The 61,732-nt window shown below is 38.5% G+C and overlaps 6 protein-coding genes across 7 annotated transcripts; 5 read left to right on the top strand and 1 right to left on the bottom strand.

Moving 5' to 3' along the window:
- The first annotated feature begins 1,851 nt into the window (after window positions 1–1,851).
- Window positions 1,852–6,668, top strand: LOC121952752 (serine protease FAM111A-like). Its single transcript, XM_088088052.1, has 5 exons — window positions 1,852–1,983; window positions 2,877–2,967; window positions 3,687–3,749; window positions 3,882–3,980; window positions 4,089–6,668. Exons 2-5 carry the CDS (start codon window positions 2,914–2,916, stop codon window positions 6,006–6,008), a joined length of 2,136 nt encoding a protein of 711 aa, XP_087944178.1. The 5' UTR covers window positions 1,852–1,983; window positions 2,877–2,913; the 3' UTR covers window positions 6,009–6,668.
- A 1,507-nt stretch (window positions 6,669–8,175) lies between these two features.
- On the top strand, window positions 8,176–14,946 carry LOC121938470 (serine protease FAM111A-like). The gene is made up of 5 exons (XM_088088315.1): window positions 8,176–8,290; window positions 9,968–11,796; window positions 11,969–12,031; window positions 12,232–12,330; window positions 12,450–14,946. The coding sequence occupies exons 2-5, from the start codon at window positions 11,743–11,745 to the stop codon at window positions 14,349–14,351; spliced, it is 2,118 nt and encodes a 705-aa protein (XP_087944441.1). The 5' UTR covers window positions 8,176–8,290; window positions 9,968–11,742; the 3' UTR covers window positions 14,352–14,946.
- Window positions 14,947–15,091: 145 nt separating this feature from the next.
- Window positions 15,092–21,223, top strand: crcp (calcitonin gene-related peptide-receptor component protein). Its single transcript, XM_042498653.2, has 6 exons — window positions 15,092–15,786; window positions 17,287–17,323; window positions 17,430–17,528; window positions 17,614–17,708; window positions 18,337–18,394; window positions 20,204–21,223. The coding sequence occupies exons 1-6, from the start codon at window positions 15,695–15,697 to the stop codon at window positions 20,348–20,350; spliced, it is 528 nt and encodes a 175-aa protein (XP_042354587.2). The 5' UTR covers window positions 15,092–15,694; the 3' UTR covers window positions 20,351–21,223.
- A 3,539-nt stretch (window positions 21,224–24,762) lies between these two features.
- tpst1l (tyrosylprotein sulfotransferase 1, like) lies at window positions 24,763–36,145 on the top strand. 2 transcript variants are annotated; one of them, XM_042498761.2, is made up of 6 exons: window positions 24,763–25,003; window positions 29,083–29,808; window positions 31,242–31,400; window positions 31,551–31,804; window positions 33,876–34,077; window positions 35,173–36,145. In XM_042498761.2, exons 2-6 carry the CDS (start codon window positions 29,401–29,403, stop codon window positions 35,173–35,175), a joined length of 1,026 nt encoding a protein of 341 aa, XP_042354695.1. In that variant the 5' UTR covers window positions 24,763–25,003; window positions 29,083–29,400; the 3' UTR covers window positions 35,176–36,145. The 2 variants fall into 2 exon arrangements, with proteins under 2 accessions (XP_042354695.1, XP_042354692.1); XM_042498758.2 differs by having other exon boundaries at window positions 24,764–25,003; window positions 35,550–36,145.
- Window positions 36,146–36,419: 274 nt separating this feature from the next.
- On the bottom strand, window positions 36,420–40,922 carry LOC121952222 (pinopsin-like). The gene is made up of 5 exons (XM_088088948.1): window positions 40,565–40,922; window positions 39,626–39,794; window positions 38,302–38,473; window positions 37,960–38,193; window positions 36,420–36,686 (listed from the first exon to the last, which is right to left on the bottom strand). The coding sequence occupies exons 1-5, from the start codon at window positions 40,908–40,910 to the stop codon at window positions 36,495–36,497; spliced, it is 1,113 nt and encodes a 370-aa protein (XP_087945074.1). The 5' UTR covers window positions 40,911–40,922; the 3' UTR covers window positions 36,420–36,494.
- Window positions 40,923–44,811: 3,889 nt separating this feature from the next.
- Window positions 44,812–60,900, top strand: LOC121952523 (clathrin interactor 1-like). Its single transcript, XM_042499268.2, has 12 exons — window positions 44,812–45,053; window positions 50,363–50,467; window positions 51,909–52,005; window positions 52,820–52,928; window positions 53,541–53,747; window positions 54,640–54,808; window positions 55,710–55,926; window positions 56,019–56,100; window positions 56,244–56,321; window positions 56,891–57,213; window positions 57,356–57,539; window positions 58,658–60,900. Exons 1-12 carry the CDS (start codon window positions 45,013–45,015, stop codon window positions 59,041–59,043), a joined length of 1,998 nt encoding a protein of 665 aa, XP_042355202.2. The 5' UTR covers window positions 44,812–45,012; the 3' UTR covers window positions 59,044–60,900.
- The last annotated feature ends 832 nt before the right edge of the window (window positions 60,901–61,732 follow it).

Below are 61,732 nucleotides of genomic sequence, written 5' to 3'. Positions count from 1 at the left end.
GCATCCCTGTTACCCAAATGTACTTCGTCACTGTTAGGGATGCTATTCCTTCTGGGACTCTAATTCTCATAAAAGAGGCAGAAAGTGTTGGTTTCTTCCCCAACACTTGATTTAAATGCAGCTTCAAAAATCTGTCTTAAAGTCAGTGAATGTGATCTCCTGCACAAGCTTTGAAACTGTTTCGTGACTGATGAATATTTGAAACACAGAATCATGACCTCAAGGACAATAGGATAGCAAATCGAGCAGGACCAAGGAGTATCGGTGGACATGAGTTCTGTTAACCTGAATCACTATAAGAAATATGTTATTCTACTTGCCAGCGCTGCAGTGACACATGCATCATAATTGACTGGAAAATCAGAAGATGCACTGTAAGACAGTGGACCAATGAACTTGCCTCTTGTTGTACACCTGAAAAAATATTATATAATGTAAGGGAAAAAACTTTCCAGAAAATGTGGGGTCTTGTCTTTCCATATATTGTCTTAATTGTGTGTTCATGTCTCTGTGCATGCACTATGTATGGTATGGTGTATGGCTTTGCAAATTTGCAAATGTCCCGGCCATCCAAGCTTTACCCTCCATCTGCCTTGTTTTTCTTTCTTTTGTTTGGCAGGCAACATTTGTTTAGTGAGCCAATGAACGATTACTGGTTAGGTGTTGAGTAAAGCCTTCTTGAAATATCTAGCTAATTAGCTAAATTTATGAAGTTCATTCATAAACAGTGGGAGAAAGCATAGAAAAATTTTGATAAGCTTAAGGAAGTATCTTATAAGTTATTACACAGATATTATCTGGAAAAGCTTGTGTTGGAAAGATTCAAGGTGAATGTTGATTACGAGAGTGATTTTTGTGGACTGAAAGATGTAAGAAATATTCACTTTTTCCAGTGTACACACCCGAATGTTTTGGATGAGGCTGCCAACTTTCTAAAACTTTTTTTCTGGTTTGTACCTACTTGTCTCATTATTGTCATATGTAGCAATAAATACATAATAAATAATACATTTAAAAAATACAAAATAATTAAATACCACACAGTATTTTTTTAAATTTTATAAATGAAGTATCGCAGAGCCAGCCCATAGACAGTATGTAAAATAAATGTTATATACTTCTTTTTTTTTAGACTTTTATACAGTCTGACCAGCCAGACCTATGTCCACACTTCATTTTAGCCTGAATTGACATCAGTTTTCTTGTGCTGAGTTCAGACACCTTTCATAAGCATGTCACCCTTCAATCAAATTGGTTTATTTTCTCCTAGTGAGGAATTATTAAAAATATCACAAGAAAAATAACCCGGGAAAGAAAGCAAGAGAGAAAATAACTACAAAATTATAGATAAATAAATAATGGAGATAGCGTCCAGAAAACTATAGTTCTAACTATTATAATTCTATAATCATAATAGTTACATATAATTATATTCTAAAATATGCTATGCATTAATGCACATTTGTCAGTTCATTTCCTTGTTTTAGTTATAGGTTTATTGTTGTTTTGGGGGGTAATTCATGTAAAGTTGCTCATTGCCTTCTTCTGCTCAGAGTTTCAAAGGGTTAATACATCCATGTGCTGATCAGTGTGCTGATGCATGGATGTGTTATAGGGAAGTCGGGGCTGATGCAGTGAGGGTGCCTTTGCAAAATAGTGTCGGAAGGGAACTTGTTTTGGTGGAATATTTAGCAAGCGAGCATTAAATTGCTAAATCCCCGCAAAAGAAAACGCCACATATAACATTAAAATACATGTTAGCGTCTACGTTGCTGGCTTTGAGGTTGCTGTTTCACACTCACTGCTTAAATGAAATGTGAAGATAGGTCTGAAAATGCGAGACTTAGTTCCACTTTGCGACGGGGACTTTGTAAACGGTGACACAGCGGATGCTGCAAACAGCAGGCGGGGCGTCTAAAGGCGGTAAATTTGTTTGACAACACAGCTGTCCCGTTACAGTAGCTGCTTATTCACACGTCTGTGGTGAGTTCAGCCTAACAAAAAATACAACAAACTGCTACGTGACGATTTACGATGCGATTAGCTATGGTCATGATGAGAATATAATATGAATATTCTCGAAAAAGCTAATTTAGCATAGCTTCTTTTATACGGTGTTTTGTTGGTGCATGTCCTGTCAAAAATGCTAACTTAGCATCACACAAATTGGTAGCAGAGTCTCGCAACTATGGCCCAATCTAAAAGCGATTGCAAGCAGCAGCACGTATATGGTAATAATATTTTGATACTTAATTTTAACATATTTATTTGAGATTTCAGTCGTAGTGTACTTTGATAGACCAACGCGCAGGACTGCTAAGTAACGTTAGCACATCTCGATAGCTAACGTTAGCACATAACATCAGATCAGGTGACAGGCAGAATATGAGGAAGATATATTGAAACAATAATGAAATAATAATTGAAATAATAATGTAGACTACACAAGTCAGAGGGAAATACTATTCAGCAGAAGGGGCCATGGTATCTAAAAAAATATGCTATGTGTCATATCCAGGAATTGTGTGGTGAAAAGTTGTGGGAAACGTGTAATTTGTTATGTTTCGTTTTGTGGAATTAGAGAGAGGGATATGTGTCCCTCCCAACAACAAAAGAAGAGCACCAACTGGTTGAAAAATAAGAATACATCATGTCAAATCCTAGTATGCATAAACAGATGTGATGAAGCCCCTTACATTTGTTGTGGTTCTTGGTAAATTTTATGAAGTGAATCACAATAAATGTCATACTGATGTGAACACATTGAGCGATCATTCTTTGGGCACTGTAAGTCATTAGAAAGTAGTCATATCTCTTTGCCTTTTCCTTAAGATAAGATCCTACATCATCATCATCTTGTTTTTTTTCTTCTTCAGTGTTGATAAGAATTCAGCTGGAAACATCACATGAAAAATGCCACTGAAGTTGCCGCCCACGAGTAATGGACCAATGGACAAATTTGTCAAGGTACCAGTTTTATTAAATTAACACCCAAACAGGGTTCCTGTTTCACGGTCACATCTTACAGGCCTGAAAAAGTCAAGAATTAGTCAAAAATTATTAAAAGTTTAGGAAAAGTGATGGAATTTTTGTTTGTGTTGTGAAATTGTTACAGTAATCTAGTAATCCTCCAGGGATAACCCGTCATTTAATGTAACATAACATTGAGTGTGTGTGTGTGTGTGTGTGTGTGTGTGTGTGTAGATGACAATGTTATGTAGCTCAAATATACGTCAGTGCGTTGCATTAATGTTGTGGTTAATATCTTGTAAACCATCATGTATGTTTCCTTCTTTTCTCTCTGTGTTGTATCTCTCTCTTCATGCCCGCACGCTGAAATCATATAGTTTGAGAAACATTGTGCAAGTGGAGCAAGAAAAAAATGTGTTTTTTATACTTGAAAAGTCACAGAGAAGATTTCAAATATTTTTCATGAAAATGTCTGGGAATCCTGCTAAAATCCTGTCAGTTTAGTTTAAGCAGTTTCAAATTAATATCATACTTTCGCTGAAACATTTTTACTGGTTTATATGGGTTTGCCAGTTTTATCCAGCTCTGTATCTCTTATCAAAAATAATGTTTGTCATGAGAAATAAATGGAAACCAAAAAAACATGTCAGAAGCCTTAAACCTGCATTTAGTTATATACATCGGTATTAATAACATTTCTTTTCTGTTACCTCAAGAAAACGACAACCAACCAGAACGGGGAAAGCAGTCAAACTCCCAGTTTACATCGTGTGGGAGAGGTTTGTCGTATTTTATCTGTAGTGTTTTATAGCAGCACATGATACAAATCACTAGTGTGTTTTGATCTCAGTACAGCAATGATTTAAAGATGATAAAACACAGATGAAGTGTCGTCTGTCTCCGCGTTTCAGCGCTGTGATAAACAGGCGACCGCTCCAGGGTGTAACCCGCCTCTCACCAAAAGTCAGCAGAGATCAGCTCCAGTCCCCCGTGACGCTCCGGATACACAGGTAAAGCTAATGGCTGGATGGTTTCAGAGAGTTATTGTTTTAATCTGGAACCAAAAAAAGTTTTATTGGAATGAAATAAAATCTGACTTAATTGTGTTTTCTCCTCAGGAACAGGAGCCACATGCAACCCATTCTTTTGAGTGGTGCTGGAGTGACAAGAAAGCCACCACTTTTACCTGCAATAAAGCGGGAACAGTTGAGGACTTGCTGAAGAGAAGTTCACAGTTTCTAGAAATTGCAGGAAAAAACCACAACAAAGAGCTTGTTATTGTAAGAGATGGAAAAGCTATCAGCTCACACTTTCCGTGCAGCTTAATTAAAAACGAGCGTCTCAACATCAAGTATATTAAAGCCGTAAGCGAGCTGCAGCAGCCAGTTAGTGGCTCTGTTCATCGCCAGAGGAAGGGGCTGTCTGGGGAACCCGTGATGTTTCATGTTCTGACAAAGGGAGGTAAAAAGGTAGTAAATATCATGAGAAACCGAGCGCTTCAAAAAGACATTCAAGAAGTTACTGTGTATGCGTTCAAAGACGAGAAAGTGAAGCACGCGCTGAGAAGAGATGGTCGTTTTCTCAAAACCTTATTTAAAAAGAACATTGCGCTTTCTAACTTGAGCACTGAAGTAACCACTGAAATGTCCGATTTCGTTGATGATCTTGATGGTAAACATTTCAAGATCATACTGCTCAATAAGTCCAATCCACCAGAGAGTCAGGAAAGTCTTGAAGACGCATACATGATGCATAATGAACCTCAGACATCTGACTGTAATGGAAATCCAGATCCTTCAAAGCGGTCTACCACAACCGAGTCAGTGAACGACAACGTACCAAAAAAGAAACCAAAGCTAGATGGTAATATGGCACCAGGAAACATGTTGCGTGAAATACCTAATTCAAAAAAGATCCTTTGTCAGCTGTCCTCTCAGTTTCAAGAGTTGGTGAAAGGTGAAAAAACACAGCAAGGGTCTAAGCTTTCTCGCATCCAGAATATTTTTCGTGTGAAGTTTGGAAAGAACGCTCAAACATGCAGGGAGGTGAAAACTATGAAGAAGCTGATGGCTCTCAGTGATTCTGTGTGTCAGGTGAGAGTAAATGACACACCAGCAGGGAGTGGGTTTCTCCTGTTTGGCAGGTGCGTCCTCACAAACGCTCATGTGGTTCAGAACATCTATAATGAGAGTACAGGACAGCTTAATGAGACGGTCACTGTCCATTTCTCTTTCGAAAGTCTAAACCAGACGCCGTCAGGAGCAGCAGTGAAGGAGGTCGCTGGCTTTGAATTCGGTCCTGATGCGTCAGGGCACGAGTGTGACTGGGCTCTGTTGAGACTCGCTGCTGATCAGAAATTACCTGGAGCTCTCTTAAAGCACTACGGATTTCTCCCACAAAGTGGTGCAATTTGCATCATCGGGCATCCTGACGGCGGTGTGAAAAAGATTGATCCGTGCTTGATTGTTTCGACCGAAAACCGCACTCAGGTCGCGGAGAGGCATCACCGTGAAAATCCAGCAGGTGTTTTACCGGAAGACAATCATTACAGTGAGAATCAAGGGCATATTCAGTTGGTGACTAACCAGTTCTTTGAGGACGTGGCAAAAGATGTGAATCTTAACCGACAGGCTCTGACCTATGAGTCATGTTTTTATTTTGGCTCATCCGGCTCTCCTGTGTTTGATGAGCACTGCAACGTTATCGCAGTGCATTCGGGCGGATATGCTTACCGCAATGTTAGGGGAGAAAGGCAGAGTGTCATAGAGTATGGCCACCCTTTGTCCTTAATTATCGAACACATCATTGTCCAAATGGTGGAAAAAGGAAGGTTTGATGTGTTGAAGGAGTACTTGGCTTGCGATTATGCGCGACACCCAAACACGATGAGCAGTTTAAAGAAACTGGTTGAGAGCAGAAATCTCACTGCATTTAAGAATACAGTCAACAATTTACCGTCCACAAGTGACGAGAGTTTGAAGACGTTCTTTGAATTCTTCTCTCAAACAGAGGCACCTGTCCCAATGGACATTGATTGAGCGTACACAGGTGGTCATTTCAGACATGATCAACAAAGTCTGTCATGTCTGTGTTTATATGTCAGGATGCTTTTTTATTATTGTGATTGTTTTATTTGCCTTTATTATTGCACAGCTGGAGAGTGACAGGAAAGAAGGGACAACTTATGTTTCAAAGCACGGTTGTGATCATTCAAGCAGGGATTGGGTGAAATATATCATACAAAACTTTGTTTTAAGTAACCATAATCTGTTTTAAAATAAAGTTAAGTGGTTTCTCTGTAACCATTTTTAGTCACGCTAGTATCTGTGAATGCCAGTTTTTGCATATTTTTTGTTCAGCAGCTGTCAAATCACTGACAGTTGGTTCAGTGCATCTCTTTTTCAGTATTTGTGTTTTTTCTGTTTTTAAAATGTTTTTGGTATAAGATTTTTTTTGAAACCCAATTATGATATCAGTCGCCAATATCTTTTATACTTTTTTATCTTTTGTGTTTATGTTATTAGGATTTTGTTGTACAGTATTGGATATTACAATATTCATCTTTTGTATTGATAAAATGTTTGATGAAAATGAGAGTTTTAAAGAGTTTAAAAGAGTTTTAAATTAATCGTACCTGGTTAAATCATATTATTGTAAGAAAAAAATCATTAATAACATAAAGACAATTATGATTTTTTTTAAATATTGAATAAAGTGATGTCTTTTATATTTGGAGTATGTGTTTTATTACCCTGTGCTCTTATTTGAACCATAAATATAAATATGAGAAGTCATATTCTGAGTTTGACTAACTTCGTCACATTAAATGTCTGTGATGCTGATGTTGAGATAAATGGAAAATAGTGGCACTAACTGGACATGATGTGATCATTTTTAGTAGCATCATTAAATGTATTGTTACATCTGAATGTTCTTTGATGTGTGAAGGAATTTCATCCTAAATACAAGATTTCTTTATGTGGCATTAAAAAAAAATCATATTCACTACATTAGAAAAAAATGTAGTTAGTTATGAATTCTTGCAAAAATTGCGGTCTTGACTTTTTGGACTTCTCTTACTTCTTTCCTTCTTTCCTTATTTCTTCCTTCCTTCTTCTTCCTACATTATTACTTGAATAATGTGTTAATATATAAAATAAATATAAAATAAATTGGTTAAAGCAGTCCTTGAAAAAACTAACTCCTCCATGTGGATTTTTATTCATTTTCTTTAAATTAAATTGGAGGACTCCTGGCAAGCAATAATGCATGAATAATTGTGATACTTTGGTTAATATTGTTGATACTTGTGGGAAAATCAGTTTCTCTCCATCCTATTTTATTTTTCTTTAAGCTATTCACTGTGTTACAGAGTAAAGTTTTCACAAAGCTTTAAGCCACTACATATTGGAGAAACTTTGCTAAGAATATTCCTGGGACAAAAGTTTGGTCATTGCCCCATAAATACTTTATTTCTAATAAAATTATAGATGTTGCCTTAAGAATTACACCGGCAAAGCATTTTCTGGAGAAATTCAATGATAATATAGATATTAGGCTAATTGTTCCTTTTACTCAGCTCATCCAGGAACTGTTTTCCATCTTTTCTGTAATTGTTGGTACCCTGGAGAATAATGGAAAGATTTTCCACATTTATTATTGAAACTGAATACAAAAAGACATTACTTTATGAGCATGCTTTATTCGTGTATTTTGCCCAAAACAGGAAATTGGAGGGAAGGGCATTTATCACACATCTATTGATTATTCTGGTCACAAAATTTTAGAAATGACATAAACATCATTAAATTGTGCACCAATTAAAAGGCCATAAAATTGTGCTGGCATGTGTCATCTGTTAAGTGTGTGTGATCATTTCAGTAACTGAAATGTGATTAAAGTTATTGAGGAGGAACTGATGTCTTAGAATAATCCCTGGATTTTGGACTGGATAAGAAGACACTACTTTTGTGCACTCTGTGTATCTGCCGTGACTCTGAAATAGGCTGTACTTTTATAATGTGCCTTCAATGTACCTTTAGTTCCGTTTTTAGTTTTTATTTCTTTCTGTCTGTCTTTGATCATTTATTTAACCAAAATCCACTGACGTATATTTTTAAATTTTGCACAATGATTCTTGTTATTGTCAAAATAGTAGTAACCTGCAATCCGCTCAATAGAGTTAAATAAAACAATCAAGGCGAGGCTACTTCCGCGTACGCCATCAGATAAACGTCATCCCAAAGACACTTACCTTGCCATGCAAGGTGAAGAGACACTCAAACCACCGAAAGAGTCTCTAAGATAGAGACAAACTTGGGTAAGTTCAAGCTCAATATATTTTGAACTCGTCAAATTGATTTTCAATCACAGGTTTCAGATAACTTTAAACTAAAAAAAAGCTGTAAACTGTATCAGCTAAAGATGACACAGCAGAATGCTTTGTCATCTTTAACAGAATGATGTAGAATAAGTATGTAGGCCGACACTTTTTTATGGTGTTGAAGGAGACTGTAGTCTGATATGAAAATTAAACATTAAAACAGGGTAACAACAGTAAAGCATCTACTGGATATTGTAATCAAAATCAGAGTAATATGTTTATATGTTAAATTAAAATTTAATTTATTTAAAAGGGACCGTGTGTTGAATAATGTCACTATTTGGTTTACCATACCAAACTGTATAGCTGTAAAATAATTTGAATCTGTTATCCCGTGGCAGGTCAAAACAGAGAAATGACCTTAGAACAAAAAGTTTTAACTGTGGTACTGATTGCTTGGAAATGAGTTTTTGGTAGTAATAGAAAGGTGCCGGTTTTCATTTAAATTTAAAGTTGTATAAAATCAACTTTTTCAGTTTTGTTATTCTTTTAAGGACTGGTAATTTTATTTGTTTTGATTATTTTACACCTTACTCGTCTTTATAATGGTAAGCATTCGCTTACATTTTAAGTTTTGTTTTGAGTCATTAGAGTGAGAGGGAGCTTCATATTCCAGGAAAAAGAGGTGCACCAACCTGTTTCTGGTTAATGAGTTGGCGTCGTGCTTCTCTTGCATGAAAAGAGCAATAGCTGCCTCACATTTGTTGTTTTTATTTTTGTGTTTTTCATTGGATTAGTCACAATAAATGCCATATTGATATAAATACATTAGATATTAATCCCATATGTGTGGCATGTGTAAATTAATCATAGCTAAATATACTTATAAACTTGACAAAATCATTGGATTTGGTAAGTTCAAGCTCAATATATTTGAAACTCCTCAAACTGTTTTTCAGTCGCTGGTTTCAGGAAATGCAGTGAACTGTATCAGCTAAAGATGGCACAGCAGAGTGCTTTGTGGTGTAACACAATCATCTAGTATAACTTTTTATGGCGTTGAAGGAGACTGCAGTCCAGTATGAAAATGAAAAATGTTAAATCAAAGAAACAACAGTGAGGCATCTACTGGATATTGTAATCAAAATCAGAGTATAATGTTTTCCTATATGTTAAATTAAAATACTGTGAAAAAAAAAAAAAAAAAGTCAGGGTGGTGACTGCCACCATACCAGATTGTATAGCTAAAATAATGTAAAATAATTTGAATCTGTTATCCCGTGGCAGGTCAAAACAGAGAAATGACCTTAGAACAAAAAGTTTTAACTGCGGTACTGATTGCTTGGAAATGAGTTTTTGCTAGTAATAGAAAGGTGCCGGTTTTCATTTCAATTCAAAGTTGTATAAAATCAACTTTTTAAACTTTTTTCTCATCCTTATAACGGTAAGCATTCGTTTTGTGTACTCTGTGTATCTGCCGTGACTCTGAAATAGGCTGTACTTTTATAATGTGCCTTAAATGTACCTTTAGTTCCGTTTTTTTGTCTTTCTTTATTTCTTTCTGTCTGTCTTTGATCATTTATTCAACCAAAATCCACTGATGTGTGTTTTTAAATTTTACACAATGATTATTGTTATTGTCAAAATAATAGTAACATGCAATCTGCTCAACAGAGTTAAATAAAAAAATCAAGGCGAGGCTACTTCCGTGTCCGCCATCAGATAAACGTCATCCCAAAGACACTCACCCTGCCATGCAAGGCGAAGAGACACTCAAACCACCGAAAGAGTCGCTACCATAGAGACAAACTTGTGTAAGTTCAAGCTCAATATATTTTGAACTCGTCAAATTGATTTTCAATCACAGGTTTCAGATAACTTTAAACTAAAAAAAAGCTGTAAACTGTATCAGCTAAAGATGACACAGCAGAATGCTTTGTCATCTTTAACAGAATGATCTAGAATAAGTATGTAGGCCAACATTTTTATGGTGTTGAAGGAGACTGTAGTCTGATATGAAAATTAAACATTAAAACAGGGTAACAACAGTAAAGCATCTACTGGATATTGTAATCAAAATCAGAGTAATATGTTTATATTAGTGCTGGGCATAGATTAATTTTTTAAATCTAGATTAATCTCACTGCAATCCTGTAGTTAATCTAGATTAATCTAGATTAAAATTATAGATTTGAATTTTGCCAAAGACATTCAAAATAATATCTATCTATCTAAATGATGAAAATGCATCACAAACTGCTTGAGAAAGCTGTTCTACTATAATATTTGGTAAAGAAAAATAATGTTACATAAGATTTACTTTGGTGTTTAACTTTTTTTTATTTTGTTAAACACAGACATTTAGGAACACAGGTTCTGTCTCCATGTGGAAAAAGCTTTTTTCTGCTAACTGGAATGAACAGCAGAGGCCGCAGCCTCTGATAACATGACCCTAACTGAACTGTGGGCCTACATTAGAGGTCATGAAGAAGACCATTAACAGTCAGCAGCTTTGTGACACGCTTGAGCCAATCACTCCAGTCTCTGCTTCTCCTTTTTCCACCAGTCAGACCAGCTTCCGCCTTGTTCACGCCCCCTCCGCGTAATTCGACCAGGTATACATCCGCGCTTAAACAACAAAGTGAAATTGGTGCCTTGCTCACTGTATAGACACAATTTAGTGAATAGTTTATCGCGCGATAAGGAAATTATCGCGCGATAAGAATCCCGCGTTAACGCAGCACGTTAACGCCGTTAACGTCCCAGCACTAGTTTATATGTTAAATTAAAATTTAATTAATTTAAAAGGGACCGTGTGTTGAATAATGTCACTATTTGGTGTACCATACCAAACTGTATAGCTGTAAAATAATTTGAATCTGTTATCCCGTGGCAGGTCAAAACAGAGAAATGACCTTAGAACAAAAAGTTTTAACTGTGGTACTGATTGCTTGGAAATGAGTTTTTGGTAGTAATAGAAAGGTGCCGGTTTTCATTTGAATTTAAAGTTGTATAAAATCAACTTTTCTGTTTTGTTATTCTTTTAAGGACTAGTAATTTTATTTGTTTTGATTATTTTACACCTTACTCGTCTTTATAATGGTAAGCATTTGCTTACATTTGATTGTGTAAGTTTTGTTTTGAGTCATTAGAGTGAGAGGGAGTTTCATATTCCAGGAAAAAGAGGTGCACCAACCTGTTTCTGGTTAATGAGTTGGCATCGTGCTTCTCTTGCATGAAAGGAGCAATAGCTGCCTCACATTTGTTGTTTTTATTTTTGTGCTTTTCATTGGATTAGTCACAATAAATGCCATATTGATATAAATACATTAGATATTAATCCCATATGTGTGGCATGTGTAAATTAACCATAATTATTTGTCTTTTCCTGAGATACTGAGAAAATACTCCACCACCCTCTTTTAAGCCTGAGCTGTAATAATCAACCTATGAACCAACCCTTGAAGACCAAAAATAGTGGACCAATGGACAAAGCTATCAAGGTACAAATTCTCTTCTGTGTTTACTGATTTACATGGCTTTAATGATCATGTCAGTATTTGTATCATCTGTATCTATCATCTAGGAAATATGTTTAAAATGACATGTCAAAGGGCTTAAGCATGCATTCTGTAATACATTTCCATTAATAACATTTCTGTCTTTTATCTCAAGGAAGAAAATGACAACCCAACTGGGGAAAATAGCCAGGTGCCTAACTTACACCCTGCTGCAGAGGTTTGTCATAATTTATTTTGTATGTGTGTTGTCAAGAGAAAAATCTTTTTTCATTTAGTTGAACTTTTAGGGCACAACTTATTATTTTTTTGTTAAATGGTTTTATTCTTAAATTAAGATATCATGATCAAAATTGATCACTTAAGCCATGTTTCTGATACCATAACAAGCATTAAGTGTCGTCTGTCTCTGTGTGTCAGCCCTGTGATAAACAGGCGACCTCTCCAGGGTGTAACCCGCCTCTCACCGACAGTCAGCAGACGTCAGCTCCAGTCCCCTGTGACGCTCTGGTTAAAAAGGTATAGCTAATGGCTGGATGGTTTGAGAGTGGTATTGTTTTAATGGAGAATTTCTTAATTTCTTTGTTTATTTAATCTTTGATTAAACTAAGTGAGACTTAATTTTGTTTCATCCCCAGGAAGAGAAGCCATATCAGACCTACTCTCTCCGCTGGCACTGGAAAGGCGAAACTTTTACAGAACGCAACAGAGGAGAAACTGTTGAGGACTGGCTGAAGAAAAGTTCAGAGTTTAGAAAGATTGCAGAAAAGAACAAAAACAAAGAGCTTGTAATTGTAAGAGATGGAAAACCTATCAGTACACACTTTCCATGTAGCTTGGTTAAAAAAAAATCACTGGCTATCAGATATATTAAAGCGGCAGACAAGACAAAGCAACCAGCTAGAGATTCTGCTCATCGTCAAAGAAAGTGTCCATCTGATGAGCTTGTGGTATTTCATGTATGGACAAGGGGAGGGAAGAATATAGTGCATATCATGGAAAACCCCACACTAAAAGCAGACTTTGATGAAATTACTGTTTTTAGCTACAAAGACGAGAAAGTGAAGCACGCTCTGAAAAGAGATGGTCGTTTCCGGGATGTTGTATTTACACAGACCTGTGCACTTTTAAACAAGGATACTAAAGAATTTACTTCAATGCGCAGCCTCGTTAACGATCTTGATGGTAAACATTTCAAGATCATACTGCTCAATAAGTCTCATCCACCAGACAGTCAGGAAAGTCTTGAAGACGCATACATGATGCAAAATGAACCTCAGGTATCTGACTGTGATGAAAATCCAGATCCTTCAAAGCGGTCTACCACAACCGAGTCAGTGAATGATAACATACCACCAAAGCTAGATGGTAATATGGCTTCGGATAAAAAATCACATGAGATACCTAATTCAGAAGAGATGATGCGTCAGCTGTCTTCTCAGTTAAAAGATTTGATGAAAAGTAAAAAACCACAAGAATCTAAGCTTTCTCGTATCCAGAATATTTTTCGTGTGAAGTTTGGAAAGAACGCTCCAACATGCAGGGAGGTGAAAACTATGAAGAAGCTGATGGCTCTCAGTGATTCTGTGTGTCAGGTGAGAGTAAATGACACACCAGCAGGGAGTGGGTTTCTCCTGTTTGGCAGGTGCGTCCTCACAAACGCTCATGTGGTTCAGGACATCTATAATGAGAGTACAGGACAGCTTAAGGAGACGGTCACTGTCCATTTTTCTTTCAAAAGTCTAAACCAGATGCCGTCAGGAGCAGTAGTGAAGGAGATAGCTGGCTATGAATTTAGTCGTGATGTGTCTGGGCACGAGTTTGACTGGGCTCTGTTGAGACTCGCTGCTGATCAGAAATTACCTGGAGCTCTCTTAAAGCACTACGGATTTCTCCCACAAAGTGGTGCAATTTGTATCATCGGGCATCCTGACGGCGGTGTGAAAAAGATAGATCCGTGCTCAATTGTTTCAACTGAAAACCGCACTCATGTCGTGGCGAGGCATCACCGTGAAAATCCAGCAGGCGTTTTACCGGAAGACAATCATTACAGTGAGAATCGAGGGCATATTCAGTTGGTGACTAACCAGTTCTTTGAGGACGTGGCAAAAGATGTCAATCTTAACCGACAGGCTCTGACCTACGAGTCATGTTTTTATTTTGGCTCATCTGGCTCTCCTGTGTTTGATGAGCACTGCAACGTTATCGCAGTGCATTCGGGTGGATATGCTTACCGCAATGTTAGGGGAGAAAGGCAGAGTGTCATAGAGTATGGCCACCCTTTGTCCTTAATTATCGAACACATCATTGTTCAAATGGTGGAAAAAGGAAGGTTTGATGTGTTGAAGGAGTACTTGGCTTGCGATTATGCGCAACACCCAAACACGATGAGCAGTTTAAAGAAACTGGTTGAGAGCAGAAATCTCACTGCATTTAAGACTGCAGTCAACAATTTACCGTCCACAAGTGACGAGAGTTTGAAGACGTTCTTTGAATTCTTCTCTCAAACAGAGGCACCTGTCCCAATGGAGATTGATTGAGCGTACACAGGTGGTCATTTCAGACATGATCAACAAAGTCTGTCATGTCACTTGGCTTGCAATTATGCAGAACACCAAATACAAAAACCATACTTTTTGTTCAATAGCTTTAAAATCCTTGATAGTTGGTTTAATAAATGTCTGAGGTTTTTTTTTGAGTCAAATATTGATATCAAAAAATAAAAATATTGGATAATATAATATTCTGTGATTGTATTGATACCACTGTCTTGCAAATGTTTTTTGAAAATAACAATATAGAATTTTTAAAATATATAAATAAAAATAACATGATTAAATGTTATTGTTAGAAAAAGTCATACATAACAAATAGATTGTTGCATGGTGGATTTTTTTATTCTGTTTATGCTCCTAGTTTGGGATTGGAGGTCACTGGCAGCCCATGTTTTCGGTCTTTGTTTTATAGTGTTTTTTTGATTAGGGGGATGAGTTGGGTCCGACGGCCCATTGCGTGGCTGGCCAACGATTCCCCATCTTTTGTTTGTTTTGGCCGGGGTCTCCAACTTCCTCTTTTGGCTTTTGATTACTTGTTGGTTAAAGTGTTTGCTAAATAAACTGGCTGTTTTGTTCCGTGGATCCGTGTGGTGTTCTTTTATGTGCTCGGCAGCTCTCTGAGCCTTGTGTGTGTGTGTGTGTGTGTGTGTGGCCGTAACATAAATAATATTAAGGGATTTTTTTTTATATTCAAAAAAGTGATTTCCTATATATGTGGACTGCATAAGTTATGAACCTTTGCTCTTCTATGAACTATAAATGAGAGGTCAAATTCTGACAATAACTGACTTAAGGATTTGTCTCCTTGAATCTCTGTGACATGCCGATATTAAGATGAATGGAAAATAGTGGCACTAACTGGACATGATGTCTTCATTTTATGTATAGTATCATTGAATGTATTTTTACATCTGAATGCTGTTTAATATGTGAATTAATTTCAACCTACATACAAGATTTCTTTATTTGGTTTAGGGCTTCATAGATTCATTATCCAACTATTTTGATTTGCATTAGATGGACAGGATCCACTCAGTCTGCATGTGGTCTGCACTTATCTGCAGTGACAACATAAATGGACATATATTTTAACAGCTTATTGCTTTATTTGTCTTTGTGATCCCCATCAGCTTGCCCAGTGTGGTCATGATGTCTTCATTAAAGTCCTCATAACTTTTTTAAAATCACAGTAGCCTGCATGGAACAAGGAGAAGGCATCAAAAACCACACAAAAATGAAAAAGCGAGGGCAAGTAGATTTTTTAAAATAATACTCTATTATTCTCTGGTAATAAATAAAAAAAATGGGGTTGTAACACTGAAGCCGGTATGATACAGGGCGGAACGTTCGACCTTGATTACATTTTCTTCACGGACACTTTTGAAGAGGACCAACGCGAAGTGCCTGTCGAGATGGAAGTGTAAGAATTTAAGATATGTTTTTACATTCACAGTTTTTCTGTCGTGATTTTGTTAAACGGCAGATGTATAATGTTTATTCCTGTAGCTGAATATTGTGATTTACATCAGTCACGTGTTTCCGGTTTCTGTATTGATCGCGCTGTGGTGAGCAGCGTGTAGACACACACCGGCTTTAAAGCTCTGGTCTCTGTTTATCGCGATCGACAAACAATGCGCTGAGTTGTTGTTTTTTAACTAATAATGTGAGACACTTTGAGGGCAATAAGCCAGCTTCAGCATTAACCTACACACGGATCCAGGCAAACTTTTGTGTCGGTGGATTTGTGTTTTTATTTTAGTAAAAAAGACATTTAACCCTTTGAAACTTGAGCAGATAGGTTTGATTTCTTTAAAAAACATGACAATGCAATGAGAAACTTACCAAAATATGGTGTGAAAATAACAAGAACTAAAAAGTTACTTACAAATGACCTGAAATTAAGCCCAAAAAAAAAATGAAAAGTAAAAAACGAACAAGAAAATAACCTCAGAAATTGCAGAAAATCAATTAATATATGTGTATTTTTATGATGATTACAAATATAGTATATATAGACCATTTTTAGGACATTATTTAAAGGACATTTTTCATTTAAAAAAAATAAATAATTCACTACCTTTTATAATTAACTAATAATTCTCTCTTCTTTAAAAAAAACTAATTTTCTTCGTCACCTTTTATTAATTTCTTGCAATTTGTGGAACATTCATGCCAAATTGGTTATTGCCCTTTTCCATGTTTTTAAAGAGATTTGCTCAGGTTTCAAACGCTCAAATAGCTTGTGAAAGGCACTTGAACACAACACAAGGAAAATGATGTCGAGCCAGGCTTTGGGGGAGCTAATTTTTTAAAAAGTTTTTCATGTCATTGTAGCAATAAGTGACTTAGAAAATAAATTTTTGTGTTTTGTAGCTTTACTCTTGGTTGAATGCCACTTTTTGCCATTGGAAAATCAGAAATTGTATGCAATAGAAAAACAATTCCAACACAGTAAAGCATTTTGATTTGTTTACAAATTTTCAGTTTAAAATAGATCGACAACTGTTTTATATATGTATATATATATATATATATATATATATATATATATATATATATATATATATATATGTATATATATATGTATATATAAATCAAAGCAGCACATACATTTTTAAGTACACCCAACCTTCTTTATTTGTGCACGTCTAAATCACAACTTCCTGTTTATCATAATCACTTTTTTTCTGTTAACATAAGCAAAGTATCTCAAATCGTCACCATCAGTCAGTCACTCATAACTTTCAGTCACATTTCTCAGTTTTCACTCAGTGACTGGAAGTGAAGACTACGAGACCTGGTTAAAAACTCCAAAAATGAGGAAAAAGTGCGGTCTTTGAATTTAGATTATTTGGTTACAAACAGTTTGCAAAGGTCAAGAATTAAACTATGTTTGAACCTTTTTTTTTCTTCTTTTCAGGAAAAATGCTAATGCTGCTATGCTCAGTAACTATGAGGTAATGTGCCATGTCTTATTGTTTTACATGAAATCTTTTTGTAGTGTCCAGTCAACAGATGAACATAATTTAATGGTTAATAGTTTAATTTCTGTGTGTTTCTCAGGTGTTCAAACTCTTGACAGACCTGAAGGAACAGAGGAAGGACATCGGGAAGAACAAAAGCAGCACCGGGCAGCAGAATCTCAACACCATCATGTATGAGGTCGGCATTCGTCCTCTTTTCTCCTCACTGACGCCAACCTGCTCTGTGTGCCCGTGGTGACAGTGTCCTCTGCATTTCCTCCCAGACGCTGAAGTACCTGTCGAAGACGCCGTGCAGCAGGCAGAGTCCAGAGATCGTCAAAGACTTCCTCACCACCATGATGCCTCACAAACTCACAAAGTCAGTGAAACCTCATAAAAGTGTAGCTGTGCTCACAACTTTGAATTCAAAGATTACACAGATTGCAACATTATTTTCTTTAGATAAACACATACACGGTCTACATCAGACATGACCAAGGTCTGGCCCTGGGGCCAATCGTGGCCCTCAGACCGGCCCTTGGCTTGACTTTCAGAATTTACCCTGGCATGCCTCACAGTGTTTGTTAATCAAGCATGAACACTTTGCATTTTTTCCCCACAACGGAAGGACTGTAACACAGCTCGTAGACACGCAGGCAGGAACTGATGTGTTTTCATAAACAGAGTAAATTAGCTAACTGAATGGCTACCTAACGGCAGACATTTCCTGCCATGATGCAGACATGGTCACAGAAAAGAAGTGTAAAGAGGACAGAGAGGAACGCTGCTGTCAGGAATGGTGTAAAATTGAATACATTTTCAGTGAAAGATGAAACTGTTGCATTTCTATTGTTTGTTTGTGCGTTGTTGTCTTTTTAAAATAAGCTATATGACGTGAGAAACACATTATATTTAATTTGGCCTCCATTTAAAAAAGTTTGGACACCTCTGGTCTACATGTACTGCTTTTTACACAACATACTCATTGATGTTTTATCCCCCGTCAGGGCAGAAAAACTGCAGCTACTGAACCACCGGCCACAGACAGCAGTGGAAATTCAGCTGGTGAGCATTTTTCGTCACTATGTTGTCTATTATTTACTGCTGGTTTACATTTCCATGATCCGTTCACACATTTATTGTGGTAGCGACTAGCCAAGGTGTCATATTTAAAGACTTGCTTGAAGTATGTTTGGTGAGGTTTTTTTCTTTTTGTCTATATATCCCCAAAAAGTAAAAAAAAAACGAGGATGAGACGATCCTTCTAACAAGCACTGTCTGTTTAAAACAATAAAAACACATCAGTGAGCCTCAATTTAGCACCGGTTGACCTGTTCCTTCATTACAATGAACAGGTGCTCTGCAGTTTACTTGACGTCAGTCCCACATACACGACCTGCTGCTGGAAACACTAACAGCAGCAAATGTGCATTCATCCGCAGGTGAAAATAGTCCCTAAACAAATGCACCGTTTACTCCTGTTTGACTTATGTTTTTTTTTTTAATTACAGCTGGTAAATAAATAACATAAAAATAAAACTAACTGTTCGTGACCTGTTTTTGAGTCCTCAGTAGGTTGAACGGGCATGTGGCTGAGTGCCCCAGACAAGACTGGATAGTGTTGAGAATAAGAATTTCAAATTGCTAGTTTTTTTCTTTTCTTTTCTTTTTTGTGTGTAATGTTACTTGTGACAGTAGGAAAGATGTGGAATAATTTCAGCCTTGTCCTCAGAGACTCTGCATTTACAATTCATAGGCCAAGTTGTATTTTTGACTAACTGAATGTGTCTCACTGTTCCAAAGCACAAATGGCGTGGAGCCATTTCTGCGCTGTGCATGACTCCATTGGTTCCATTATAGAGAGGACATCACTGTCAAAACCACTCACTGGTGCGACTTTTGAAATGTCTGAATCTGTGTCACTTATGCTTTCATCCAGATGCAGCTCACCGTAGAACACACCCAGGCCACAGAGTATTTGGGGGGGGGGGGGATCAGTTAATTCAGTCCATTACCAGGAACATCAATAAACTGTAGTGGTGCACATGCAAAAGTAAAATGGCCCTGCAGCAGTCAGGACTCAATGAGCTGCAAAGCATATTTCCACAGCGAGACAGTGATCTCACACCGGTCAGGTTGGTAAACACAAACATGCTCTGTGTTGTTTTCTGACAGTTCATTATTCCTGAGAAGTTCATAACTTTAGGTCCTCTCGCTATTACCTCTTGAATTATATCATACACTTATGCTGACAGTGAGTAAAAAACAATAGCATACAAAATGGTTAAGTTATAAATAATGTGCAGATCATTTGAGGTTCAACACATTTTTTTTTATCTTGGAAACAGCTGTTGACAAAACCATTGGCTCAGTTTGCCAGTTCTCATGCATTATATTTATAAATCTCTAAATGGGCCAGAATTTTTTTTTTTTTGTGATTTGCATCATGTTGTCGAACATACATGTTAAACAAAGCTGAGATGAATAATGTGTTTTTTTAACACTAAAGCATATAAACAATTTCTAGTAGACCCCCAAAATGAAAATATAAACCCGGAAATGTGCATAACACGTCCCCTTCAAGGACTTCTCGTCCACTTAGAAAATCTGAACATCTACAATTTCATGCCAACTGTTAAACTTCATCTGCTGAAGAACATACAGTACGTGTTGTTACTGGAGTTTTAGGTGAGATTGTTTTGAAAACTGCAGATAAACTGATCTAACAGGGTTGAGGCAAGTGAGGTTCATGTGTATGGCATCTTATGAATGAAATTAGGCAAAGAAGTGCATCAGAACAACTTTTTAAAAAACAGACAGCTGGTGTTTAAGCCATTTGTAATAACAGAGGTTAAATTTTCTGTTTGTTTACAGATGGTGGAGGAGAGTGAGGAGCGGTTATCAGAGGAGCAGATCGAGGAGCTCATTCAGACGGTCGCAGACGTCCTACCTGGTGACCCGGAGCAGGAGAACACAGCTCCAGCAGAGGCTGAGATGGATGAAGCCGCTGAACAGTCATGACACAGAAACCGCCCACAGGTGGAGAACTGGACTATTTGCTTTTTTTTTCTGTGATTCAAACCGGCTTTTTCGTGAGCCATTTAGCATCACAGTTTGAACTGAAAACCATGCTGAGAGAAGGGACGCACAATGGCTGCCTGGCTCGTTACCTTTGAAATGACTTACATAATTATTCATATTAAAGTGAATAATTTAATAAATGTAGGAATGTTGTTTTTATTTTCATTTACATGTTTAAATACAAATCAAACGTGTGTGCTTTCATAAGCACAGGGCTCTTTTGACTGTGAGTCACATGCATCATGTTTTGCATCAGACTGGTCTAATTTGTTTTTCAAATCAGTTCATGTTTATGCGAAGTCTGCTATTAACCTGGTGTATTTTTGGTTTCTGACTCAGTTGTCAGTTTCTACCGTGGCATGTATAAATAAGGGTTTTTGCTGCTGTATCATTTCCCAAGCTGTAATATAAGTCAGTCACGCATTTAAACTTTGGTACGGGACTAACATAAGGCCAGACAGTATTATTAAAATGGCGATGTAATAACAAAGAGACTAGACAGTATGCACCAAGACATGATGGTTGTTCACATTCATGCGGTGTTTTTTGAAACATGCTAATCTTTTCGCTCTGTTGCTGCATAAATAATAACAGCTGAAAAGTGTTTGCAGCTTTTTGTCACTTTGAATGACCTGGTCGGCAGACAGGGAAGTTAACACCGCAACATCTGCATTGAGGAAAAGTCAGCAGGGTTTGTCTGAGGGTTGATGAGCATGTAAGGGCACATAAAATAGGTAACTCTTACTGACATGTGGTGCAACATGACAGACTGTGTGGAACTGGTGCTAAATAAAGACCATAATCTGAAACCCATTTCACAGTCAGGCGATGGCGGTGTCACCTTCAGAATATCTGCCTCATCCTGTAGGTCTGTGAATGCAGCACAAAGGTAGAAAAGAACATTAGTCATTTGATTTTCTGTAAATGTAGTCTTTTGGGATGATTGTCTGAGGTTTTAGTCTCTAGCTTTAATCTCTAATTGTAGTAAATTGTTATCAATCCATTTTCATCCGCTTATCCTGGGCCAGGTAACAAGGGCAGCGGGCAGAGCAAGGTGTAGGATTCCTACAGCCACGGAAAACCTAGAAGAGTCATAAAATTTCACAATCACAGTCTCCAAGCCTGGAAATGTTATCAGTAAAAATCATTGAAAGTGTTGGAAAAGTGATGAAATTTTGCTGCTAAACGAGAGTGTTACAGTAATCTTCCACAGTAAACCTTTCATGTACACAGAGATGATATACCTTTTTCCAGTCAGAGCCATACAGAGCATCATGCAGTGTTGAATCATTGATGGTTCTCTCTCTGTTCAGTTTACAGCTAGATTGGCTAGACTGCTGCATATCTGCTCAAAGATTATGGACAAGGTGCTTGGGTCAAGTGTCCACATTGCGTATACTAAAAGAATGTTGTCTCTGGCTGATAATATTACGTCCAATCCGTCTGACACGTTGAAGAATATTAGCTTTTGCCATCACACAGGAGATTTAGAGTCCCAGAAGCTCAACTGAACAGGTTGAGAAATACTTTTGTTCCTGAGTCTGTTAATCTTTTAATCAGAATGTAGCTTCTAAGTAGCCTCAGTATACCTATATCTGCTACCACGTTACACTGTTTACAGAGAATGAGGAATAACTTTACAGTAATACAGGATCATCAGCCATCAGTGTGCCCATGGTGTCCACACCTATCAGTTTTGAAAGAAGCACAGCCAATGGGAAAACAGCAAACTCACACCATCAGTCTCACTAACCATTGGTACAACTTCATCACTCACTCACAGAGTTTCCCTTTTATAGGGCTGGCCTTGCACGCTGTGGTCCAGCCATTATATTGTATATTTCGTTCAGCACACATGATCAGTCACACAAACAGGATGCTATAACAACTCACAGATTACAGACAAAACTTTACTCTAATGTAAACTGACAAACTCTTCAACCACAGGCTCTGGATCTGCTCATCTGTGCTGGGGCGTTGTGATGTAATAGAGGAAGGATGTGCTGGTTAGACTCTTGTATCTTTCTGTTTTGAGCTTCCTGTTAATGTAGCGCATCAACATCCTGTGCTTACTCAACACTTCTAACACAAGATACTCAGGCAAAGTGAAAGTCACCGATATTAATTTTATACCAGCACATGCAGGAGACCCAAATAACCCCGGCCATGAATTGAGCTTGGAAGTGAAAACACGAGGGACACATCTTTGATGCCTGATTACAAAGAAAATGTTCAGCACCTTCCAATCTGAAAATTATAGAGATTATTAAGTGGGATGTCCTAAAGATATTTTACCTACCTTGCACAAGGTGGTAAATTATCCTCAACCTTCTTATGTGACCTTAATTGTATCCAGAAACTGTCCCCAATCTTTGTATACTGAATGGATGAACCATTTTTCGTGATGAAAAGTTAAAAAGGGAAGTGGTTAATTTTATATATTTTATAAACTGAACATTTTGTGTTTTTCAGCTCCAGGTTAGACTAAGGCCAAGCAACTTTTAGGATGCCTCTTTGTGCTGTGGTAACTGAATAAGCATGTGACCAGTGCCTACTTAGAGTGAAGGCTTAAAAGGGACAATTCACCACAAAATAAATAATTAGGTTAAATAGTTACATTATATTGGAGAGAAGGCAGACATCTCTACAGTCGATATCTCCAACACTCAGCAACTCAAATAAAAACAATCTATATTGATAGGCTAAATAGAACTATAGGTAAGAGGTAAAATGTTTTTTTATTTTTAGGTGAACTGTCACTTTAAAGTGTTTTTTGTCTTATGACTTCAGTCTCTGGGTGTCTAAATGTGTTTTGCAATCCTGCAAACCTGGGGCCAGGTAGTATTGTAGCATAGACAAACTGAAGGCTACATATTGCACAGAAAGTGGGATGAACAGGGGTTAATAGGGGCCAATCAGCTCATCTTGTACACTCGGATATCCCCAGTGGGTTAATCTGGTCATGAGTTTTCTTTCTTTTTTTTTTTTTTTTTTTTTAATCACACTGTGTATGTTCTTCGTGCAGCAATAGGGATGCGTGTCTACTTAGTGTTGACTTGAAAATGTCCATCCATTTTAATAGCAAAGAAAACCTGACATAAATCAAGGTAAGAGGTTTTAACATCATTTTCTAAAAAGATACATTGTTGTAAACAAAATACTTGCAGTAGGAAACAGTTGCAAAGTATCTAATGTCAGTATCAAGAAGAAAATAATTCAGTAAATTTTAAAATTTACTTATAATTTCTGGAATTATCTGATGGTTATTGTTCTTTTTTCTGCTCCTTGTTGACCTAAAGTTAGGCCTACATATTGTTTTTGTTTGTTTATTTATTTATAAGGGACATAGCATATTAATGAACATCAGTATAAAATACTAATGCAAATAGACCAGAGTTAGCAGGACTGCTATTTTACATCCATAGTCTACTGGCAGGTAACAGACAATGGAAATGAGTGGAAATGAGGAACAAAATAAAAAGGAAAGAATAGAAAAAAAACAATACAATGATTCATACAGGGGACAAAAGTGCAAAGTGATTTGTCCCTGTGAAATGGCAGTACAGAAAATGTGAGAGATGAACTATGTTTGGGACAAATATGGTTTGACAGGGGCATTGGTGAGCAGCTGGTTTCAATTTTGATTTCAGTTTTGTTAGGACTGGGAGTTAGAAAAAGCAGGACTCAATTGTATGTCGATGAATTTCTAGCATAGTGTGTATTTTGTTTTTCTGTCTTCTTTTTTTACATTCTGTTTGCCAGTTAATAAACAAATAAATAAATTACCTGCAGTCAAGACAAGAAAAACATTAGTTATTTTTATTAAAACTGATTTAATGGCATACCTTTTATTGGGCTTGTCCTATTTCATAATTCATCGGTTATGGATGTGTGTCATTACTAATTCATGAATTTCAGTGTTATGGTTTATTTACTGCTTTTTCACAGGCTTACAAATGTAATTTAGACACATCTGGTCCTTCACAGAGGCCACAGTGTATCATGAAGATCCATATCATACTAAAAGAGTTACCCAAATCTGTTTTTACTAATGAAAACGCGGGTAAATGAAATGAGGCGGGTTTAACCTCAGCTAAATCCCACACTATGATTAGATTTCCCCCGTGGGCTTTTACTGAGAGCACACGAATCGATGGACTAAAGTAATTTTAGCCTCGAGTGTGAAAAAGACAGATAGAAAACGCTGCGTTTGTTACAGCGGTGGAATTGTCCTTTAACACATCCGCCAATAGGAATCGCCGTAGCAGATGTGCTTTAGTATTCAGAACGTTCACCGACCAATCAGAGCCCAGCTCTCTGAGCCTGGCTGAGCTCGTGCTCAGTGGGTTTTTTCCCCTCTCAACGGTAGATACAGCCCGACTTCTCTCACGGTGCAAAGTTACACCAGGAACCAGCGGCGAAACGTTGTGTAATTATGTGTCCTTTAAAACACTAAATGGCATTGTGACCTCCGCCGATAGATTCACCACACGAGAGAGGACACCGATGTTGACAGAGGAGGTGCTGGTTTCAGCTTTTGGGGATCAAGGTTCATGTTTTTTTCTGCGGATTTCGGCGGTTTCACAGACGCTGGTGAGTGAACACCATTTTTAACGGATATATTTACGACGCGTGTTAGCTGTATATAGACAGCTAAATGAGTGTTTTTATTCTATAAAAAAGATAATAACACACTGACATGCTCTCCGTGGTGAGCTGGAGGTGGCCGCTGGTCTGTCACGGTGTGTTTGACTGATAGCAGGTCATTCACCTGGTGGCTTCCTGCCTCGGGTGTTTTTTTTGCAGAAAAGATGCATCATCCAGTCAGGCCAGATGTTGGTGGCTGGCTGCTGGGCCTTTGCTTTGCAGCCGTGGGATAATCCTATTACTGCACACACCACCGTTGACTACCATGATAGCTTTGACCTGTTTATGATATTTCCACCAGTATGCACCTGGTTCAACGCATACTTGTGCAACGCTTCAGAAAGAAAAAGCAGTTCTTACAGCTGCAGTTGAATATGCACCTTTTTAAGATACATTTCACCTTGTTTGTCACTGAAAGGGAGCTGTCACAACAGCACTGAGAGCAAGAATGCCTCATATAGAAATACATGAAATTAGAAAATAATTAAGTAAATAATTTAGAGGTTGAGCGATATTGGTTTTTCAGGGCCAATAACAATACAGATTATTAGTAGTTAGTGAGACCGATAACCGGTATTTGAAACCGATATTCATTTACAATAAAAATTAAAATCTCTGTCAGACTTTAGAATATAACAATCTCATACACAACACTTTGTTTAAATGCCTTCAGAAAATGTTCAATAAAACTGAAACTTTCAACATCATATACAGCAAGTTCCCGGCAACTTTTTTTTTTGTAAAGTCAAGTGAAAATTGAAATTAAAAATGAATGAATAAAAACACCTCCCTGAGGTTTTACAAAATAAAAGTTACTCTCATGCTTACACCAAATATCAGCTCCAATATCTGGCCAGGGCAGAAAAAAGGGAGCAATTCTTGATGAAGCAGCTGCAATTAAACATTTACCTTGTCACTTTTTTGCTATAGAATAAAGTAAAGAAGAAAAGTTTGTATAAAAATAAACATACATAAAGCTACTTAAAGGAACACTTGGTATGATTTAGGGGAATTTAGTGACATTGAGCGGTGTGGATTGCAAGAAGATGAAACTTCTCCTGGTTACAATTCCTTCAGTGTTAATTTTTAAGTAGGTTTTTACTGGGAGCCAGAATACCTGCAGTGGTCTCTTCCTCTTCAAAGAAAACAGATCAGGTGATTAACATCAGTAAAAACACATAATAAAGCAGTTTAACATAACAAATTAGTGTTTCTCCTACACCTCAACATGACCATGTGCTCACCTATTTTCTCCGATAACTTAATTTGTGCTCACCTTATTTCTCGTCCAAATTTTCAGGAGATTTTTACCAGGAGTCGAATTATCCACTAAAGTCTCCTCCTTTCCCAAACTAATGGATTTAAATTTGTAAAAATTTTGAATAAAGCAGTTTCAGTTTACAAATAGGGCTTTCTTCAACAGGTTGCTTGCCCAGCACCTGATAATGTGTAATCACCTTTTTTTCTTTCTAAACTTACTATCCAGATGTTCAGGAGGTTTGTACTGGGAGCCAAATTATCTGCAAAGGTCTCATCCTCTCTTTAACAAATGAATCAGGTGATTGAAACAAATTTAAAAAAAAAACACTGACTAAAGCTCTTTCATGTAAAAAAAAAAAAAAAGAAAAGAAAAGAAAAAGAAAAAAACATTTTTTGACACTCTTATCTCAGAGGGGCTGCTAACCAGAAAATGCAAATGGCTCTATCTAGAGCCAGTGTTTGGTTTGTCCATTCTGTGCCACTGTAGAAACATCGCAGCACAGCATGGAGGACTCTGTGAACAAGGACCTGCTCCCTATGTATGTATAATGAAAACACAAGTCTTATTTTCAGGTGATTGTACACTAAAGAAAACACAGTTAATATATTATATACCATTTCTGCCTATATATCCCCCTAAATCCTACCCAGTGGACTTTAAAGAGTCATAAATTCTATGGGAGTGTTTAAAGCAAACAGCTCTAAGAATAGATGGGCTCTCGACAGTAATGTATTAATGCGTTAACCTGAGTTCAGGGTAAATGTAGGCGATGTTCTCCCTGTTAGACTTTCCCTTTGGCAGGAAGTCTGTGTTCCTCCTGTGAAAAGGAGGAGGCGACACTGGCTTTGGGTTTCCTGACACCCTTCTGCTCAAAGATGTCAATGTGATGCTTTCTTTCTCGCCAACCACTGACTGTAATTGCAAGTCACAGTTTTCAGTTTATTTTAGACTTTGTTTGTTGGCTTGTCCTTGATCAGTGAACGCAGTGACCTTTTCAAGCTCAGTCCACAGAATTATTATAGTCGGTGTCTTTGCAGTAACAGCTTTATGAAAAACAAACGAAACAAAAAAAACACTAGTTGTGTTTAGACGAGCATACCGGTTTGCATTTGTTTATGCATGTTCCAGACATCTATCTCTGAGACAACTATCTGAAAACTATCTGCATGGTCAGCTGACACCAAACATAAGTGAGATAGAGCTGAAACTGGAAATCGATAAGTTGATAAACAGGAAATAATAATCAATTTATCATCTAAGTATTTTTTTTCCAGCAAAAATGCTAAACACCCATTGTTTTCATGTTCTCATATTTGCTGGTTTTCTTTGTCATATGTTCAGGGAACTAAATATAGCCTATTTTTCACTGCATTAGAACAAAAATACCAGCTTACACCCGCTAACATCTGGCTTTTGAATGTAATGGGAAAGGTTATAATCGGCATTCACACCCGGGTAAAATAACTCTGCAGTATTTATTGCCACCGGCTCTGAAACACAACGCACAGGTAAATGCGCTAACTGAATGCCATTTAATGCTTTTTTTGTAATTTGGATGAACCAGCTCTTTAAATCTGTTTAGAGAAAAAAGCAGCAAGACTCATCTTAAGCCAATGGCCTAATTCTCTGCAAACTCCAAGTGGCTTAATCTCTGCATGGAAATGCATTACATGTAAAGCTTGTGGATACCACCGGACTTAGCATGGCTTAAAGCAGCACCTAAGTATGCCAGCCAGGCTGGGATGTCCTCATTTCCAGCTGTTTTTCCGTTTTGCTTTGATCACTAAACTGAATTTTACAGGCCAGCTACTCCAGCCAAGAGAGAGGAGAGTTCCCCACGTGGCATCCAGATGTTAGGCTCCCTGCACGTTCAGCCGGAACAGGACAGAAATCAAAATATCTCTTGAAAGAGGGAGACATATCCCGTAGTTGCTCACAGCGTCTGTAAGAAGTGACACTGCTGTTTGAGTCGGGAATTTGAGTTTCAGAGCTGTAATGCTGCTCTAAAAGTAATTCAAATACTGCAGTGATATCAGTATTTTATTTAGAAACATTAGTAATGTCATTTAGAATTTTTGTATGTTCAGCTGAACATACAGTCAGTTTTGCATGTGTGTGTGTTTTAGTTTGAGTGTGTGCTAATAAGAGGAATTAGATTCTCGCTTACGCTGGTGAAACTGCCCATGGGCACATTACAGCAGAGAAACAGGGAAGTTGCAAGACAGCTGGCTTGGTAAATAGTAATCTGATATCAAACAAATTGCTTTCCGTTTCAGTGTGGCAGAATCTGTCAGTGAGAATAAAAACACGAGGAGGCTGTAATTAGTAAATTCAGATACACTGCCTGTGAGTGTATCTGTGTTGCATGCCACAGTGAACTTTGATATGGCTTAACGGTCAGTGGCTCCCCAGAGAGGAGATGCAAAATAACTGCTTTGAGAACTAAAACTGGATGCGTTTCAGAAACTCTGAAAGTGTGTACAAGTGCTCTTGGCAAAATAACACAGCAGCCGCCACTACGCCCTGCTTGCTGATAATAGCTCACTCATACAGGCCAGTGGGAAATGTTTGGAGTTACTCATTTATTGGAAATTAAAAATATGATGATTTTTTTGTGTGTTAAGCAGCAAGCTGTGATATCATGCTTGGAAAAAAATCTCATCCTATACTGAAGCATGATTTACGGCCCTGGAGAAATAGAGGCATTCCATATTTGATGGTGCAGTATAAAGTTATGTTAAGTTATGTTGTTGTCATGTTTTAGGTAGGAACGATGGATAAGAGACGTGGCCGGCTGTGGAGCGCAGCAGGCCTGGATCCTGCTGTCCGACACCAGGGCTGAGGAGCTGCAAAGGAGTGAGGAGTCTCTCGAGGAGACTCCATCGTCCTGGTCTCCACCAGGCCTTCCTCAGCATCACCTCAGCTGTGTTTGTCACAGTCATCCTCATCATACAGGCTGTCAGTGCGTACCTAAGTATTAAACTGACCTTTGCCGAAGTTTAACAAGTAGCTACATTAACATCTGACTCCAGCCGTCTCCTCAGGTGCCCCCGATTTTTATTTTATGTCCTGAATCTGAACCATGAGGAACACCAGATCGAGTCTGCTGCTGGGCTGCGTGCTCCTCTGCTCTGCCTCCCTGCTCTACCTGGGCATGAGCGGGATAGAGTGCCCTCCAAAAAGCCATCGGTACAGGTGGATGGAGCTCAACCTGGGCTCAGCCAATCAGAGTTTATCCCTAACTGAACACTTCCCTGAAGACACACCCCTCATCTTTATTGGAGGCTTTCCCAGGAGCGGTACCACGCTGATGCGTGTCATGCTTGATGCCCACAATGCTGTGCGTTGTGGGGAAGAAACCAGAGTAATTCCTCGCCTCTTGGCCATGCGGGCCACCTGGAGCCGCTCGGTAAAGGAGAGGATACGATTGGACGAGGCCGGCGTTACTGACCAAGTGTTGGACTCAGCCGTGCGAGCGTTCCTGTTAGAGGTGAGCCCCTCAGTGCCTCTCCATCTGTTGATCTGCAAATATTTTTTGGGTCTGGAAGGCATGTGTCAGATTAAGGATGATGTGTTTACATACATGGGGAACACAAGCAGAACATGCCCTTAGGGCTGCAATTAATAATTAGTTATTGATTCATCTGCTGGTTACCTTCTTGATTAATCAGTGAATCATGTAGGCAAAACAAGGCAAAAAATCCTCTCATTTTAAAAAGCTGGAACCACAAATATTCTGTATTTTTTCTTGAAAAATGACTCAAACAAAAAAAAAGCAAAACAGCAAATTCAGTCGATCAACTAATGTGAATGTCTAATATGTAAGGTTTATTTTGAAGCAACATGTAGCTTAAGTTTTGCTTTGAGGGCTATCTAATACAAAAATGCAAAATAAGATGCAATTTGAGCAACAACCACTAAATTACATGATGGAAACAGATTACACATACATGTCAAAAATGATTGAAACAAGGCTGTTTACATTAATGAATCGGTATTCTAGGTAGTAACGAGGGCTTGGTATCATTTAAGGTTTTATCAATACTGGTTCCAAAACAAACTGAACTGATGGTCAACAACATTAACAAACTGTTTTTGGTTTGTTTTTAAATTGCAGAGGCACTGTGTTGTGATTCAGTTCTCTAGTTACTACCTGTATAGGAACTCACAGGCTTTTGCTACTCAGTGGTAGTAATAACAACTGGTTCTCGTTCCCAGCTCATCAAATATCAACGCTTTGTCATGCCTCTCGGCGTATGATACCAACCCCAAAGGCACACTTGGATTTCTATATGACACACACAGAGTTTTCAACTCCAATGTAAACACATCTATGGCAATATTTGACATCCAGAGCATCTGCCGTCAGGCGAGAAAGTCTGTGTGGGGTGGGTGGGAGCTGTGGTGGATGTGTAAAAAAAAAAAAAAAAGCTCTCTCTCAGAACAACACTGCTTGTGAACCCAGAAGTCAGTGCTGTAATGTGGCATGGTGTAACTCACTTATGTGACAAATTTATGTCACATTAAGTACTAATTTAACCCAAAACATGATGTTTTTCTAAACCTAACCTTGTAGTGCTGTTTAACCACAAGTTACATCGAGTTTCACCCAGGACAGGAGACAGCTGTGCATCACATACAGATGTCAAACCAGGCGTCTCATAGAGACACTAAAGGGTGAGGCGTTTGTATTTGACAGCCTGGGATGAGAACATACTGGTAATAATAAGTCTCTACTGGGTAAAATATTCATGTGTCTCTTTAAGAGAATAAGTGAGCTTGTTATTATAAATGACACATATGTATGTTTAAATTTGGCGTCTCAGTACCAGTGTGAAAAATATTGGTATTCTGAGTATTAAGAGGCTTTGCATGTAGCAGCTGAGGCATTCCTTGTTGTGATATCCACTTATTGTGTTTCAGGTGATAGTTGGCCACGGAGAGCCTGCACCTCGCCTTTGCAACAAGGATCCATTCGCCTTGAAGTCTCTCTCTTATCTTTCACGCATCTTCCCTAAAGCCAAATTTGTGCTCATGCTACGAGATGGCCGGGCAACTGTGCACTCCATGATATCACGCAAGGTATGCCGGGTACTCCTCTTATCAGGCTGCAGGCAGGCAAACGTCTTCACAGTCACTTGACAAGTTTGTACTGGAGCCACATTGTGACACAATACATTTTCCATTCTGCTCTGTCCTGTGTTAATCTTATCTCTCTGCCTCCACTCATAGGTGACCATTTCTGGCTTTGACCTGACCAGCTACAGGGACTGTCTGACCAAGTGGAGCAGTGCGGTGGAGACAATGTTCAGCCAGTGCCAGGCAGCTGGGGAGTCCAGATGTCTGCCCGTCCGCTACGAGCAGCTCGTCCTCCACGCAGAGGAGGAAATGAGGAAGTTGCTTCACTTCCTAGAGCTGCAGTGGGACCCGTCAGTGCTGCACCATGAAGAGCTGATTGGGAAAGCTGGTGGTGTATCTCTGTCCAAGTGAGTGTCTGAAGTGTGTGTTTGTGTACACCAAGTTTACTCTCGAGACATCTAACCCTGCAGTTTCCATTTCATGTGCTGTGGTTTTATGTATTTTCTGGGAAGTTGCTTTTAAGTTTTTCTAATGTTAAGGTCCAATAAGTGTTGCATTTCAGTGATAGAAAATTGCAGAGATCTTCATCTGTCTGTGTGTTTTATTTGGCTTAATTCCTCCTGTGAATTCCCACCTTGCTGGCTTTGAGGAGTTGTTATATTTAAGGAAGAAAGGTGTCATTTCTTACAGGCTGCTAAAAGGAATCTCACACTTCTCTCTCCAGCACTTTTTACACAGAGATCCTGTGATATGGCCTCAACAAAGAGCTGTCATTATGCTGGCTTTGATTTTTTTATACAGAACCAAACAAGGCTGGCAACATGCAACCCCAGACCAAAAGACGTGAAGGGTGTGACGTTTAACACAACAGCGCCTGCTTCTAGTGCGACATATAACATACGCTGTCTGAATAGCATGGTGATGTTGAGCTATGGCGTGCACGCCCTTTACGTTTCTGCAAACTGGGAGCATGCCAACCTCCAGCTGCTTTGATTTCTCCGGTATTCAGGAAATCACACTGAAACCTGATGTTTGCCCTTTATTTGTTTATTTACAATTGGCAAGTTGTCATCAAAAAGACAAATCATTATACCACTCTAATAGGGCTGTGGCAAATAATTTAAACATCCAGAAATTCTAAAATCACCCATAATTAAATTTTTAAAAATGATCATTTACCTTTCCCCAACAACCCCTCTGAATAGCATGGTGATGTTGAGCTATGGCGTGCGCCATAGAAAATAATTTTATCAGAGTAACAAAATGTATTTATTCTTATTTTGTATAAATCGTATCTGACACAATGTAGCCACAGTATTTCATTGTGTTAAATTTAAATACTAAATCCCTTTATTTTACATTATATACAAAGTATTTTTACGTATTGCGTCTAAAAACAGTCAATTTAAACATGCATCATAATCAGACAGAGAAACCTGTGTTGTATATGTGTCATCACAGAATGTAAACATAACCTTGTTTCATTAAACCCTATAAATATCAGAGAATATCACACCTCAGTTTGTGCAATAGTAGCCATGACCCGGCACCTGCGAGTTACCAAGTTATTTAAGTGATTGTAGTGTTGTTGTTTTCACTGAATTAAAATGCAGAAAAGTTTAGACAGATTTGAGCACAAACATCACAAGTAATATATGAGTCCGCTGAGTTCAGCCAGAGTTTTTCCTAAAGCAGCCAAACCTTTTGAGTTTAAGTAAAGCTTCCAGTCTTCCTTGGTAGATGTTTAATTTGTGTTGCTCCACTTGTTTGTCGTGATTCAAGTTGAGACTCTCTTTGCAGGGCAGAAGCTCAGGGGGATGTGGTGGAAATCTGGCTGCTTCACACTGCACAAACCAAACCTGGCGTGTATTTGAAGGAATTAGGCCACATTCTGAGACACTTAGCGCCCTTTATTTAGTTATGCAACGATTAGTTTAGTATTAGTCACACAAATGTTTTATAACGTCCACAGAAACATAAATGATCACATTATGTGTTTATAGCTCTGAATGGGTGTACACAGAAACATGTATTTATTTAGGGTGGACGGGCTGGTATTGTATGAAAGATTTAAAATGCTAACGTTAAAACAAACAAAGTGAAAATTGAACACATTGTTATATTGTTGTATTTCCTGTCTATTTATGCAATTACTGTGTTATAATTAAATGGAAAAGTGTTATAAGGACAATTTTGACAAAGTTTTTTGTCATAAACAACTACATTTAGGGTTTTTAATCACAACACAGCGAATACATACAGTACTTAACAATGACTTACAAACTACAACAGTTCGTATTATATTCCACTTTGTTTCTTTCTGGTTTCAGTTTTCTTCCATTTGTTAATTATCAATGGCTGATCACAATCATTTGTTTTGGAACGTTTTTGCTTCCATATAAAACTTGTTGCATTATGGTTGCACACATACACACACACACACACACACAGACTGACCTTGTGTGTGTGTGTGTGCAGGGTTGAGCGCTCCACGGACCAGGTGATGAAGCCGGTGAACACAGAGGCCCTCTCCAAGTGGGTCGGGCACATTCCCTCTGATGTGGTAAGCGACATGGCTGAAATCGCCCCCATGCTGGCTCGCCTCGGCTACGACCCCCACGCCAACCCACCCGACTACACGAAACCAGAGCCCATGGTGTCTCTGTTCAACTACTCACAGGTGAGGTTAAAAAGATACTGACCTGCGGGAGAACAGAATAAATGCTCATTGTTTTATAAAATAAATTTAACATATATATATATTTTCGCTGAAAAATACCCTGAAGCCCATCAAGAACTCAAAGGGACATCTTTTTAAGGTGATGACTTAAAAAATGAAGAGATTATCTAAATGCCTGTTCATTATTTTCCTTTCAACTGATTGATTATTTGGTTTAGTTCTACAGATTTTTACATGGAGTTTATGTCCTCATGTTAAATCAACATAAAGGTTGATAAAATCTAGATTTTTTTTAATAAAGATGTAACTGAAAATAGTGACCCCTGAAAATAATATATTTGTTAATGATAACGCTGACAAGATTGTGAAGAGAAACCCTAAGAGAATTAAGAGGTTCTCTGCAATATTCAGATTATTAATGCCATAATTTGTGATTTTCATTTTCTGTATGAGGTACTCATTTATTGCCAGTGTATTACACACAGTTCCTGGCAGTCGGCGCACTCCCTGTTTGCAGAAACAGATGGGACTTGCACCCCAGAGCTCAGAAGTACACTGCTGTGGAGCGGGGTTGATATCAAAATGTACTTTGGCCTTTCAAAAAAAAAGGTTACCTAAAAAGCCAAACAGAATCTTTCTGAGTGGACGCTATATTTCAAGTGTTTTCACCACTTTACTTGCCGTCACACAGCCCTCTCCTTTGATGCTATGATTTCTCAGCTGTATAACTTGCGTATTCCTATGCAGAAGCCCAACTGCGCCATGCATGGAATTACACCTCAGCGCTCACCGGACGCTGCACTCATACGGTGCTTACAGTTGATATCAGCAGCGTGTTGTCGAGAAAGCGCCCCCCTTCCAGTTCCCCCCACTTAACACTGTTAGCTCTGTCTGCATTAATGTCAAAGTTTAGCGCTGTTTGTGGAGTTAGCACCGTTAGCCTCTAGCTGCCAGTTCATCTATCTCCATGATGAGAACTGACAATTCATTTGAACTTTCGCATATTTTCACATTGCTTTAAGAAATGGAAGATATTTGCATAGCACTTCACAATTTTGCCTGTCATTCACTCATACACATGCACTCCAATGGCAGTAAGCTACCATGAAAGGTGCTGACCAACAAAGGGGAGCTCAGTGATTTGGCTAAGGAAGCTTCGACACGTGGACAGAAAGAACTGCGGAGGAATCTGCCATCCCAGCATTCAGTGAAAAAAACGCTCTACGTCCTAAATCAAGACCGCCCCCGCACATCTGTATTAAGTGTGCACGAGACTGGAGTTTTTAACGATGTCCGATATGCTGATATACAGCAACTCGTTTGGCTGATAAACAATATATTCATTTATCATCCAACCCTAGCAGATAGCATATTTTTTACAGCTGTCAAGATCAAAGCACCACAGTTAGGTGATGCAGCTCTGACGTAATATTTCCAGTCATACTTGAAAATTGTTTTTTCTCTTTAATCAGAGTTCAAAAGCAACAGAGACTCCACACCCCAGCTAAGTGAAAGAGGAAAATCCTGTAAATCAGCTTCGCTGGTCCAAGAAATGGATGCACCTTAAACACAGACTTTCAGTTCAGCAGTAATTAAACCTCACAGGAACATTTTTAAAGTCTCCCATGTGTATTTTTGAATTGTAAGACTCATGTGCAGTGTTCATGTCTGAACATTGGGTGGAGGTTTTAAAACATAGACTCCTAAAACGGTTTGGGTTTTATATATCATGTTGACCCAACATTTCCTCCATGGTGACAGTATTACATTGCATTTTGACGCATCCTCTCATCTCATACCTGGAAGTATTTCATCATGTTTGTAAAGTTGTTATGATTCACCACAAATGTGAATGTGTCTTTCGACAAATATTTCACTTACTGAGAGTTCAGTCAGTGTTCATGAAGCATAATGACTGTATATTTTTGAAGACGTATGTTTATTTTCTTAATAAATTATTTTGGTGTTGACCATTCATTCAGGAATCTAAAGTTGTTTATTCTGAATTGAGGGTTTTTTTAATTGTTGTATATTGCCTAACATGAATAAAAAAAAAGTCTAAATGTCACTGTACAATGTTTTTTATGGATTTTGTTCATTTAGGTCTCAGATACACTACTGTACATCATCTGAGCCACAACGCCCCCTAGTGGTGTAAAGACGACACGAGTAGTTTGTATGAAGTCACATGTCGTCAAACTTGTCCATCTTGTTTTGACTTTGATGTAATTCACAGATAAAAAAAAAACCCTAACACAAAATATATAGATTCAATTATAGTTCTAAAAGAGGCGATTAAAATCAATTCCTGCAACATTTTGCATTTTATTTTATTTCTTATTTAAAAAGATCTAAAATAAATTGGAAATAAAAGTGGAATAATGCCTTTGCATTCATTGATAATGGATAATTGACCTCTATGTTGTGTAATGAGCCACCAGCACCGGAGCGGGCCGCTCTACCTGCTGGCCTCTGGATGTGTTTTGTTCCTCTGTTGGCAGGTCGGGAGTGTGATGCCACACACCCCTGCTGCTGGGCAAAGTGTGGCGAACAGGTGTGGGCGGGGCTTCAGAGCTGCACCTGATCATGTACAGGAAACACCTGGAGAACTGAGAGACAAGCAAATGTGAGGACAAGGTCAGATTCCATTTTCATTTCACAGGAACTAACTTCAGGTGGGAAATTTCTCCTCCTCAGCTACATTAGATGGGATGTACATACTGAAAGGTAGTCAGTTAGGCAAAATGTGCTGTTTGTTGATTAGTTTTATAGGTTGGATTTAGATTTGCCAAGCCAAAAATAATGACAGTAATGTCATTAAGTGTTGATGAGACTGATGAGCCTGTCAGGTTGTTGTAAGCGGGGATGAATAACTAATTTCACTGACGGTCACTTAAAAATCACTTAAAAATGATACATTTTGATGCAGAAAATCTCTACTCTTCTTTTTTTAGGAATAGTAAAATAAACTTGATGAGCCAAAATTTATATACTTATAAACTGAATCATTTTACCATGACAATTTTAATAAACTGTTTAATCAACTAGTATTTCTGGCACTGAACAGCAAGAGTAGCAACGTTTATTCACCTAGTTATCAAATTTTGCACATCCCTAGTTGTAAGTCGACCAAATACGCTTTATGGAATTAAAAAAATACAATATACTTTGTTCTGGTGCAACAGTTGATCCTTTTTCTTTTTAAACTGTCAACCATTGGTCCAAAGTTATTATAGCAGTGTGACGCTAAGACAGTAGTCTTTAGTATGGAAGCCCATTTCTACCAACGTGATTAATAACAATACAATGTATAATGTACAATATAATGACAAATTTTCTTAAAAATAATAATTAAGTATGGTTTCTCCTTATTTTGGGATACAAAGTCAATCTTTTAAGAAACTTTCTCTTTATTTTGAGATACTATGTATGAATTTAAGATATTTAGTCATTATTTTGTGATAAGTGAGTCAGTATTTTGACAAAGTTTCTAATTATAACCTTTTTATTTTATCACATTGGCAGGAACGGGCTTCCATACTTTTAACAAGGCTTGTGGTGTGTCACTGTGTCATTATATTTGACTAAAAATGATAAATGATAAAATGATAAATACTTAAATTAAAGCTCAGTTGTGTTGCAAAATATAAAACAAGCACATGAAACAGCAAAGAGGCTGTGGTGCAGCAAACTTTTTGGGATATATCAATGTAACAATGAGGTTAAAACACAGTTTCAGTGATAAAGTGTGAACCTATACTTTAATGAAGGCCTAGCTTCTTTTGTAGATGCACACACGTGCCTTTAGTTTTGTTTTGTTTTGAATAAAAGCAAACCTCAGAGAGAAGAATGAGGGAGATGACGTTGTTGCATTGTTGATACCTGGTTGTTGAGCAGTACATAAATAACAGGGTTGAGGACGGTGCTAGTCTTTGCCAGCAGGGATGGAATCAAACTGGCGGCAGGCGGCACCATGCCAGGCCGTCCAAAGGAGGCGAGCATAGCCACAACGCCGTATGGCATCCAGCACAATAGGTAGCCCGTCACCATGGAGACCACCATAAGTAGGACACGGCCTTCCCTCTGCTCAGCTGAGGACTGGCTCATCCTGGTGACCTTGACACACACACACACACACACACACACTGCTTTTACAGAGACTGATAGATGCATAATGTCATCACACGTATCATAGAGGGGTCAAAGGTCATTCTGCTCCCTCACCTGTCTTGCCACCGCTCGCACAGCCAGCAGGATCCTCCCGTAGCAGAAGAACATGAGCAGCAGCGGCAGCAGCAGGCAGAAGATGAACAAACAGCTGATGTAGGAGCGAGCCGTGGTCGAGCGCTGGTGCCACTGCACGGAGCAGGTGGTGCCGGGACCCTCCGGCCCATAGCTGCCCCATAACACACAACATAGGCTCTGATGTCAGAGGTTTTATATTTAACGGTATGAAGTTTCTATGGTATGATGTGTTTAATATCTCTGTTTGGAACGACAAAGTGGGACGAACTACTTTTCTTTTATTCATTTGTCGAAGTTTATTTATTCATAGAGCTCAGGAAAGGAAGGCAGACATCTCTTCAACATGCTATTTCATCTTCAACGAGAAATGTCAGTCTGCTGGTTGTCAAACTCAGGAAATGCAAAAAAAAAAAAAAAAACAAATGAAGAAAGGACAAGATGAAGTTAAATATTTAAATAAATACTTAATATTTCGAGTATCGCCCACAACTGATATTTAGTGTGTGGAGAGCCCTTTCTTCATTTTTGATTTCATTTTGTCTTATTTGAGACATGCATATGATATGGTTTATCAATAAATAACAGCCCGATATTTTACTTTAAAAGTGTGAAAAAGTTTTTTTAGGGGCATTACTGATTATCATTTTCATTAAACTGTAAAACAAACATTTTAATTCAGGAAGTCAGAGTAACCTGTTGTGAAGTTGACCAAAATTTGTGCCTTTTTTAAGTTCTTTTCTTTTAGAGTCACTCCACTCACACTTAATTCAGTTTTTTATTGACCCTATGAACCCTGGAATGACATCCCTTTTCTTTTCTTGTCCTTTCAGGTGCCTTCAACAAGTATTTAAACCTTTGAAGCCTGGACAAATTGGTGCAGTTTTGTTGAAAACATGGGAAAACATCAATGACCAACTTGGTAAGAAATTTTCCATGAATAGTAGATTTAGAAAATTACTTTTTCAAAGTAAAAGAAAAATGTGTAGGAAAAAACTATATTCATAATTATCACAATTCATGTTAAAAAATATGTTATTTATTATTTTACATTTTAAGCACTTTGCTTTTTTTCTCATTTTCGGGTAATTTTCTTGTACTTTTTACAAATATATTGCCAATTTTGGGGTCATTTCTTCTATTGTTGTTTAATGCCTTCTTCCCATGTTTTTGAAAGAAATCAAGCCAATATGCTCAAGTTTCAAGGGGTTAGGTGAATAAACCAGCACCAGCAGTTTTAGCATAATCAGTCTGAGTGAATGATCTAGTGAGTGAAGGGATGGGTTAATGTTTGGGCAGCACAGACCTGCTCCAGCCCAGCAGAGGCGGCAGAGTCCAGACCAGCGAGTAGAACCATGAGGCCGCAACAGCGAGTCTGGCCCTGCGGTACTGAGAGGAGTCTGACTGTGTACTGCTGAGCACCACAGTGTATCGCTCTAAGGACAGCAGAGAGAGGGACACAAGGGACACCATACCTGACAGAGAGGGAGAGAGACAGACATCATAAGAAAGCAGTTAGAGCTCATACTGATCCAAACATCAGAGAAACTCTTCAGTTATTAGACCGTTAGTGAACAAAAACCACTAAACGTTTACTTTTCACTCCACTGCATTCACCCAACATCTGTAGTTATCTTTTGCTTTGCAGATTAAGGTATGACATCCAAAATGCATGATCAACCAGTTCATCTGATGCATTGTTATAGTTTAAACTGCCAATTAACCCTTTCAAAACTGAATCTACATCAGTGTTCTTGTGCTGCTCAGACGCCTTTAAGAAGTTATTTTTGTAACCTGAGCTGATTCTTTTTCTATTTTGAAAACAGGGTGATAAAAGCAAAAAAACAATTTAGCAAAAAATTCCCACAACTTGCAAGAAATTAGCAAAAGGTGACAAGAAAAATTAGCTTAAAGCGAGGGGAGGATTATTCGAAAATGATTTTAAAAAATAAAAATAGGGGAAAATGTCCTGAAAACTATATTTATGGTTATCATGTTTTTATATTTAAAATTGTGTTATTTCTTTTTTAGTGGTCAGAATTACATGGACCTACTTTAAAAAAAATATGTAACAGAATTGTTATATATTTAAGCACTTTTTTGGGGGGGGTCTTGTACTTTTTTACTAATGTCTTGCCAATTTTTGGGTCATTTCTTCTTCTGTTGCTCTATGCCTTCTCCCCATGTTTTGCCTCAGGTTTCAAAGGGTTAAATTGCGTACAGGAGTTTCAATGCGATCACTCACCGAAAAACGCGTTGGAGAAACCGTACCACCGGCACCCGTAGGACCCGGTCAGCCACCTGCCGCGCACACTGGCCGCGAAGCTGAGGGGAGTCCCGAAGATGCAGACCAGCATGTCGCTGACGCTGATGTTGATCAGCAGCAGGTTCACTGGGGTCACCAGCCCGGGAAAGCGCGAGAACACCAACAGCACGAGGAAGTTACCGAGAAAACCCAGCACCAGGATGAACCCGAGGACAACGGCCGCCGCGGTGTGACCCGCCCGGCTCAGCGCGCCGGCGGCGGCGGGGTCCGACACTGAGCTATGGCCGATGCTGAGGTTGTTGCTATGCTGCAGGAGGATCACCATGGCAACCTGGTTATCACTCTAGAGTGAATAAAGACAGAGGCAGAAGGTAACCGTCTTAAAACGAAGAAAAATCACAGGATGAAGGATATTTTTCAGCTTTTTATTCAGTCAGCTCAGTGTGTAGGAATACTTGACCACAAATTGTTAAGCCTCAAGTAAATAAAAAATGCAAAGAGAAAAAATGCATTGCTTTTTTCTTAGTGAGGTAGAAAAGGTACATTTAAAAGTAACACAGTTTTACCAGAAAACTTGAATGTAGAACCTCACTGAGAAGGAAAGAGGTCATTATGGCTAACACAGTTTCAGGGCAGATGCAAAAAAACCCAAAAAACAAACAAACAGAAAACAGCACGAGCTGGTTATTTGTTTTTCTCGCTATACTGACATTTGTTATAATGCTTGAAAGATATTTAAAGAACCAGCATAATGAAGACCAGGGTAATTATCAGAAAACACACAACAAATCGACAAATATAACTCCCAAATTTACAAATAATACAGTTTTAATAGAATAAAACATCTCCAAACCTTCAATGAGACTGAGGATACACTCCCACAAAAAGAAGCATGAAAGAAACAGATCATACAAAGGTGCAGATGCTGACGTTTTGCCGACCGTCACTTCATCAGAAATGTGTCTTTATTCTGTTCAGTCATTCTACTTTATTCTAGACCAGATTGGGGACCTAAATAGCTGAGCCAACTTATTAATAATACAAGCTGTGGTCGACAGAGAGGATGAGCCGAGAAACACACTCAGCCTGACAGATTTAAGTGATGAGATGCTGAAGACACTAATGAATAATTACAAGACAGGAAAACCCTCAAAACATACATTAAGAACAAAAGAAGCACTCCACATATAGGTTTTAATTTTTGCAACATGACATTGAATTCTGCAATACCGTGAAACTTTAATTAATAGCCGGGGCTATTATTGCTTAAATCACTGACCTCAGCAGGCTTATATTTGGGACAGGCATCTATATGAGACAGGCTTTTATTTCCTTTCACACAAAACTGTTGCTCAGCAAAAATGGGAAATACAAATCTCTGATATTAAGGCCCGTTTCAGCATCGTTCTGTCTGTTCAGAGGTGATGTAGGGACATTATAGATATATCCTTAAGCATGATTCATCAAAGATGTGTCATGAATTTTATTGTCCACCAATAATTTTAGCCTCTCTATTTATTATATATATATATATATATATTTCCTTTTTTTATATTGCTCAGTATTTTTTACTTTTTTTTTTTTTTACAGATGCATTCTCATATACTGCTTTGTGTTTTTTTTCTTTTCACTGATACTTCTTGTTTGCACTATCCCTGTGCTGCTGTTATGATGCACATTTCCCTGCTGTGGGACTACTAAAGGATTATCTTGTCTTGTCTTGTCTTGACTAACAAACGGTCAGATCACTATGACTTTATGTGATTAATCATCAACTTCACACATTATTCTGATATGCCACCATATAAGCTTTGATTAGGATTCATGTTACAAAGGAAAAAATGTCATTTCAGACCCATGCATCTGATCAGCTGCACATTCTCACAGAAACAAACTCGTCATCAAATAAAAACATCTTTATGCTGATGCATGGCCCAGTGGGGGTCTTTATGTCACTATCACACGCAGTTATAAGGGCTGGCAAGATGAATTGTGATCCTGACAGTTTTTGAATTATACAGATAGTTTGTATTTCCAAAGCTTTTACTGTGTTTCTTAAACACACAGTCCCGCTGGTCCTGAACAGTAGTGCAATATAAATGATATTTTACTAAAGGAACAACACAATGTAGGCATATTCTGTGATTAGTAAAAGTCCTGCATTTAAATTTTTACTTAAGCAAAAGTACTTGAATAGCATCAAAATACACTTAAAACTTCCAAGAATAAATGCATTCATTATGCAGAATGGCCCATGTCAGAATCATATGTGTTATATTTATGGATTATAACGATGGAAGCATTAATATGTACATCTCTTTAATACAATTACTACTCATAGTCTGAAGACCGAAAAACAAATATTCCGTTAGAAACCAAGATTAACGTTTATTTTACCAGTAAACAATTCTTGTAAGTGTGGTGTCGATTTGATACAAACTGCGATGGCTCTTTAGCACATTGTACAATTGCAGCCAAATAAATAATAAATGTGCACACATACAGCATCGAGAGAAATTTATATGTTCATAACTCAGTGGAATCTCACTGACTCAAAACTAATACCTTCATAATTCGTCACACAAACCCCCAATAATCCCTGACAGGATTTAGTTATTGTACAAATAACCATGGCCACATCATGTATCCACCTTAATTATCAGTTATGTGTATTTTGATGTAGATCTCCATGTGGGAAAGTATATTCTATTGTTAGAATAAGAAAACTAGAGGACTAAGCAGCCTTGGTATATGTGTGGATGTTTTGCAGCATGGGCATTTAATTGAATATATAGAGGAATATAACAGGATGAATAAAAGTTGATCTTGACAATCTTAACTTGATTTCTGAGTCAAAGACATATATCTTCAAGCCCATCTTCTCACTGAAAAGTCAAACTGCTCCAGGCTCTGTAAACACACTTTGATGCAGTATCAATGTGTTATCACTGGAGGACAGTATTCCCCTGCTGTGTGAAATGTCCCTCTTCTCTCTCCTCCTTCTTCAGCCTATTTTCTGTCTTTTTTTTGTGTGCAATGCAGAAGTCAGCACAAAACACACAACAGCCACATTATGCGCTCAAGGACCATCATCACCATGTGAAAATCCAACAGTTATTTCTGTTTTTAAGCATTCTGGCTATTATAAATCCTGTATTTTTTGGTGATTTTAAGGAAAGAACTCTGTTTTTTTTTTTTAATTCGCTGTAAAATTTATACAAAATATAGTGATTTAAGCTTGTATGCCTCTCCTCTAAGCCAATATTTAAAAAGTGCCCCCCAAGTGCTTAAAAAGTATTTGTCATGCCTCAATCTTTTTGGCACCACCCCATCTCCTCTTATAAATAACAAACAGTCCCTTACATTTTATAATTTTAAAGTTACACATAAGCAAAGTGGGCTTTTTTACCATGACCCAGGCTTAAACAAAAGGGGATCATGCTTTTACCATTGTAGCCCCCAAACGGTGGAACATCTTCCCATTAAATACCGAATCAGTTCCTCAGTTTTAAAAGCTTTTAAAAACCCACCTGTACAGACTGGCATTTGTATAATGCTGTTTAAAATGTATGTAATTGTGTATATGTATGTGCTTGCATGTAACTCTGTACGTATGTGTATTAATCTGTGTGCATATGTATGTTACATTGGATGAATGTAGGTATGTATGTGTATGTGTATGCGTTTGCATGTCTACGTGTGTGTGCGTGCATATATATGTATTGATATGTATACATATATGGATGTGCATATATTATATTTTAATTTCATTTTCTGCAGATGATGTTGTTTTACCTTGTTTTCTTATATTGTATGGTTTTGTGTTGTGAAGCAAGTTTATTATTGTTATTATTATCATCATTAATATTCATTATTATATACTTTTTTTTTTTTGAAGGCAAGGCAACAATGTCCTTAAATTAGTCATTTTTTTAAGCCAGAAAGGGGGGAAAAACTCCTATCAGCTACATCTGTTATAGAGCATCATGAAGACGAACACTGCTTGTACAACCACGTGTGACCAAAATCCTCCCTGCTAAAGTGTCCTTGAGCAAAGCACTGCCAGCACCTGGGGCTGTTTTGAACAAAACAACCATCCTACAGAAATCAACAAAGTTTCAACTGTATAATCTTGACTGCCCCATTAGATCTTGCATTATTATTTGAGCTTTGTCAATAAACACGCTTATGATACAGTCCGCGAGCGAGGGAACATCTCGACGCTTCTGTGACGTAGACGGAGAACGGCGTTTCCGTAGCAACTGGGGCCGATCCGTTAACCGCAGCGGCCGCTGTACTCCGGGAGCTGATCCAGGAGTTGGGGGGGGGACTGTCGTCGGTAACCGGATACCTCCTCTGTCTTGTGGGGCGTAGAGACACGGGGGCGACGCAGTATCGAGGCGGCGAGCCCGCAGTTCCGTGCGGAGATGCTGAATATGTGGAAAGTCAGAGAGCTGGTGGACAAAGCGTGAGTACCGAGGAGCAGGTGGAGCTGTTTGCACTAGCTTAACCGCTGAGTGGCTGCTAAGCTAACCGGCTAGCCGGGCGGGTTTAGCCGGGCAGCATCAGCAGCTTTTACCGCTGACAGAGAAGAGGGTACGGCCCGTGACGTCACGGCGATAGCCCCTCAGCTGTTAGCTCCGACTAGCTGGCTAGCTGCCAATCTTCAACCTTGTGGCACAAATAGAGATGTGTGTTTTACAATGGCTTGTCCCAGTGCACATTTTTCAACACTTGCTCATATAGGCCAAGAGAAATTCAACATTACACATTGCAAATTCATGTATTTCCGATCCACAGCGAAAGCTACCCAGTTAGCTAATTCCGCTAGCCGTGCTAAACCCAGGTCGGCTCTGTGTACTGTTTCTGTTGGTGCTGCTGCAGAATTACGCCCTGTCCCACCCTGCTGATGCACGCCAGCTCCACCATGCATCCACCTGATACTATACTCCGATTAGAAAGCTGTACATTGATGATAGTAAACTAAGTGGCCGGATAATTGTATTTTGTCCTGCCAATTAGCGACCAACCATGTCTCAACGAGGCCCATGCCCCCATGGTTCCGCACAGTTGGACAACAAAGCTTGTTAGCCAAACAGATCATGCTGTTGTAGCTAATGTTGGCGTTGCAGTATACTACATCGTGTTTGTCTGAGCACTACGTTAAGCATGCTTCTTTGGGATGTGTCGTTGAGACATCTGTTGTTGGGAGTATAATGTTCAGTATAATATATATAGAACATCAGCCTCCTGTCCTGTCTGATCCAAGAGACACGCTTAGTTATATGAATGACTTTGCTGTGTAAAACCCGGACACACAGAAGTGGAACATGCGATGATGCTTTTAGTTACTTTAGATAACGAAACATATTTTCTACAATATACCCTATTTAATAACCCACGTAAACAATGTTTGATAAGGACCACTATCCAAAGATCTAGCTTTGTGGCAGCTACAAATTAAATAAAGTTCTCAAGTAACTTTACAATGGGAACTAGGGGTGTCACAATCAAGTATTTTGGTCCTAGTAATTTGATATTATCTGCCAATACCGAGTCCCTATGTGCCACTTGTATTTATCTGGATAATGCAGCTGCACAATGCAAACTTCAAGTACTTCAAGTAAATTATTGAAATCAATCCAGTGTATATGCTGGACAGTTTAATGTAATGCAATACAATACAAGGAAGAAATGTCTGCATCAAAACTGTTCCTAAGATTTTCTTTTCTTTAAAAAAACAAAACAAAATAAGGTTAACAAAAATATTCGATATGGCTCTTATCACAATTTCACATTGAGCAAAAATTTTCAACAAAATAACAAAGTAAATAAACTGAAATATGTCTTAAGAATTGCTCTCAAATACACTTAGTGTAGCATTGTTGTAAAGGTACAGAACATTATAAATGAATAATATAATCACAGTTGCACTTTAAAGTATTTTGATCGCTGAACTTTAACATTCCCAGTCACAACGACTAAAAAATGGTCACAATTCTGCTTATTACAGGAGTATAGTGAAACTTGTTTACTAAGAATGAACAAGAAAAATTTAGATTCCGCTTTAAATTGTGTAGCAGATGAAAAAAAGATCAGATTCTATTTATTGGGGTAGCAATATTTTATATTACAATAAAATCTGAATATCTGCTGTAAATGGTGCTCTCCGTTTACAACACTTGTGTGAGGGGTGAAAGACGGATCGGGCAGGGTGCGTGCTCAAAATAATCGATCCCTAATGAAAACTGTCAAATATTTTATAAAGGAACAATAATCTAAATCAGTTTTTCTGATATTGGTTTTTGCAAATACTAGGAATTTGAATCTGGTTTTTCATTGCTCTCAGTGCACTTACACAGAAAAAGACAGACAGCCAACAACAAAAAGAACAACAGGGCTGGACAACAACTTAAACACAGTAGTACAACAAGTAGTTTGTATTGTATTATTTATTTATCTACATATTTATGATATATGATCTGGTGCCTTGGCCAAATAAGTGCATCACCCTTTTTCATGTGCTCATTCTTACACCAGAGCAAAGTGTGGTTAGTTTAATATCACATTAGTTACACTCTTTGAAGAGCCTCCATCAACTGTTTTTTGTGTTGTGGTTGTTGTTTGTGCTTTTTTTTAGTTCAGTATCAATTCTTTAAATTTCACTTCCTTAACATTATAGGACATTAATTTATTATTTAAAAAAGAAGAAGATAAATTCAATGGCGTATAGATACCTGTTATCACAGTAATGATGATAAACCAAAACCCCATTAAAAAAAAATGTACCCTGCATTATACACTCAGTGGTCACTTTATTAGGTACACCCATGAAATCTAATCCAATTTAATACAAACACTCAACCTACCTGTACAAGTAAAACTAATGGAGACCCCAGGAAGAGTAGCTGCTGTTTAAAAGCTAATGGGGATCTTAATAAACAAACAAGCAAACAATTATAATAATGTCCAGTTTTGATTGACACTGTCAGAAAGGCATATATTCAACTATTTGTTTATTATTGGGGTTTGAACTGGACTGCATTACATTGAGAGAAGTTTCTAATGTCATGCCCACCCTATTTACAAACACGAAGAGGTAAGAATATTACAGAAACACATTTCAATACAATGCAATCCAGTATGACCACCACTAACAGCAACCTCGGTATTAAACATTGAATTAAAACCTCTCGGCAAGACTTAAAACTTATCATTATGAGCTTCATAAAGGTAGAAGTAGCAGAGCTGTTTTACTGCATTGCATTATATTGTATAGGTTGTACCTGATGAAGTGGCCAGGGTGTGTAAGTCAAAACATACCACCTACTCACCGTCTCATTTTGTTTCACAGTGTTGTGTTCTTTGCTTGTTATTTTCTCGTTACTTTCAGCTATCCTTATCTTTTACTCTGTTAATGAGGTAGGTGTTTAAGACTTGAAGGTTAAAGCTCCATGTGCGTTGTTAAGTGAACTTGCATTTTGATTGCAACCCAGCAAACAAGGTTTAAATACAAGCTAATATAAAATACATACTGTGTGGGTGTTGTATTTACGTTCATACTGTGCTGCACTAACTGTACCCAAACAACACTGAAACCCTGAAAAGAAAAACACACTGCCCAGTGACAGTTAGGGTACAGTTTTGCAGTTTTTCATTTTCCAAATCACATCTTTATTTACCACATTTTCAATCCTATAAACAAAAAGCATTGCAAGAGCAAAAGTCACAGTAAGAATGCTGACATGAAAATGTCATATTTCACATTGACGGCTCACAGTTTGAGACCCTACATTCTCCGGTTGCCTCAGCCCTTTAAAGGACCAATCATATAGCAAATGTGATAAGATAAAAAAATTAAGTCAGTAGAGGAAAGTTGCACAAAGGAAAGATGAGTTATGGGAACACCGAAAGGAGATAAGAAGTGGAAATGGTACAGTGTAGAAGCACAGACAGACGGAGCGCTCCACAGAGCTTCAGATGGAGTAATAGACACCAGCTCCCATCAGCTGTTGGTTGTGCCTGGCTGGGCATGATGAATACACTCTATTATTGATCTACCTCAACAGAGTTGGCAGCGGCGGCCTTGCTTTTCCTGCAGATTAAGAGTCACGCTATTATGGAGCTCTCGCTGTCTGTGTCTGTCTCATCTGCTGATAATAACACAGTCAAAGGCAGCTTCTGTGATGCACAGACGCCTCTTATTTTCCTTTAGCTGGAAGGGTGGCAGAGCTCAGAGGAGAAAGAGATGGAGAGGAAAGGTGCTGTGGAATAAAGGATTAATGATAGGATGGGAGACCGGGAGAAGTAAGGAGATAAAACAGGATCAAAAATGAAGTGAAGACTGAATTAAAAAAAAAAGGCCAGGTGGAAAAGGATGGAGGAATGACAAGCTGACGGAGCAGGAGCATTAGATAAGCTGAGGAATGTGAAAGGTGTGTTTCATGTTGTGCTTCTGCTGTGTTTTTAGGCCTCCGTGCGGATGATAGCCAAGGCCGGAAGCATTATTTTTCGGGTTGTCCAGCCATCTGTCCAGCTGTCCGGCACATTCTTGTAAATGCAGTATCTCAAGAGTGCCCCGAGGGAATTTCTTCAGATTTGCCACAAATGTTCATTTGGACTCAGTGATGAGCTGATTAGAATTTGGTGATCTAAAGTCAAAGGTCAAGGTCACTGTGACCTTGCATCCATCCCATTTTCATGAGTGCAATACCTGTAGATGACCTCAAAGGAGGTCCCTCAAATTTGGCACTAAACGTCCACCTGGATTCGAGAATGAAGTAATTCAAATATGGTGGTCAAAGGTCAAGGTCACAATGATCTCATAAGTATGTTTTTGGCCATACTCAAGATCCTTGGGTGTGCACCTGTACAGATCTTCTGTGCTGCCAGAGGGATGATGTGTGTGAAGTGTCCATGTTTTCGCGGACATGGATGTGAACTCTAAGTGCAAGTTCACTGGTGCACAGAGGCACGCAACCGCAACACACACACTCAGGAGCACAAACACAGCAGCTGGTGAGCACACTAAAACAAAGTGGGCAGGCAGCAGCAGACATTGCTTATTGGGAGGTTTGGCTGCGTTTACCTCTCTCGCTTTACACACACAAAGGGATATACACTCCCCACTCAATGCACTTTTTGCACACTGACTCATCTCCCTTTGTGTATGAACAGCTGAATATTTTCCTTCACGCTATGCTTGTGTACGTCTGTTCTCTGAAGTGCAGCGGTCAGGAGGCTTTTAGAAAGCTGTCATTCATTATTCAGTAAACTGAGATTCTCCTTGTCTTACCTGATTTCATTGTGTGTTGTAATCCTTTTTTCCACAGTTATGCTCAGCTCGAGTCTGTGGTGTGTTTGTGCCGCATGAGTGAGGTGTTGCTGTGTGTAGCAGTAGGTAGACATCTGTGATGTGTAGAGTGTGTGTGTTTGAAGAAGGATACAAAAATAATGCTCTGCTAGCCAGAGGGATTGTTTGTCATTTAAAAGTTGTATTTGTGTGTGTTCTTCTTTGTAAATAAGCCAGCATGTGTGTTTATGATTGTGTTTCTGCTGTCTGACCTCTGGAAATGTGACGAGTGGAGTGTGAAGGGAATCTGCACAGAATATATGCTGATAACCAGCAAGGCTGACTGACTGAAAGAGCGACAATAACAAGCGCCTCGTTCACAGTAGATAAACTGAAAGACAAGAAAGTAAAGCCACAGGGTTTTCACTTTTCCATGTTTGAAATATTTTTAATATATTTATGAGAATATATGTTTGTGTCAACAGCACCAATGTGGTGATGAACTACTCAGAGATCGAGTCCAAGGTGAGAGAGGCCACCAATGACGACCCCTGGGGACCCTCCGGACAACTGATGGGAGAAATAGCCAAGTATGTCTAACACACACACACACACACACACACACACACACAGCTACTGAATGTGCACACAAATACATGTACATTATACCTGATGTAGCAGGTGTTGGTTCATTTCACACACATTCACAAAAGATGTTTTATTAAGGAGAAATGAGAGTTCTGTTAAAATGGCAACTAAAGCCTTATTTGGAAGGACTAGTATCACCTGAGGATCGCTTGTGACTCAGAAATTGCGCCCATCCTCCCCACGTCTGTGTTTCGGCAGTGCATTTGCAGAGATAAGCGAAGTCTGTATTTTACTCACAATTACCAATATTATGGTATGATAAACAAAGTCATTTTTAATTCTACTCCACAAAACACAGACACATTACACGGTACCTCTAGTTGTGATGTACAGTGTCATTAACCTCCTTTTTTCTTAAAAATGTGGGTAAAACAAACAGAGCTATGGAGCCCCAAAAGATGAATATTTTTTATGTTGTCAAACAAAAGTGGCATGAGATTGAAATACTCAAGTAAAGTAAAAGTTCCTGAGATTTGTACTTAAGTACTGTGCTTTAGTAAATGTACTTAGTGACAACTCCAGCACTGGAGCACTGGTCAGCAGAGGGACACACAGTAACTAAAATTACAGTAATTGAAATCAATGCACCAAGTATAGTCGTATTTTCTCAGCCCTGAAACTTAATAATCAGATTACTCTAAAACATCATATAAATTTGATTAAATTATATTCATGCATTTTTAAAAAATGTTCCTTAAATGTAAAACTTATTTTTCCTTGTGCTGGGCAGAAATCTGTGGCTTGTGAAACCGAGATGTTTTTCTCTTATTTTGGTAAAAGTGCTCTCAACCAGTCCTAAATTTGCTTCCATCTAAGAGAGGAGAAAAAATAAGAAAACACCGGTGAATCCCCAAAATCAATGGGTACTAACAAACTAAGCACAAATCGTGGATACATGCACAAATACGAGAAAATTTGTTCATATGTAGTTTCTTGGATGATGCCCAATGTCACACGTTATTCATCTCATCATCTTTCAAAATTTCACTCTTCTGATGGATTTTTAGCTTGAGATTTTATCTTGAGAAAACAGAAAACCTAAATACAACCCCAAATCAGAGATGTGGCCCCGTGCTGATTCGCACGGACTGATAATATCACATGACCTCTATGTTTGGCAAAATGTGGTAGGTAATTTATGGTCAAATTTTTACTTGACAGATTACAGACATGGCAGATTTGCACAGGAGTAATATTACAGATGACCTCCTCAATTATTAAAAATTCCCAAGGTTATACATGTCCTTTGTGAACAGGGTCTGAGTGTAATTCTTCACAGGTTCTGGTCACAAGACCTGATTCTGCTATGGCTTTTCTGCATTCAGTTTTCCCAGCACAATGATATCTTTGTTTGTGTTTGTGTGTGTGTGTTTGTGAGTGTAGATCTACTTTTATGTATGAGCAGTTTCCAGAGGTGATGAACATGCTGTGGACCAGGATGCTGAAGGACAACAAGAAGAACTGGAGACGAGTCTACAAGGTATGATAACAACAAAAAGCCCATGGGATTTTGGATCATTGCAGAAAATGAGCTCAGCAGTAAACAAACATTTATGATTCTTACACATTTTGTAAAGCAAGATGATCTCTACAAATGGACACCACTTTTAGGATTTTTAAAGCCTGAATGCAAAGCTAAAAAATTAATTACACTACGGGCTCGTCACCACCACAGCGAGGCTGTAAACCCATGTTCAGCGCAGTTCGGTGTGATGATGCTCTGTAGTCTCATTTAGCCACTTGTTATCAACTGCCTTTTTTAAGAAACATAAAAGCTTCAAAGTTCACAGTGGGGTATTAACAGATGTATTTTATGTCATAGAACAAAAGGTCAAAGTCTCTGAAGCTTATAATAACCACAGACCTTATTTAAGGCTTCTAACAAAAAAAAACTAAAAAAAAAACAAAAACATTGACTTTGACATGAGGGAACCAGAGGTGTTGAAATGTTAACTGATTTCCAGGTTTTAGGACTCATTATTGGGGTTCTCTATATGTATTATATTTACAGTCTCAACTACATACTTGTGCCTTGCCACCATAATCATATCACTAATATGCAAAGATTATAAATAATGAGTCCAGGAAATATAAAAGAGTTTGGATTTTTAAGAGAGCAATTAAGCTGAGTTCAAGAGAGGGGATGGTTGAGTAAAGCAGAACTGACTTTAAATCATGTTTTTAGGAGAGATTATTTCTCACTGCGTCATTGAGGCTATATCGCCCCATAGTTAACTCTCTTATCGTGTCTCTCACTCCATCTCTTAATATCTCTCTATATCTCCCTCTGCCAGGCTTTACTGCTGCTGGCCTATTTGATTAGGAATGGGTCTGAAAGAGTCGTCACCAGTGCCAGAGAACATATCTACGACCTGCGATCTCTAGAAAACTACCACTTCATTGGTGAGTCTCTAAATCAAAATCAGCTACATCCTTGACTGTTTGGAGGGCATTTGGCAGGAAGAGTCTTTGTAGATTTTTGATCACACCTGCTCAGAGGTCTCATCACCGGACCTGCTCAAAAGTAAATGCTTTTTGGCATAGGATATGATTGGAATTAGTGACTACATTTGGGGATACAATTACATTTAAGTGGGATGTGCTCCTTTTTGGTTGCTTACTTTCAACATCCACAAATATTAAAACAAAGTACTTATTTGGAGTACTGAGTTTAGCTGCTGGAAAAGCTGTTACAAGATAATGGCTTCAGCCAGATGTCCCATCCACAGAGAACTGGTATGATATCATTTATTAAATCTTTGCACTGGAAAGAATAACCTTTTTAATGAGGCTTCAGGAAACTAAATTTAAGGAAATTGATGGGGAAAAAATCACAAGGATTGACCCTCTGGGGACCCTGAATGTCTTAAATTAAACAGAATATCTGACATTTAATTTTTAGGCCACCTTACCATTGACAAAGGTGGGGTAACCAAAATTACTATCCACATCAAATATCACATCAGTTTGGCCGAAGTCCTCAATTTTTAGTTTCCTGTGTTTGTGTCTGTCCAGATGAGAATGGTAAGGATCAGGGCATCAATGTGCGTCAGAAGGTGAAGGAGATGGTGGAGTTCATCCAGGACGATGACAGACTAAGAGAGGAGAGGAAGAAAGCAAAGAAGAACAAAGACAAGTACATTGGAGTCTCCTCTGATAGTATGGGAGGAGTAGGAGGAGGAGGAGGTGGAGGAGGAGGAGGAGGAGGAAGCATTAAGAACTGTAAGTGATTCACTATATCTCTCACCTAGCAAATCAACAATATAGCTTACACGTCACAAATAAATGTTTACTATTTTTTCACTAATGTTTCCTTGAGCCCGTTTTTGTTCTCTCTCTGTACAATACTGACTTTGAGTGGTAGAGCTCCAGGTGCGCACAGACAGCGACAATAACTTTGTCCTCCACTTCTGATTCTCGGTAATGTCAGGAGAATCCTTACCAGACCTGAATGCTGATAGGTGTTTTCGACACAGTGTCATATTATTACTGCAAATACGCAGAATTTGCAGGTTGGCATCATTTGCTTTTACTTGCGTCCATGCATAGTATGTAACTGCAGTGTCAAACGCTCGCCTCGCATTATGTATAAACACACTACTAGCAAGTTGAAGTTACCAAATCAATACAGAAAATGTTTAAAAAAATTACTAAGATATTTTTATTTTGTGCTTTTAACAAGTTCTTTTTTGATAAGAGGATATTATTTATTAATGAACCATTAGTAGATGAATTGATTAGTCGACCAACAGAAAATTAACAGATTTTATCATTTGAAACATTTGATCAAAAATGCAACAGTTACCAGTTTCAGCTTCTACAGTGTGAGGATTTTTGATATGTTGTATAATTTTTTTTTCAATTTTGTTAATTGAACAAGACATTATATACATTAAACAGTTAATCAAAAAAATAACACTCTGCAGCAGCTCTGATTTTATTATTTCTTTTAGTGCATTATATATATTATTAATCAGAAATGGTTACACATGATTGTAGAGCTGAATTTGTTTTTACAAGACAGAGACTGTATATGTCCTTTGGTGGATGGCTATGAAACTGGGAATGATTACAAAGTCTCCTTCCCCGCCCTTTTCTTTGTTCTTCCCTCCAGCTAATGAGTTGGATCGGAGTAAGTGGGATGAGGACTGGGATAAGAGCAGAGGAGCTTTCCCTTTCAGCGAGAAGCTCGGAGAGATCAGTGACAAGATAGGCAGCACCATAGATGACACACTCAACAAGTTCAGAAAGAAAGAACGAGACGACTCACCCGACAGAATCAGGTAAACGTACACACTGACAACGTCCATGCACAGTATGTGTACATTTCTGAAACCTTTGAACAAATCTTTGAACAAGTTCTGAGTCACTACGCGATTCCTTGGTTGTGCATAGTGGTGTTGTTATTGCAAATATCGAAGAATCAAGATATGAAAAACTTTATTGTCAATCATATTGTGACAGAAAATCACCTCGGTTAGGAGCTAAAACAGCATGAAAAAAAAACATTCACACTCATGAGACTCACATAAAATCACAAAACAGTTCCATAGATTAATAAAACTTGTGTAAACCTACATTAAAAAGTAGTGACTGTTTTGTCTTGTTTAAAAAGTATATTGCAGGTGGAATAAAAGAGTTTTTGTAAGTTATCCTTTTGGCCAGGGGATCTCTATAACAGCTGGTTGAAGGGAGTAGCTGTGGAGGGTCCTCAGTGATGCAACCTGCTTTTCTTTTTACCGCCTGACTGTTAAGTTCTGAGAGCTCGGTTTGATTAATGCTGGTAATCTTGGCTGCATGTTTGATGAATCTGGTGAGTTTTTTCTTGCTTTTTTGAGGAAGTTTTACCAGGATGCAATATTAAATGTGAGGACTGAGTCAATGTGACCGGCATACTGCTGTTAAAATGTCCTGTCTGACGTTAAAACCTTCCAGCCTCCTCAAGAGAAACATGCACTGTTGGGCCTTTTTATAATGCACAGAGCCACCCAGCTGTTGCACATCAGATTGCTGTTCATCTTCTTGCCATATGTTTCAGATCTTCAAACCATCTTGTCTTCGATTCACATATCCATCACATAACCAGTCACACAGATGTACAATAACTACAAAGTAACAGAATGTTCCTTAGCAAAATCTTCTGTGTGCCGTTTCTCATGCGTCCTTCGTGTCTGGTTGCCACAGTGACAACGAGGAGGACCGAGCATCGAGGAACGGTAGGCAGGAAACCCTTGAGTTCAAAGACGAGGAAGAAACTGTCACAACGAAAAGCATCCAGATCACGCAAGCAACAGAAACTACGACCACCACCACGCGGAAACGCAGCGGAGCAACAAGCAGCAAGACTCTGGACCTGGGCGCTGCAGCCCACTACACTGGAGACAAGAGCCCAGAGGAGAAGGTTCTCACACAAACTCTCATGCTTTTACAAATGTGCAATATATTCTCTATAGTACATGTTTCATCACCGTGTCTTTCTACCTCTGTCTTCAGTCAACACTCAGGCAGTCCTCCAGTAGCGGTCTAGCTGACCTGCTAGTCATTGACCCTTTATCAAATCAGAGCACTGCAACAGGTAAATATAAAGTTTTACACACAAAGTTGAGGAGGACAATGACAGTGGTTGTAAAATGTGGTGTACTAGAAATTGTGTCACTCTTTGCTGTATTTTTCAGTCCTTTTTTTTTTGTATAAATACGTGTATGCTCTCCCATCCAGGTGGCAGTTCAGACCTCATTGGTGGCTTTGCTGATTTCTCCTCTCCTGCAGCCTCTGCCAGCCTCCCAGCCTCCACTGGTAAACTTGTTCTTGTTGCTCTCAGCTTTGCCTGCAGTAATGTTAGGTCGCTTTCACACATTAATTTGGCAATAGCTGTGGCGGGAGGCATTATGTTTTTTGGTTTTTCCGACCATCTGTCCATCCTTCCATCAGTCCACCTGTACCATTCTTGTGAATGCAAAAACACTCAGAGGGAATTTCTTCAAATTTGACACAAACATCACTTGGACTCGGAATGACCTGATTAGAATTTAGTGGTCAAAGGTAAAAGTCACTGTGACCGCACAAAACATGTTTTTGGCCATAACTCAACACTCTGTATGCTAATTATGACCACATTTCACACAAATGTCTAATAGGATAAAATGATAAAGTGATGGCATTCTATATCCAAAAGGTTAAAGGTCAACTTCACATTGACGTCATAATGTTATGCAAAAAAAACCCCACATTATATTCAGATGTATTGTATTCAGATTTTTGATAATGGGTTGTTATGAATGAGTGTAAATGTAGGACACAGTAAAGGGCAGTTTCTGCCAAAATCCAAAAAGAATTAACATCAACATATATCATCTATCTGCCAGCTGCTGCATCATCCAATGGAAATGGAGAATTTGGAGACTGGAACGCTTTCTCGGCCAATCCACCGGCTTCTTCTAGCTCTGGTCCCTCCCAGTCCGTCACGGACCTTTTTGGCAGTGTCCAGTCTCCCACAGCCCCAGCCTCTAATCCTGCCTCCGCCCCACCTTCTGCCGAGCTCTTTGACCTGATGGGTGGAGTTAATCATCAGCTAACCAGTCCACATACAACACTGAGTGCCTCTCAGAGCATGACTTTCTCTCTGGGAGGGGTGACTCCAGGAGCATCAGTTGGTATGCCAACCATGCCCCTCTCTCGCTCTCAACAGGTAGGTACAGTACACTTCCCAGGAAAGTTCAGTTTGTCTCAAACTGTAAGAAAATTTGAGAATATTGTTAATATAGATACATTTTTTCTGTAAGTGTCAGAAGAGAATTATTCTGTTTTGAAATATTTGTAATATATTTTAGAGCTTGGGAGGCATGACATCTCAGCAGCCCATAGGACAACAGCAGAAGGTCGGTGTTGGAGGTCCAGGGTCGTTAGGGTCGACCTGGTCTGACCCCTCCGTCAACATCAGCCTGGACTTCCTATCAGCAGGCCTCAACCCCGCTAAGACACCGCCCACACTTAACAATATCATCCAGCAACAAGGTACACTGTGATTCATTTTCTGTGTGTATTTATACAGCATGTGGATGTTAAAGATATGTAAACCTCATCTAAAAAGGAAAACCAGAGGACCGTCGCAACGCTAGTTAGCCAGTTAACACATTAACAACACAATCCAATGTTAAAAGAGCAAAACATATTCAGCATGTGCCAATGAACAATACAAACCATCAGGAAATGTTTCTGCTAAAGAAAAACAATCTTCCCTTATATGAGAAGTTTGTTGATCTCACTCTCTCTTGACTTTAGCCCTTCGTTTACTTTCCTCACTTCCATTACTCTTCTCACGCGTTGAGCTGAACAGTCAGAGTGATTTCATTCACTGACAGACGCTGCTGCTGTCATTGCTATTACCGCTGCCGCTGCTGTTTCCTCTGCCGTTGCTGCCGCTTCTGCTGCCGTTGCCGCTGCAGTTGTCACTGCCGTTGCCTCTGCCGTTGTCACTGCTGTTGCTAATTAAACATCCTGAATCGGCAGAAAAAAAGCTGATCAGCGTCGGTGAGAGCCAACAGTGCAGCAGTGAGGGCCAGGGATGTTCACAGATGGCCCAACATTGACTGACGGACAACCATCAGCTTTATGTGTCGGGGCCTTAAAATTTTATTAAAGTCATGTGATTTTAGCAAAAACTGTCTGGAAATTTCCCAGTACAATTGTTCCAGACCTGTGACTTTATGTAAAATATGCAAACCTTAATTTAACAAGCAACAAAACTCCCCATGCACAGCCAGTGTAATCGTCAGGTGCTGGTTGGTAGCAGGAACATTTAAAGATAAAAACAAAGTCGACCATCGCACACTGAAGAACTTCACTGTGATTTTATTCAGCACTCTGAATAAAGTCACAGTTAAGTTCTACAGAGTGCGGTTGTCCACTTTGCTTTTCTCCTTTAAATATAAAAGTTATTTTTCATTTGGTACATCCATTCAGTAATGTGTTTCTGCTGCTTATCCAGGTCATGTATTAATTTCAATATAGTAATAGTATAGTATAATATAAATTCAATATATCAATATAGTTAACATTTTGAATATATGTTTATAACCCAAGTGGTAAAACAGATCGGACTAACTCCTGCCTGCTGATATGTATCCGTGCAGGAGTGCCTCCCAACCTGCTGGCCCAGAACTTCGGCGGACTGAACCTCAGCTCCCCGCCCCACGTGACACCCATTAGACCACCAGCCAACGCCATGACGATGGGCATGCCTGCATCTATGGCAACTGGCATGCCTGCCTCCTTGGCATCGAGTATGCCCCCTTCAATGACCACGGGTACCATGGGGATGGGGGGAATTCCTGTAAACCAAGGCATGATGGGAATGAACATGAGCATGAATATGGGCATGGCCGCTCCAGTGATGATGGGCAGTATGGCCGGCATGGGAGTGCCAGGAGTAGGGATGGGCCTAGCGCACTCCATCACCCCAGCCATGGTCCCACCCAAACAGGATGCCTTTGCTAACTTTGGCAGTTTTGGGAAATGAAGGAGTGCAAATGAGTGTGAGTGAGTGTGCATGTCTGACGTGATGAGAGTGTGAACCACAGAAGGACTGCTGTACTTGAAGACAACCTTGCATGTTTCTCTCTCTGCTTCCTCTGTCTTTGGCAAGTTGGCACCAGTGATTGTTCACCATCCCAGATCTCGCGGGAGATTGGAGAGAGCGCCCACTGGTGCCCCTTACCCAGTGATCATTTTACATGTGAAATTATGTCACACAGATGACTCCCGAAGAGCAGGGAAGGTGTCCACCCACAGCCTCTAGTCATTACGTTCCTGTGAGGAAAGGATTCTCGTCTTTACATGTTTTATATGAATGACAGTATATCCCCCTTCATTACAAAAAACACTGCAAAAAGTTTTTTTCTCTGTAGCTGCAAGGAGAATTCAATCAGTAGGGTTAACTGTAATGAAAATGGCAATGCTGCCTTAATTTTGCATTGTAGCCTCAGATATCATATTCTATATGATTTCAACCAAATTCAATCACAACATTTAAGCCATTACTTTACTGCCAGGGAGTGTTGCTCCTGTTGCTAACATTACAACAGTTAAAAAATCTGGAGAATACTGAATCCATACTCTGATCCTCCAGCAGAGGGCAGGATGGGTGTATGCGTCTAGATAATACTGTAATTAATCTTGAGCCATATTAGTGTGCTTGAATTGCATATCTAATCCTTTTTCTCCTCTTTTGATCAGGCTTGTAGCAGTTCACAGTGTACAGTGAGACAACCACAGTTTTAATTAAGATTAAAAGACAACTTGAGTGAAGCCTTGAACTGCTCAGAGCAAAGGCTCACAAAATACCATTGGGCTCCTTCTAATACAATAATCAGTTACTGTTAAAAGTGATACTTTTCCTCTACTTTCCATTTTGGATGTCTGTCTGTATCAGATTAATTCCTGATTAAAGGGTCGGTCAGTATTTTATTAAGACTACTTTTCACATAAATGTCTCGATGCCCCGTCTGACGTTGTGTCACTTCAGGCACAAAATTGTTGTAGGACTTTATGTAAGCATTGCTTTCTGACCCACATAGATCTCTTCTGTCCATTCTACTTTTTCATACAGACACTGTTTCTGGATAGAGGGACAGAATAATGTTTTTTTTTAAAGAGTATTTGCCAACTGCCTGCTGGAGAAGGTGGTGAAAAAAAAGGTCACCGTCTACATGACTGAACATCACAATCCTCTACATTTCTTTCATGTTACAAGCAGTGGTTCACCTCCAATTTCTTGGGTCAAACCAGCAATGTACCTTTAATTACAAAATATATTTGCCAGCAATGATTTTTCAGCCTGCAGCTCACTTGGTGGTCTCTTGGTGTGCACCTCACACACTCTGTACTAGAAAATAACCACTCTTACATTTGACCTGGAATAGATACATTGAGGATTTTTTTTCCCTTTAGATGCGTTTTAAGTAAATGATTTTTAAGGCTAGCTGAGACCAATCTTAAGGGTTTTGGGGACCCCGATTGAAGTATGTGTGTGCAAGAAAAGAGTGAATGAGTGTGTGTGACTTTGTTTATGGGTATAGTTTTCTCTGTTTGATGTGCAGACACAGCTAAGCAGAGCCTCTTGTCATTTTATAAGGCACTGCACTCCAAATGACCAAATCTTTATTTTGTTACTCTCAGAAGGATGATTCCATAGCTATTAGTTTAATATTTTATTAGTTTACTTGTAAGGTTATGTTCATATGAGAGAGCTACTAATAACATAATTTAGTTGACGGGAATCATGTTTTGGTTTCTTTTTCGGTACAGCTCATTTTATTTGATTGTACTCTATATTTTCTGTACTTCATTCGACATTAAATTAAATTATAACAATAAAGATTCAGGTCTCACTGATATTTGCATTACATTTGATCCTAGGCATGGCAATAGTAGCTCCCATTGAGGTCACTCCAGTCCCAAGTGAAGACAGGCAAGTCCCAAGTATTACTTTTACTTTCAAGACCTAAACAAGTCATAATGGGCAAATGTAATGCCATTTTAACAACAGAGTAATAGTAGGCTAGGTTATACTTACAGGAACAATAAATACTTTTTTTTAAACACTGCAATTATTTTTTGTTGAATTTTTTTTTGTATGTGAACAAAATTATCTTTGGTATAATTTTTCTAACTGGTGCTCAGTAATGTAACGTTAGTTCTTCATGGTTCTCTCCTGCAACTTGATTGGAATAGCATTAACGTTAATTGATTCAGTAAATTAATTGATTTGTGGCACACTTTAGTAGTATTTTCAAATCAAAATGCTCAAGTCCAAGTGAAGTCACAAGTTATTTTCAAGTCTTTTTCCATTTTTTTAAAGTTGACTCTAAGATTATCAAACTCATGACGCAAGATTGAATCGAATCCAAGTCATGTAACTCGACTTCACAACTCTGACATTCTGTAATCAAAAACGTACACTTGATGGATAACTTATAGATTGAGACCTGTTTTTTTTAACAATAAATAAATAAAGGAGGTAGATTATTTTCCCACCAGTTTTATTCCTTTTAGTGCATAGAGGAATTCAAAACAAAATTAGACGAAAGTTTTGCAAACAATATAATTCATAATTCATTCTTTTGACTGAAGTAATATTAAATATTCACAACTTTTTTTGGTGTCTGGTGAGAAAAAAAACTTATAATTTTCTATTTATTATTTTGATT

Source organism: Plectropomus leopardus, chromosome 15, assembly GCF_026936395.1.
Source record: "Plectropomus leopardus strain MGB_pleo_1.0 chromosome 15, ASM2693639v1, whole genome shotgun sequence".
Classification (NCBI taxonomy): Eukaryota; Metazoa; Chordata; class Actinopteri; order Perciformes; family Serranidae; genus Plectropomus; species Plectropomus leopardus.
This window is presented reverse-complemented; position numbering and strand designations above follow the sequence as displayed.

Coding starts and splice junctions, on each gene's coding strand:
- crcp (XM_042498653.2), top strand. CDS start 15,695: ATGATACAGGGCGGAACGTTCGACCTTGATTACATTTTCTTCACGGAC. Junction 17,529..17,613: donor TCAACACCATCATGTATGAG/GTCGGCATTCGT, acceptor ATTTCCTCCCAG/ACGCTGAAGTACCTGTCGAA. Junction 18,395..20,203: donor CAGCAGTGGAAATTCAGCTG/GTGAGCATTTTT, acceptor GTTTGTTTACAG/ATGGTGGAGGAGAGTGAGGA.
- LOC121938470 (XM_088088315.1), top strand. CDS start 11,743: ATGAACCAACCCTTGAAGACCAAAAATAGTGGACCAATGGACAAAGCT. Junction 12,032..12,231: donor ACTTACACCCTGCTGCAGAG/GTTTGTCATAAT, acceptor TCTGTGTGTCAG/CCCTGTGATAAACAGGCGAC. Junction 12,331..12,449: donor GTGACGCTCTGGTTAAAAAG/GTATAGCTAATG, acceptor TTTCATCCCCAG/GAAGAGAAGCCATATCAGAC.
- LOC121952222 (XM_088088948.1), bottom strand. CDS start 40,910: ATGGTGATCCTCCTGCAGCATAGCAACAACCTCAGCATCGGCCATAGC. Junction 39,795..40,564: donor TTTCTCCAACGCGTTTTTCG/GTGAGTGATCGC, acceptor CCTCTCTGTCAG/GTATGGTGTCCCTTGTGTCC. Junction 38,474..39,625: donor CCTCTGCTGGGCTGGAGCAG/GTCTGTGCTGCC, acceptor GTTATGGGGCAG/CTATGGGCCGGAGGGTCCCG.
- tpst1l (XM_042498758.2), top strand. CDS start 29,401: ATGAGGAACACCAGATCGAGTCTGCTGCTGGGCTGCGTGCTCCTCTGC. Junction 29,809..31,241: donor TGCGAGCGTTCCTGTTAGAG/GTGAGCCCCTCA, acceptor ATTGTGTTTCAG/GTGATAGTTGGCCACGGAGA. Junction 31,401..31,550: donor ACTCCATGATATCACGCAAG/GTATGCCGGGTA, acceptor CTCCACTCATAG/GTGACCATTTCTGGCTTTGA.
- LOC121952752 (XM_088088052.1), top strand. CDS start 2,914: ATGCCACTGAAGTTGCCGCCCACGAGTAATGGACCAATGGACAAATTT. Junction 2,968..3,686: donor CAATGGACAAATTTGTCAAG/GTACCAGTTTTA, acceptor TGTTACCTCAAG/AAAACGACAACCAACCAGAA. Junction 3,981..4,088: donor GTGACGCTCCGGATACACAG/GTAAAGCTAATG, acceptor TTTTCTCCTCAG/GAACAGGAGCCACATGCAAC.
- LOC121952523 (XM_042499268.2), top strand. CDS start 45,013: ATGCTGAATATGTGGAAAGTCAGAGAGCTGGTGGACAAAGC. Junction 52,929..53,540: donor AGAAAACTACCACTTCATTG/GTGAGTCTCTAA, acceptor GTGTCTGTCCAG/ATGAGAATGGTAAGGATCAG. Junction 57,214..57,355: donor CCCTCTCTCGCTCTCAACAG/GTAGGTACAGTA, acceptor AATATATTTTAG/AGCTTGGGAGGCATGACATC.